This window comes from Camellia sinensis, chromosome 3 (assembly GCF_055761805.1).
Source record: "Camellia sinensis isolate YWXY chromosome 3, ASM5576180v1, whole genome shotgun sequence".
In the NCBI taxonomy this organism is placed as follows: Eukaryota; Viridiplantae; Streptophyta; class Magnoliopsida; order Ericales; family Theaceae; genus Camellia; species Camellia sinensis.
In genome coordinates, this window is record NC_138963.1 from 28096127 (window position 1) to 28168215 (window position 72089).

The following is a 72089-nucleotide window of genomic DNA, read 5'->3' on the forward strand; positions in this document are numbered from 1 at the left end:
TTTATTTGTTGTACTTACTCAAGTCCAGACACATTTGATATGTGCTGCAAGATGTGTTTTATATGATCTTTTATCAATCTTGAAATCCGTAGAGTTTGTGGAAAAACCCAAGATTTTCTAATGCTTGTAGGTTGAGGCAAGACGTACGCATCAGTATCAAGTACTTCTTTGTCCTTTGTGGTTTGCTCAGTTTGCTTTGCAGCTTGTTTTGAACCTCTAGTCACTTTCGCAACTTTGGGATATTGAAATTCTGGATCATGCTACTTTTCCTTACTTTCTTTTGCCTTTAAATTTTTTATCATTGATGTTGGATCTTCTTTGACTGTAGACAGTGAAAATATCAGTAAAAGTGAAATTTCTCTGAAGTAACAGATGATATTTCAATGTAAATTTATTTGATTCAATATTTTCCAGTTACCATAGACTTTTGTCTTTTGTTTTGGTTATTCTTTGTGTGCCATTTGTTCTTGTTGGGTTGTTGGTTGTTGTTCCACTTGCATTCCAACTATACACAGTGAAAATCAAACAAGCCCCAAAAATCGAATAAGAAAATAAACAGAGAAAATCAAATGAGCAGTAGAAATCAATAGAAATAAGCGGCAGAAACTAATGTGTTCAGATAAATATAACTTCAAGAGAAAATTACTAATGACATAGAAAATTATAATAAATAGAAATTTCTCTGAGTTATGTTGACACAAGGACATAACTTTTTGTGGCTCAAGATTTTCACTGACCTTGTGGTTGAAGTTGTGTTGGTGTTCAGTATGGTTGTGTTGCTAGTTGGACGGATAGTTCTTGAACTTGTTCATACAATTTATCATTTTCAGTTTCAAGCTCCGAAATTGAATACCTCAACTGTTGAATTGTTTTTGTATCGTCTTCTTTTTGAACCTCCAACATCCTTAGTTTCATTTGGATTGTACTGTCTCTTTCTTGAAGTTCTGAGTTAAGTGATGTCAAGGTTCTTATTGCAATATCCTTTTCAGCAAGTAATTCAATCCAATTTCTCTCTTCTTCTTTTTTAGATTGAGAAAGTACCTTAAGTCTTTGACGTAGATCCGTAATTTGGGCATCCTTTGATTCCTCAGATTCTTGAGGCTGATGCATTGTTGAGCCACAAGTACTATCACGGTGTTGGTCCATCGACTCATTACGTTCTTTTTCATCACTTTCCTCATTGTTTTCTTCTTGCTGTTCATCTTCTTCTTTATTGTTTTCTTCTTTCTGTTCATTTTGTTCTTTGTCTTCTGCTTCTATTGCTTCACTTTCTTCTCTGGCTTCTGCTTCTCCACTACTTGCTTAATCTTCTTGTCCATTGCTGGCTTCGTATTCTTCTATGTTGCCTTCTGCTTCTTCATTCCCTTATTCTTCAGATGAATCTTGTAATGTCTCATTGAATTTGACAATTGCCTTTTTTGATTCTTTCTTCGTCTTTTTACCAAGACAAAACTCCTCTGATGGGTTTTTGACTAGCTCCTTGTTATCTATCTATAACATGAGGCTCTTTTATTAGAGAAATGTTACAAAATTCACTGAGAGAAAAAATTCAAATAAGAAAAATAAAATTCATCTAAATGATACTAATGAGAAACAAACATCAAAGAAAATTGTATGGGCCAGAGAAAATTACAGACAAGGAGTTAATTTTATGAGGTAGAGAAAATTATGAAACAAGCAACATAATTTAGATATCAGAGAAAATCAATCAAGGCATATAAGTTAATGTTTGACTATAATTTTGTCAGAGAAATTTGGATTTCAGAGAAAATTCATTAGAATGGTAGAAATAAACAGTGTTTATCAAAGATGCAAGACACATAAGTTATGGGCAAGAGAAAATTACACACAAGGAGAAACAATTTTATGGACCAGAGAAAATTATGAAACAACCAACATAATTCAGATATTAGAGAAAATCAATCAGGGCATATAAGTTAATGTGTTACAATTGTGGTCAGAGAAATTTGGATTATAGAGAAAATTGATTAAAATGGCAGAAATAAAGCAGTCCAAAGAAGAAAACATAAATTGATAGTTTAAAGAAAATTGATCTTAATCAATCAATGCACAAGGAGGGAAACAAAGTAGTGGTCAGAGAAATTTTAGAATTTCACTGAGATTTCAGTAGTGATAGAAATCTAACCTGTTGAGGTGCAAGAGAGTGGATTGGTGTCTTCTGCAGCTGTTTCGTCAAGGTTTGCAGGTTCCACTTAGCACATCTTGGGAAGTCAGTTGTGTTACTGTCTTCCGAGTCAATGATATTTGTATGTTCACATAGCCAATACTGTGATGAAAATTAAAGTAATTAAATTTTTCTAAACGCACAAATTTGTAAGTATGATAACTGCAAATTTGAATGGATATTATACTTACCAGCAATGCAATGACACACCCTTGTAACTTTTTCTGGAGTTTTTTGCAATGCTATGATAGAATCAATCAATGTTGATGTGATTGCTTCTGGCGAATCATACTGTTTCATTGATTCAAGAGGTTTCACATACTTTATAAAAGCCCACCCTATTGAATTCCCACTTGTTGCAAAAAATAGGGTGAGACACAAGTATAATGTAACAATGATTGCTACATCTTTGAAGTTAGTTGGTTGCTTGCCTTTCATTGCTTTGACCAAGGCATTTTTAAGAACAGGACCAGTGAGCCTTGTGTCCTTTTGGAATCTTCTCCTTAGGAATGCAGATTTTGGCTTTTTAGAGTATCTTAATGACATGGCTCCTTTACCTCATTGCAATCCAAAAATCAAGGTCATGTCATTTGTTGTAAAGGTCAAGTTCTTTTTACCAACTGTGAATGCTTTTGTTTTTTCATTGTAACATTGGATTATTGCAACTACATGATCATCAGATTTCCTAGATTTCCTTGGATCCATCCTTCCAGTGGTTAGAGCTTGGATCAAATACCAGAATGGGGTCTTTTGAAGCTCTACAAGTTGGTTTGAGTTGAATTTAAGTGTTTGAAAAAAGGAGACAACAGATGAGAGGTTGGATCGGTATTGAATGCTGTAGTGAGCTCTCTTTTTTTGGAGTTTAACAGGTTTTTTCCCCCTTGAGCTCGAGTCTTTTGAAGTTGGGGTACTCATTTGGATGCTAGTTGCTTCATCACCTTGAACTTGTGTGTTTTGGCGAGGAGTTTGTGGTGTTTTGCTGCTGGTTTTTTTATCTTAGATCATAAGAAGACTGAGAGAGTTGTTCTTTCTTGCTTGGTGTTTCTAGTGTTTCACTGCTGGTTTTGATCTTAGCTCATAAGAAGACTGAGAGAGTTTCTGTTTCTTGCTTGATGTTTCCGGTGTTTTGTTGCTTTTACGTTTTGCTATTTCTAGACAATGATTAAAACATAAAGATGCTAACATTAAATACTAGAGAAAATTGAATATGTCAGAGAAAATTGGACATGTCAGAGAAAATTACAGATAAGGGAGAAAATTACAGATAAGAGAAAATTGGAGATGTCAGAGAAAATTATAGATAAGGGAAAATTACAGAAAATTGGACATGCTAGAGAAAATTGGACATGCCAGAGAAAATTGGATATTAAAAATTAAATGTCAGAGAAAATCAACAAAGCATCATAAACATGGGAGAGAAATTTTTAATAATTGTTAAAATTATATATAGAAGTAAACATACCAGAGAAAATGAATGACAGAGAAAAGTAAACATGGAAAGACAAAGAAAATTTCCATTCCACAATTAGCAAGATAAAATAAACAAAGTAATGTAAACATGCCACTGAAAATTACACCACATTGAAATCAAGAATTGAACAAAATAAACATACCAGAGAAAAATACACATTCCGAAGAAAATTACACATTCTTGAAGAAATTTCCATTCCAGAGAAAATTTCAATTCATAATATTAAAATGCCAGAGAAATTTACATACATAACCAGAGAAAATTAACCATGATAGAGACACATAATGGAGGAAAGTGATGTGATGTGGTCAGAGAAAATTATAAATACCAGAGAAACTTAGACAGAGGCAAGAGAGTAATAGACATTCCAGAGAAAAATACATATTCCAGAGAAATTTACAAAGCAGAGAAATTCATAGACAAAATCACAGAAACATGTTCAAGAATAAGATCAAAACACAGAAAAATAACTTTTTTTTCAAAATACACATGTCAGAGAAAATTTAAAGAAGAAACATTCATTCCAGTCCATAATATTAAAATGCCAGAGAAAATTAAACATGATAGAGACACACAAGGGAGGAAAGTGATGTGATATGGTCAGAGAAAATTATAAATACCAGAGAAACTTAGACAGAGACAAGAGAGTAACAGACATTCCAGAGAAAGATAGACATTCCAGAGAAAGATAGACATTCCAATTAAAAATACATATTACAGAAAATTTTACAGAGCAGAGAAATTTATAGACAAAATCACAGAAACATGTTCAAGAATAAGATGAAAACACAAAAAATTACTTTTTTTCAAAATAAACAAGTCAGAGAAAATTGAAAGAAGAAACATACATCAAGTAAAAACCAGAGAAATTCAAATACCAGAGAAATATACAAATAAAATCACACAAACATGTTCAAGAATAAATTCAAAACACACAGAAATAACTTTTTTCAAATTCAGGGAGCTTTTTATTATGAAATTGAAACCCTAATTTCTAGAAGGTTAATATAAAATGCAATTAACTGTGTTTCCAGAGAAAATCTAGTTGTATTGTAGAAAAACTTACCAGAGTTAGGATGAAACTTGAATGACGAGCTGATATGGCCTGAGATGAAGATGCGACGTGACGAAGATGAACTGAGATGACGATGAACAGTGAAAACGGGGTCAAAGAAATTTGTGAGGAAGGAATGAGAATGATTTTTGCAAAAGATAACGAAACTCTAATGTCGATGGTGAAGATGATATTGAAACCCTAATTCTGCTATTCTCTTGTTCGTGAAGATGCTGGATTCTTGGAATGACACTCAGACGTCGGAATGAGTTTCGTTTCTGTATTGATTTTGGGAAGGGTATTTTGGTCCACAAAATAATTAAAAATGCGCGCCATGTTGTTCAAGGACTTGATGCATCACTATTTTTTTTGGTGTCGTTTATCCTCTAAATTATTATTATTAGGGACTTTAAAAAAAATTTCCCTTCAATAAATACTACAAGTATATATTTTTATGAGTAAATTAATATTATTTATATATGTAGAGAAATGATATATAAATAAAAATTTTATTAAAAATGTGATAATCAATTTCTTAATAATTAGTATTTGAATATAGAATGAAAAGACAATAAAATGTTATAGTGTATGTAAATTTCTTGTTTATCTATTATTATACATAAATCATAACATTTATAAAATAATAAAGTATCTTAAGTCCTTTTAAATATGATAGATCCTTTAATTTATCATGAATATAATGTAAATTTCTTGTTTATCTATTATTATACATAAATCATAACATTTATAAAATAATAAAAAAACAGGGGGTCCCACTACAAGACTCATAATACATTTTGAACATCTTTCTTGACTCTTTACATTTTGAAGAATCCTTCCACGAAGACCCAACTTTGAAGAATCACTCCAAAGGTCTACATCAATAATTGGCGCTCCAACAAAAGAAGACAAAATCCATAGAAGATAAGGATTCTCCTCAGATATCAGAAAAATATATACCAAGAAAAAATCCAAAAAGATTTTGCAAATATTTTGTGTCTGTAATTATTTGAGTTTGTCAGTGATAAGGATTTTCCTTCACTCACTACTTTAATAAAGTAGATATTTCTTATCCTGCTTTATTAAAGAAAAGCTGTGAAAATCCTTATACGTGTCCTGTAATAACTTATAGTATCAAAATTTTGTCAAAAATGAAGGATTGAATGATATGCGATGGGGCCCAAAGCAGTACCCGATATCATTATCCTAATCTTTTATTGATAAAATTTTATCCTTAATAGTAACTCACGTCCAAATCTATGCATTTATGGCATAGATATTATTGTAAGAGTCTAAGAATCTATAGTCAAGTCTAGAGTTAATAGCCTTTTAGACTTTTATTTTTGGCCAAAACTTTTTGACGTATTGTTTTTGGGACTGTATGTATCAATTTTGTGTATAAATTGGCATGCTTGCCAACGGAGAAGGTAGAATGAGAAAACACCACTTCACTCTGCGTTGTAAATTTTTCAACCCCTCTCAAAAAACCTCTAAGTGTATTAAGTTTTTCAGAGTTTCAGAGTCTGTAATATAATCTCTGTAAGTATATTTCTTATTAATATAAAGTGTGAGTAGTTTCTCTTTTTCCTTAAATATTTCAAAAGGGTAACTCTTCTATTCTAAAAATTTATTTTCTTTTTGGAAAAAACTACGTTTATGGAATGCTTGTTTGCTCATTAATATTACATGCTTTGAACCTTCGTAGTATCTTCAGTTTTCTATTTTGTTACTGAGTGACCTTAGCTGAAGAGCCCGTGTGAGCCGTGGTTAGGCGTTGGAGGGCGAATTGTAGGCAGAAAGGGAAAAGTAAAAAAAAAAATGGAAAATAAAAATATACTATATTGAACGAGGCTTAGTCTCAAGGTAGGAGTACATGTAATGAAAACAAACATTTCCTAAAAATAGTTTTTACCATAGAAAAGAATTTTAGAATAAAGGAGAGCAACCCGAGTAGAAATATTAAGGAAATATTGTCCATATAAGAATTTCAAAAAATCAAAATTTGTATGCCCTTAAACGTAGACTTTAGAAATAAAAATTAAATTTCAAAAAATAAGAAAAGTAAATGCCCTTAGACGAAGACCTTAGGAATAAAATTAAAATTAGTACTGAACTAATACACGAATTAGAAGATCAAAAATTTAAATATCAGTTTCTTTTATCATTAGCTTCTAACAGATCTCTAGAAAATTACAGTTTAAAAAATCAGTTTCTTTTATCATTAGCTTCTGGCAGATCCCTAGAAAATTATAGTTTAAAAATTTCTCAAATAAATAGACAGCTAACTGAAAAACAAGAGGCCTTAAAAATAGCTATACAACAGCTTGAAGATCTATTAGCATAATTGTAGAATTAGTCAGATAATTCTCAGCCCAATTTCAAAATAGTGGTTAACCACTAACTCAACCCCACACACAAAAAAAATTGGTATCAGAGCAGTGTTCGGTTTTAGGACAGTTTAAATTAGTTTATGCATTTTGCTTATGGTAATAGAGTAGTTTTTATTTTTGGAGATTTTAGTTATAAATTTCATATTATAGTAGCCTGTAATAATTTTAAAGTAGGAGTTAATTTTGTATATGAAAAAAGTAAAGTATCTAGATTTAGAACTCAGCAGCCATAACCGTCGCTTTAGCCTAAATAAAAATAATTTCCGTTGTAATTTTGAAGAAACTTTTACACATCAGTTTCATAGTAAACATAATCCTCAGCTAAATAGCATCATAGATTATCAGATTAATTTTGCAGAAAATATTAAAAAGGACATAGATAAAATTAGTAATCTTTTTATTTCATCTATAGATCATCTCCGTAATAATCGTAGTATAATTAAAGATCAAGATAAAAAATTAGATTATATCCAAGATCAGTGTAGTTCTATCCTACAAAAAAGAATAGATTTAAATTTAGAAAAATTTCCTACTAAGCTAGAAATAGAAACATTAATTTCAGCTACAAAACAAATAGCTAAACAAATAGAACAAATTAATCAAATTCAAGATAATTTAAAACAAAAATTAGAAATTTTAGAACAACTTGTAAGGTCCTAGTTTATGAGTAGTGATAAGAAAGCTAATAGAGATTACCAGACTATTTTAAAACAAGCAGAAGATTTTCATAATAACCCGGAAGGAATTAGTACTTATCAAGGAATAAATCAATCAGATAAAATATCAGTAAGACAAAATAATATAGAAATTTTATTTTTAATTCGACTGTGCGAAAAACTTGAATACCTATCAGAACAACTACATAGCTTAGAAAAGCGTCTAGCGTCTTTAGAAAAAATAGTACTTCAGAAAGGAAAAGGAATAGAAGGACAATCTAACAAACCTCAATCTCAAGTAAACGAGGAAGATATAGCTAGATATTTTGAAAAGCTTAAATTACCCAGGAAACCAGCGTGTAGAATTTACAGAAAATAAAAATGTTCAAACAACTAATAAAAGGAAGTAGTAGTAAAAAGCGTAATGAAGATGAAGATGTTAAAGTGGAAGAATTTATAGATGTAGAACAGCAGATAGAAAAATTTAAAAAAGAAAAGTTAGAATTAATTCCAGCTAAATATGTGTATAAGCTAGGTAAGATTCATAAAAAACAATATTTATTTAAACACTATGGTGAACGAATGATTAGCGTGACTCAAGAAGATGAGAAAATAGAGCTAAATTTAATAGAAAGAGAAAGCTATAAACATGCAGTAAATGAACACCTTAAAATGACTCATTTAGGATTAGTAGTGGTAGGAGTTAAGGCTTTAACCAGAGAAAACTTAGGAACTAAAGTGTTTATATGTCTCTATGATGATAGGTTTAATGATGTCGGACAAAGTATTTTAGGAAGTTATGAACTAGATATGAATTCAAAAGGAGGAATAGTTTATTTTACACCAGACTTTTTACTACCAACCTCGACCTTTCATAAAAAGATAAAAATAGGAATAAAGAGTAGAGGATATAAAATGAAAAAGGGAGAAAAGAATTTATTAGTTTGCACAGAATTTTTAGGTCTAGCAGTCTCAGAAAGCAATACTCACTATAGACTTACTAATGATCAGATAGTTAAATTATTAGGAGCAAAAGGAATAAAAGCATTACCAGCTAAAAAATTTAATTCTGAAGATAATGCAGCACTAGATTGGAAACTAGGAGATTTTCTAGGACAAAAGAGATTAGCCCCTCAAGATAATTTATTATACCAAACAGCAGATGGAAATTATGCAGTAAGATTTACTCAGTACACTTATGTAGCACCAGAAAAATCTGAAGATGATGAATTTAGTAGTATAGATAGGGAAGAAAATCAATATAATCATAGTGAAATAAATCAACTTTACGTAATGACAGAAGAAAAAACTATATCACAAAATAAGATATATAATATTGATGAGATAGATTTAGAAAAATTTACCCTAGAAGACATGAATAAAATACTAGATGCCAGATATTATGAATACTTAGCCAGAGGAGATACCCATGACAAAGCAGTGTCATTTTTGGATCAAGAATTTCATACGGAATATGTAGATGATATCATAGAAGATAATATACATCCTAGCAAAATATTTAGAATACCAGAACAACCTAACTTAGAAGATACTTTTTATATGCATACAGAAAGCTCAGGAACCAATAATCCACAACCAACTGTAGAAGATCCAATAGAACCAATGCAGTATGCAGTAGGAGGAAGAAGACCATTAGCCAGTTCAGGACGTAGTCACGCAGACCCAGATAAAAGCTATAAGTTTCATGGAAAGCGTAGACAACTAGATATGAGTATACAATTACAACCAGTCCATAATTAAGGAACCCTTTTAGATTTAGCTAGATTCGACCCTCAGATATGGTAAGAAGTAATAGAAAGATGGGAAAAAGATGCAGTAAAAGCATGGATGACTAATCCCTATGAATCAACAGATATGTGGGAATATATGGAGACACTTCTAGGAGATTCAGCTTATAATATTTATTTAACTTTCAAAGGGAAATATGAAGAAACAATTAAACAGCTCAAAGAATTCGGAAATAACCCGTGGAATTTTACAAATTTTATTAAAGAGATACTTATAGGATATGATCCTTCTAGAGGAAATGACTCCGCTCAAAGCGTAACATTAACTGAGTTAGACCAAATGACATTAGGAAGTTGGAAATATATTGTACCTTTTAGTAGAGAATACTTAGCCATAGCAGCAAGAACTGGAAAAAGTTTTGATGAAGAAATAGGAAATAAATATTTTAGAAAATTACCAGGAGAATTAGGAAGAGAGATAGAAAACAAATGGGCAATTTATTATGCAAGTTTACCAGCAAGAATAGCCACTGGAGAATTAAGAATAAGAGGAACTTTAGGAATAGGACCTAGAATAGTTTTTACATTTTATAAGCTTAGAGAAAAATGTATAGAAGTTAAAATACAGAAAGACTTGAAAAAACAAAGTTACGGCTTTTGTAGCAGAGTAATATATACTCCTCAGCAATATGAAGATGAACATAATAAGAAAAAATACAAAAAATATGAAAAATATAGAAAAGAGAAATATTGGAAGAAAAATTATAGAAAACCATGGAAAAAACAAAAATTCATTAGAAAAAGTAGAACTTTTAATAGGACAAATTATAAGAAATTACCCAGAGAAGAAAAAGATAAAAGGAAACAAAGATATGTTAGAAAACCCAACAGTAAAAAATGCAATTGTTTTATATGTGGAGAACCCCATCATTTTGCAAAAAACTGCCCAAAAAGACAAAGACCAAATACTAATAAACAGATAGAAAGACTACATATTATAGAAGACTTAGAAGAAGATATAGTTAGCATAACTAGTGATGATTCAGAAGTATATAGTATAGTCAGCGATTATGAATATCAAATAGAAGCCATAAGTTCAGATAGTGATTCAGAAAGTGATACTAATATAGATAATCTTTTAGGACAACTCAACCAAGAAATAGGACTAACACCTTCCCAAGAAACTTTCTTTATGATGGAATGTAATGCAGATACTGAATGTCAGCATAACTTTCAAATAGGATTAGGATTTGATACCACTAGATGCAGCTATTGTAATTGGTTTCCAGCTAAAGATAAACGAGCTCAATGTTTATTATGCAGCATAACCTATTGTGTAGTTTGTCTAGAAAAATTAAATATGACACATAAGATAGCCTTAGGAAATACTAAGGAAGATCATAGTCTAGAAAGCAGAGAATGACATTTAACAATTAGAGAATTAGAACTACAAGTAAGAGAACTTAAGATACAAATACACGAGATAGAAACTAAGATTAGCTTTGACATAGAATGTTTAGAATTAGAAAACAGACAGCTTAAACAGCAGCTAGAACAATTTCACAATAAGTACCCTTTAAAAGACAAACTGATTAAAGAGCATATGAATTCATTAGAATTAGTCAACCTAGTTGATTCTCAACCCTTTAGTCAATATTCTAAAGCCCAACCAGATACTACATCCTTACCATTTAATTATCTAGTTATACCTAAACCAAATATAGTTGAGATCTCTTGTGTAATCAAGTTTGTAGCAAAAACCCTTAGTATAGATGCCATGATAGATACAGGAGCTAGTAAATCATATATTGAACAACAAGTAGTTCCCCCAGGATGGAGCACGACTTTAACAACCCCAGCTTTAATTAGTATAGCAGACGGCATTAAACAGATATACACACATTGCATCAATGGAGCACAGATTAGTTTTCATCATCTAGGTTCTCAAGATCAGCATATAGAATGGTTTCTTTTACCTCAGGTTTGGGTTGGAAATACCCGACAGAATCATCCTTTCATCTTAGGACTTAATTTCATCCTTAGCTTACAAGGTGGCATGTTACTCAGCCAAAACAACATTAGTTTCTTCAAGCGAACTGTACATACACCAATGGCTTATGCCCTTAGCACCATCGCCCATTCCTCAGAGTTGCGTGCGAAGCGTGGTGGTACCATAGGAGTAGATTCAGTTCCAGCTAGTTTTTTTATTTCCAAGTAGAAATATTTTTCCCGACCTAGCCCAAAAATATATACCTAATGAGATAGCAAATACGTCTTTAGAAAATTTAGATACAGAAAATTATGATTTAGAAGAATTTGATTTTGAAAATAAGGAAGATTATTGGAACCTAGAAGATTTTAAACAACCAGCTAATTTAGAATTAATTTTTGCAAAAATAGGAAAAATAAAGAAAAAACCAATATACAGGAGAACCGAAAATGATTTAGATGAGATAATAAGATTAGCTGAAACAACAGAAATTTTAGGAGAACAGCCCATGAAATATTGGGAAAGAAATAAAATTTTAGCTAGTCTAGATATAAAAAACAAAGATTATAGGATTACCTCAGCACAAATAGATCATACACCAGCAGACATAGAAGAATTTAGAACACAGATTAAGGAATTACTAGATCTAGGAGTAATTAGACCCAGCAATAGCCCGCACAGGAGCGCAGCATTTATGGTTAGAAATCATGCAGAGATAAAAAAGAGGAAAAGCTAGAAAGGTGATAAATTATAAAAGATTAAATGATAATACATAAGATGATAAATATAATATACCAGATAAAGACCAACTCATAAATAGAATACAGACAGCAAAGATATTTAGCAAATTTGATTGTAAGTCAGGATTTTGGCAGATAAAAATGGAAAAGGAAAGCATACCATGGACAGCCTTCTGTTGCCCTCAAGGACATTATGAGTGGCTAATTATGCCCTTTGGATTAAAAAATGCACCTTCCATATTCCAGCGCAAAATGGATAGTATATTTAATAAATACAGTTTTATACTGGTATATATAGATGACATATTAGTGTTCAGTCCAGATAAAAGTAGTCACATAGATCATTTGTATATAACATTAGAAGAATTCATAAATAATGGAATAATAATCAGCAAGAAAAAGATGGTATTAAATAAACCCTACATAGAATTTTTAGGAATGGAGCTAGGAGATGGAAAAATTAGGTTACAACCTCATATAGTCAAGAAAATTTTAGACTATCCAGATAAATTAGAAGATACAAAGCAACTGCAATTCTTTTTAGGAATTTTAAATTATGCACGAATGTATATTCCTAACCTTAGTAAAATAATAGGACCCCTTTATAGTAAGACCACACCCACAGGACAGAAATATTTCAATCAGCAAGATATAGCTCTAGTTAGAAAAATAAAAGACATTTGTAAAAACCTACCAGACCTACAACTTCCCTTAGAATCTGAATACATAGTTGTAGAAACAGACGCAAGTCAATTAGGATGGGGAACAATATTATTAGCTAAACCCAGTAAATATGACAGTAAAAATAAAGAACGCATTTGTAGATACAGTTCTGGAAAATTTAAAGAAAAAGATACAACTATGACCAGCCTAGATTTTGAAATACTAGGAGTAGTATACGCAATAAATAAATTTAGATTATTTTTGCACAAACCTTTTACAATAAGGACAGATTGTGAAGCCATAGTTAGATTTCATAACAAACTAAACGAGCGCAAATTAAGTACTAGAAGATGGGCAAAATTTTTAGATTGTATAGTAGGACAAGGATATAAAGTAGAATTTGAGCATATTAAGGGAAGCGATAATAAATTAACAGACTGGTTAAGTAGAAAAATTTATTTCGAAAAAGAAGATAACCAGTTTAATTTTTGTGCAGATAATGGAAAACAGCAAGACCATGAACTTTGGGGGATTTTCTCTTCCCATTCATGAAGGCAGAACCAAGTTCAGACCCTTAACAGGGATTGAGTTAGACCCAGTTCAACAGTGTCTTTTAGATAACCTTTGGACCAGCCAAAACCACCCAGCTAAGCGCCTTTCAGCCCTAAACTCTCTCAATATATATTTTTTAAAAATCCAAAACAAGCTCTTGTCTAAAAGTTTTTCTTTCTATGTAGTAGCTAAAGGAACCAAGCCTGGTATTTACCACGATTGGATAGAAGTAGAACCTTTAGTCAAAAACTTTCCCACACCTCAGTTTAAATGATTTTATGATTTTGAGTCAGCCAGTACCTATGCCCGAAGACAAATAGGAACCAGTTACTTTATTAGCCAGATAGCTAAAGATTACCTGGACACATTGAGCAAGATGAGATCTACCATCCTTGCTACCAGTGGCGTTCCAGTTAGCCAGACAAGTGGAAGTAGTAGTACAAGCAGCAGTAGTTCTAATCCTCAGATAGATTCCCAAAATCCTCTCCAAATGTGCAGACATTGTGAAGGCCTTTCCAGAAATTTCAAGAAAATTATGGATAAAGGCAAGAAGGTCAGTGACGAGCTAGACCAGCTCCGAGACGAAGAAAAACAATTGAGAGCAACCATTAGAACCTTAACCAACCAGCTTAAAAAATTAGCTCCAGAAAGAACACCTACCTCCTTACCTAGCCCAGAAATCAAACAACTCACTAGTGAGGAATTTGACCAATTGAGTGCTAGAATGTATTTCTTCAGGCATTCTATCATTCGATCCCTTTGTGAGAAAAGCCAAGTAATGGAAGACCTAAAACCCTATATTTATACCTTAGCCGGAGATAGCAGAAACAACGAGTTAGTCATTATTCAGCAGTTTCTTCAAGATCTCTCCATAGCAAGGGTTGACTGCCCCGGCCTAGCTTACCGATGGACCTATACCTATGAAGATGAAGAGCAACCCTGCTTAGACGAAGAAAAATGCAATAAGAGGTCAGAACATTTTGGCAGATGTCAGTGTAACTTAGATTTCAGCATTTGCCTTTGCCAGATAAATTTAGCTACATTCGAGCTGCTGGAGATAGAAATTAGGGGCGAAACTCGTTATCTAACAGCTCCAAAATTGTTAGATTACGGCTTTGTCTCTAGACTAATTTTCACAGATCCAGATCAGACAAATAACTTTGGACACAAGCTTGCTTATGCAGTACTATGCGTAATGGAAGAACATCATCCGTATGGGGAAGCCTTGATAGATAGCAAACTACCAGAGTGGAAGGGAATATGGTGCAACTCAGCTAAACACAAAATGTACCTCAGAGGAACCTCTACATGTCCAGGATACCCAGGACTTCTCAATAGGAGACCCTGGCCATGCAGAAGATTTTCACTCAAAGACCAGCTCAACAAATGGAGAAAATTTGCTAGCAACTCTCTCTTAGCCTATAATGGAAATTATAGACATCTAGTTTGTGAAGATAGACATCAGAAGATACATTGTAATTTAGCCATCCCAAGATATCCATTCAGCAAAGAGACATTTGTCGATGAAAGTCAGTACCCGAACTACCAGCATGGCGTCTCTCATGAATCACCAGTGATGGGAGAGAATGATCAAGAATGGAACGATGAACCACCCATGGGAGATGGAGATGACTTTTACGACCAACTCTCAGTAGCAGATCTTGACGACCTAGCAGACAGAATGTATGGCTAAAAAAAAAAAAAAAACAGGGGGTCCCATTATAAAATAATAAAGTATCTTAAGTCCTTCTAAATATGATAGATCCTTTAATTTATCATGAATATAATCCATAGATCCTTTAATTTATCATGAATATAATCCATCCAAATTATCCTTTTCTCGAGAAAATTCTTGCGAAATTTGCGAGAAAAAAAAACGGAGAGAGGAGGGAGCCGAAGAACCAACCGACCAACCGTTCCGAACCTGGTTCCCAAGCTTCCCATCCATGTCATAAAACAACACAACATGTGGCGTCCAAATTTTCTATCCTTTTCCTCTTTTTCAATTTTCCCTTCGCTTCCTTTTCCATTCCCATTCCTCAGATTCCCCAATTCCATCAATTACCTCCGGAGCAATACCGTAAGCCTCTCTCTCTCTCTCTCTCTCTCTCTCTCCAATGGCGGAAACTTCAGCTCTGTGCTTCTGCACCTTCTCCTCTTCTCTCTCCTCAATTTCTCGCTCCAAAGAAACCTCATATTCCTCTCTCTCCTCATCTCCCCTAACTTCGCTCCGTAGTTTCTCGTTTGTTCGCCCCCATTCCTCGCCTCGTTTCTTCTCTATCAGTGCCAAAGCTTCCGACTCCGGCAATTTCCTCGGTGACGATCCGTTCGGGTTCTATCCTTGGGAATCTTCCGATGGATACGGTGGTTTGTTGTTCGATTCCTCACTTTCCTTTTATGATTTCTCTCTCAATTTATATATTGAATGAATTTGTGATTGTTTAATTAGATAATCGTTTTGTCTACTATGTTTTCTGTTTGATTGGATAATCAATATTGAAACGTGAAATCAATGTATCGTGACATGTTTGGTTCGCTAGGATTTTGATATTCCATGATTTGACTGCATAGGGATAGATTCAACTTCATGATTACTAGTTAATTTTTGAATATTTTTCTTCAAAAAATAACGCCTTTTCATTTCAAGGTCTATTTGCCAAATAAATTTTTATATTTTAATTCTTTCATCCCAAAATATAGATGGAATCCAGTGCCGGTTTTAGAGTGCTAGAATTTTTCCTAATATCAATTGATTTTGGTTTGTGAAAACCTGATTGGTTGTTGCTCGATTTGTTTAGGCATTAAACAATAATCAGATTTATATGGGATTATTGTGCACCTCTTACTTACACAGAGCTGTAATGTAAGATAAGAATGGAGGATGGTATAAGGGCTATTTGTTCAAGTCCTTGATGGATAATACCATTAAGGGCGTGTTTGATTCGCGGGATAAGGGGGGTGGACTATCCACTATTTGGATTGTAATCCAAATAGTGTTCCTTATCCGTCGTTTGATTTTTTTTTAGTCCGGCGGACTCCATGTCCGGCCGGACTCCATGTCCCCCATATGGGGGACTATCCTATCCTGGGGGGGGGGTGGGATTGTTTTGGGGGGACTAATCACTGTTTGGATTAGATGCGAAAATGACAATTTTGACCCTCTACTATTTAATTATGTATTATATTTAATAAAATTTAAATGTCTCAATTTAAAAATAAAATAATTTTATTTAACTTTTTATTAATGTTTTATTTATTTAATTTTTTAAAATAATTTTTTTATAGATATTTTATTGATGTTTTATTTTAAAATTTTGTTTATGTTTTATTTAATTTCATTATTTAAATTTAATAGATGTTTTAATAGATGTTTTATTTAAACAATTAAATGTTTAATTTCAACAATAAATAATTTCATTTATTTAAATTATGTTTTATTTAAAGATTTAAACATTTGTACATCAACATTTGATTACATCTACATTTGTTAATTGTTAATTACATCAACATTTGTTAATTGTTTAAACATAATCTGTACATCAACATTTATTTAATTGTTAATTGTTAATTGTTTAAACATAATCTGTACATCAAAATAATTTCAATGTTAATTGTTTAAATAAAAATTTAAACATTTAACCATTAGTATGTTTAATTTAAAAATAAAAATAATCTGTACCAGTCAAATTTTTTTATCAATATTAGTATGTTTAAATATCTTTAAACAAAATTTAACCATTAGTATGTTTAATGTTTAATTGTGTAAATAAACAAACACAGTAAAGTTTTGCATGTAAAAAAAATAATGATTTGTTATACAGTAATGATTTAAAACAAATTTTATTGATATTTATTTATTTAATTTAAAAAAAACGAATTTATTTAATTAAAAATAATTAAAATATTAAAGATATGTTTAATATTACTGTTACTTAGTAAACAATTGAAAAGGGTAAAATAGTCTTTTGTTCATTTATCCTATCCAGTCCGTCCAACCAAACGTTGGATTCACTGAAAATAGTCCTATCCAGACATCTAATCCCATGAAAAAACAAACACAGGATACATATCCAATCCGACCAAATAGTCCGGGGGATTCACAGTCCCAGGACTCAAGTCCGATGGATTCTAATCCCCCCTTTTCCAGTCCGTCCAATCAAACACACCCTAAGTGTAACCGTCTATTTAAAGTGGTCTTTGCTCAAGCTTCTCAACCCCCATTTAAAGAGAGACAATGATGGAAACACCATCATCAATGAAACGCAGAGTCTATACTTTAGTTTGATTGTCATCATCATTTAATGATGCAATTGTAATTATACTGGTTGGTAGCATGTAGTTCAATTTTATAAACCATTTGCTGCTAATGTGAGTCACTAAAATCAGCATCTCCCTCAAACATTAAGGTGAAATCCACTTCTACAGTGAAGTAGAGGGACTAACCTACTATTTGTAGTTCTATTTAATAAACCAACTATTCTCTTAAGATGATTCTTGTCTTGCTTGAGGGTGATCCCCCGATGATTGATCTATTATCTTTAAGCAGAGAAAATCTATCTATTGCCAATAAATGTTTGGGTAAGGTATTCTCTGTTATTTTGTAAACAATGTAAAATTAAAGACGCCATTGTAGAATGCATATTTTCTTTTGTGAGGGTGCCCTTTTAGTGGATATTAACTACCAAGAGGAAGGTTGGGGTTGACTTTCAAAGCATTTTCAGTATATTTAGTAATCTCCATATCTAATTTTGGTTGGATCAATTTGTAAGCTATATATCCAATATCGCACTGCAAGCATATAGATTTGTGAGAATATATCGTATATATGGCATGGTTATGTATATTAGGAATTAGGCGTATGTATTTCCTTTTTTAGTCATTCTTTGTTCAGTCATAGATTAGGGCTATATAAACTAATGAATACTTTGTAAACATACACAATTGAATATACATAAAAACCTTCAGAAATCTTACATGGTATCAGAGCTATCGTTCATTCTGGCTTCTGATTGATCGAAGTTCCTTCTTCGTTCAAAGTTTTATCTGGTTCAGAATCTACCTTCATTGAAATTGCAACCCCTCGAGCACTAGAATTGTGATCCATCCCACCTAGTTCGAAACTCCTCTAATTCGCGATTAAACAACCTCCTCTGGCTTGTCGGACTCAACTTTTGGCTCACGAGGTTGAGTTCGAGTTCTGGTTCTGATTCTGATTATGGTTTTGGACTCAATTGAGTTCTTTGGTGGTCGACCCATTTGTGTTCATTGTGACCCATCTGAGTTCGAGTCGTGGCCTATCGACTGTAACCATCTGATTCGCAAAAATCCTGTTTGTCTCCATCGGGTTTCGCGAGGATTTATTGCACTTGAATCCCTCAGTTTTCTAGTTACTATGATGTCTTTGGCTTTTGATGAGTGTGTTTTCTGCCATCAGAAAGGCCATTGGAAGTATCATTGTCCTAAGAAGAGATGTTTGTCTGCTTTGCCTGTATCTGCCTCGTCTTCTCAGTAGTTTTCGATCAAGTTCTACGCTCCTCCTCTGAGTACCGTTCGGCCTCCTACTAATTCTACTGCATCTGCTCCAGCTCCTGATCCTGACTTGGCTTCCTTGACTATTCAGATTAGTTAGCTTTAGCATACACTGATTAGTCAGCATCGGCATGTATTATCTACCTCCCAGCCATCCCCGTCTGCCTCTATTGTTTCCCCTCTTCATTCAGGTTTGTTTGGGTCTTCTTAAGATATTTCTTCGTCTGTCTGGATTTTTGACTTCGGTGCCTCTCATCATATAACTCCCCATCTCTCCTTACTTTAAAATTATATTCCTCCTTCCTTTTCTATTACTGTCAATGCTGCTAATAGGTCTGGTATGTCTGTTATCTCTGTTGGGTCTGTCCTACCGTCTGCTTTGGGTCTGTCTTACCGTCTGCTATGTCTGCAGTCTCTATTCCATCTGTCTTATATGTTCCTCAGTTATTTGTTAGTTTATTATCTATTAGTCAACTTGATGCCTCCGGTTTTGATGTTATCTTTTCTTCTTCTATCTGTTCTGTGCAGGATCAGATGTCCAAGCAGCAGATTAGGACTGGCTGTAGAGTTGGAGACCTCTATGTGGTGGAGAGCTTACATCTCCCTATGATTACCTCTCTGACTGCCTTTTTTTCTTTTCAGTTAGGTTCTCTGTCAAGTCCTTTCTATTTGTGGCATTCCAAATTAGGGCATTTGTCTGCTGACCGCTTACGGTCTTTAGCTTAGTCAGGTATATTGGGTAAAGTTTCTCCTAGTCAATTTACTGAGTGTCGGGGGTGTAAACTTGCCAAAATGACAGCCTTACCTTTCCGTAAAAGTACTTCTATATCTGCTACATCGTTTTCTTTAGTTCATACTGATGTCTGGGGCCCTTCTCATGTTCTCACCAAATGGGGTTCTGGATACTATGTGCCATTTGTTGATGACTGCACCCGTTACACTTGGGTTTATCTTATAACTCATAAGTTCGATTTCTATCAGATATATCGTACCTTTCAGTTTATGATTACTACTCAGTTCGAGTCTATAATTAAAGTATTACAGTCTGACTTGGGTGGGAAATATTTTAAAAATGAGTTCTGTGAGTATTTGGCCAATTTGGGTGCCATTCACCAAACTTCCTATACAGATACACCTGCCCAAAATGGTCGAGCCGAGCGTAAACACCGTCATCTCCTTGAGACAGTTAGGTCTCTTCTTCTCTCTGCCTCAGTTTTGGCTCCATTCTGGGGAAGGCAGTTCTTTCTGCTGCTTTTCTTCTCAACCGCATGCCTACTCCCTTTTTTTCTGGTCGGTCTCCTTATAAGGCTTTGCTCTCCCAAATTCCTAACTGCTCCCAACTTCGTGTGTTTGGGTCTCTACCTGTTTTGTCCTTTTTTTCGGCAAAGATAGGACCAAACTTAGTGCCTGGTCTGTCCTCTGTGTCTTTTTGGGTTATAGTTTTACTCAGAAAGGCTATCGGTGTTACGACCCTATTTCCCGTTGTCTTTATGTCTCCCGTCATGTTTCTTTTCTTGAACTGGGGATTTGGTTCACATTGATCCGTTTCCTTCTGAGGTCCCTTCTAATGAGTACATCTCCACAGTTCCTCCTGAGCTTGTTTCATCTTCTCATCTTGCTTCACCTCTGGCTGTTTCTCCTTCTTCGACTTCTTTATCTCCTCCGTTGTTAGTTTATTCTCGTCGCAAGGCTCCTGCTCCACCAGTTGTCTTTGCCCCTACTGCTGATCCTCCTGCTTCTGACCACTCTGATCGTGCTGCACACCGATATCCTACTCGTCAGCGTCGTCCTTCAAACAGCTTGGGTTGGTCTAATATATGTTTTTCTGCTTCCTGGCATACTTTTTTGTCTGTTATTAATTCTTTTTTAGAACACGGAGGCCTGTCAGGATCCTAATTGGGTTCAAGCTATGGAGGATGAATTGTTTGCCTTGCAGAAGACTAACACTCGGGAGTTGGGTCCTTTGCTTCCTGGCAAGAATCTGGTTGGTTGCAAATGAGTCTATAAGGTCAAGACTCATTCTGATGGTTTTTTCGAGCGATACAAAGCTCGCTTGGTTGCAAAGGGTTTCTCGCAGGAGTATGGTATTGATTATGAGGAAACATTTGCCTCTATTGCCAAGATGATTACCGTCCGTACCTTGATTTCTGTTGTTGTTCAACATTGGCCTCTTTATCAGATAGACGTTAAAAATGCTTTTTTTAATGGTTATCTCACTGAGGAAGTTTGCATGCGTCCTCTCCCTGGCCTTCTCCACTCCTCCGGGCCGGTTTGTCATCTTCGGCATGCTCTGTATGATTTGAAGCAATCTCCTCGTGCTTGGTATGATCGCTTTCAGACTGCTGTTATCAAGTTTGGGTTTCATCCTTCTGCTTCCGACGCTGCTTTGTTTTTGAGACATACATCGGTTGGTTTTGTTGCTCTCTTATTCTATGTGGATGATATGATCATTACTGGCTCTGACTCTTTTGTTATCTCTGAGGTCAAACAACATCTCTTCCGCACCTTCGAAATGAAAGATCTGGGTTCATTGCGATATTTTCTTGGTAGTGAGGTTGCCTCTTTTCCAAAGGGCTATTTCTTATCTTAGGCAAAATATGCTAATGAGGTTATTCACCGTGCCGGTCTTACTGATACTAAGATTTCTGATACACCTATTTAGCTTAATGTCAAGCTCAACTCTACTGATGGTGTCCCTCTGGATGATCCCACGGTCCATCGTGAGCTTGTGGGTTGTTTAGTTTATTCGACTGCTACTCGCCTTGATCTTGCTTATGCTGTGCGTGTGGTTAGTCAGTTCGTTTTTGCTCCTCGCTCTACCCATTGGGCTGCTTTGGGTCGCATTCTTTGCTATCTCCGGGGTACCATATTTCAGGGTTTACTGTTGTCCTCTACTTCCTCTTTAGACTTGGTGGCCTATGTTGATTCTGATTGGGCTGGTGATGTTAATGATTACAAGTCCACCTCTGGTTTCTGTATGTTTTTTGGCGATTCCTTGATCTCTTGGAAAAGCAAGAAACAAACTGTTGTTGCTCGCTCTACTGCTGAAGCTGAGTAGCGTGCTATGGCTCGTGCTAGTGCTGAACTTGTTTGGCTTCATTGTCTTCTCTTTGATTTGGGTGTCCCTCAGTCTTCTCCGACCTCTCTCTATTGTGACAACCGTAGTGCTATTCAGATTGCCTACAATACTCTCTTCCATGAACGGACGAAACACATTGAGATTGATTGTCACTTTGTCCGACTGCATCTGCAGTCTGGCTCTCTCTCGCTTCCGTTCGTTTCCTTGGCTTTGCAACTTGTGGACTTCTTCACCAAGACTCACACTACCGCTCGGTTTTAGTTTCTTCTTCGTAAACTCTCAGTGTTTTTTGTTGAAACACCTTGAGTTGGAGCGGGGGTGTGGGAATATATTGTATATATGGCATGATTGTTTGGCATGGTTATGTATATTAGGAATTAGGCGTATGTATTTCCTTTTTCAGTCATTCCTTGTTCAGTCATAGATTAGGGCTATATAAACTAATGAATACTTTACACAATTGAATATACATAAAAACCTTCAGAAATCTTACAAGATTGGGGTCAAAGGTATCTCTAATGGTATGTTAGCTGCTTTGTATAGACTTCTGTATTTGTATGAAAGATAGAGAATTGAACAAGAAGAAGAAGAGGAGGTTGTATGAACTGAGACAAAAAATTGAAGATAACAAGGTTGTATGGGCTTACTAGGCAGTGAGGAGCTTGCAATTATCAAAGACCATTATCAAAGATCTATACCAACTATACATAAGTTTCATAGCTCACACTGAATTCAGATTCATTCTTTGGTTTCTTCAAACTAGACTTGTTGTCAACATGATTCACTAAAATGTGCATCTCCCTCAAACATTAAGGTGATATCCATCTCTACAGTGACGTAGAGGGACTGCCTACTATTTGTAATTCTATTTAATAAACCAACTATACTCTTAGCTGATTTATGTCTTCTTGAGGGTCATCCCTGGATGATTGATCTATCTGCTTTCAGCAGAGAAATCCCTCTTTTTTTTGGATAAGAAAGTCATATTATAATCAAAAAAGAAAGATATACAATGAAATTCAATACATATATTTTGTAGAGAGAACAAAATTAAACAAAAACAACTACTCCATCAAAAGAAACAAAACTAAGCCCATAGAAGACAAACACAACATTCACAATAAAAATGATTCAAAATTTCCCTCTAGCACTCTTCAAGTTATGAAGTTTCGCTTTGAGTTTTCTTTTGTTATCCTCCTTTGTAGTCTCCCTATTACTGGGGTCACTTGGAGATGGACTCCTTCTATTTTTTAGGTTCTTCATTTGACACAACAACTCTTGACTTAATTCTCCATTCCCTAACTCTCTCATATCACACGATTCAAGGACATCAAAGGCATTAGATGTTGAGGGGGCGGAAGACTGTGTGTGTGTGTGTGTGTCTCTCTCTCTCTCTTTGTTTATCACTGTCATTGAACCTTGTCTACCATCTCTCTTCTTTTTTTTTCACCACTTCCCATTTAGTCGGAATTTATATTTTAGTCTCCTTGACTCTCCACTCTTGTTTGAAAGAGGAAGGGTTCAAAGTCCTTGGCTTTTGAGGGTACAAATTAATGGTATGACCAAAAGTCTTACAAATATCACACCTTTGAGGCTTCCATGGAACCTCAACCTGAATCTCATACCGGTCACCATAACAAAGATTTATTTTGAAAGACTCAGGGATCTCTTTATTTGCTGGCATTTCAATACATATTCTCACAAACGTAAGTTTGCTTCTCTTGAAAGTAGGCTCATCCAAATAAAGAGGAGTTCCCATGATGTTAGCAATGTAACCCAAACCCTCTTCAGTCCAAAGCTCTAAAAGAACATTATACAACTCCATCCACAACGGCACACTTGAAAATTCACACTTTGTTAGTTTTAGTCCAGGTTGCCATTTTTTTAACAAAAATCAATCTTGCCCCAACGTAATAGGGGCCATTTTCCAAAATTTTGTCCATAGCCTCTTCACCTTTTACTTTAAAAATAAAAAAGCTATTATCAATGGAGATAACATCCTGAAGCAAATTTTTCCAAAGTTTCTTTGCCCAAATTTTCATATAATGGAAAGAGACAGAAATCTCTTTGTTTTGAATAAATGCTCTGGTAAGGTTTTGTCTATTATTTTTTGTGAAAAAATGTGAAGTTAAAGCCATCATTGTAGACACTTGAATGTATATTTTCTTTTGTGAGGGTACCCATTTAGTGGATAACAACTACCAAGAGGAAGGTGGGGTTGACTTTCAAAGCATTTTCAGTATATTTGGTAATCTCTATATTAGCTAATTCAGGTTGGAGCAAGTTGTAATTTATGTACCCAATATAGCACTGCAAGTGCATGGATTCGAGTCAAAGGTATCCCTATTGCCATGCTAGTTTCTTTGTATATGCTTTTGTGGATTTGTGTGTGTGTGTGTGTGAGAGAGAGAGAGAGAGAGAGAAAGAGTGGCAAGTGGTATCAGAGCCAGCCTAGGGGCACCGTGATAGGGATGGTACGTGGGACTTACACCATGCACTTTCATTGTGGGGTCCGCACTAAGGTTGGTGTTTATACGGGGCAGGTTCCCATGAGTAGGGAAACGGACAAACATAAAGGCAGGCAGGGTAATGTCTCCTTGACAAGGGCATCAGGGATTGGCAGTGGTAGCATGTCATGTACCGATTCATTGGTAATGCAAGTTCTACACCAACCACCTTGCAAACACTTAAGTGTTGAGCAAGAAAGTAGGCAAGGTAGATCTTTAGTAGCAGGAATCGTGGATGATACTCATGAATCTGAGGAAGAAGCACGATTTTGCGCTTTTGAGGAAGAATTGGAGAAGAATCGTGAGTTTGAGGAGTGAGAAACGTGAATTTGATGCGAGAAGGAAGCGATCAAGATCTCAAGCTCTCGATCTCGACCTCACTCTCGATCTTCTTCTCTCTCTACCTCGTGTTTTCTCTATTTTCTTCTCAATCTCTGTCTTTCGTTCGTTTTCTCTTTTTGATCATCTTCGTCACTCTCTTTTCTCACTGTTGATCTCGATTGTCTTCGTCTCTCTCTCTCTCTTCTCTCACTCTTGATCTCCTCTTCGTCTTTGAACTTCTCTCTCTCTCTTCGTGTCTGAGCTTCGTCTCTGAGCTTCTCTCTCTCTGTCTCTCGATTTGTTCTATGCTCTCTCTCTCTCTCTCTCTCTCTATGTGTGTGTGTGTGTGTTTTAATATAATTTACTTTATATAATATAATTGATCATATATAATATATATAGTAAAATTTATCGTATATAATATATATAATAAAATTTATAAATTATAATTTTTATCATATATAATAAAATGTCTAATTGTTATTTCTTAAAATATCATATATAATAATAATTTTTGTAAATTATTATTTCTTAAATTTTTAACATATAATAAATAAAATAAACCATCTAATTATTTAAAAGAAATCTAATTAAATCATATATAATAATATCACTCCATTATCACTCCGTAAGCGCTTCTAATCTACGACGACTCTAAGTGGCCACGTTTCCCTGCTCCCTCTTCGTGCAATTAAGTGTAGATCTCTATTGCATCACCTGGGTTAGATCCTTGGGCTTAATGCACAGGGTACGCAATACCACTCGTGGAGCCGGTTTCTCGGGAGGATGACAATTGTCCAGTCCGTGACAAGTGGAGAGAGGGATTTTTGGTTGGGAGTGGGAAGTTTAACCAGAAAGACTAACGATTGTTTTCGTTATCCAAAGACTTGGATAGCTATGCATCATATGGATGCTTATGTCCCTTGAAGAGGTGATGTATAAATCTGGAGGATTAGACGTCCAAAGTACCAGCTGAGCTTTTAACACATTCAAATGCTAGATTGGATATAGATATTGTATCAGGTTCGTTTTAGCCCATCTAAACACAATCAGTGCTTGTAACGTAAACAGGCTATTGTTTATTTACTTGGTTTCTTTGTGGAGAAATTACAGGAAAAGAAAGAGACTTGGAATTTCATATATTTCTCTCAGATCTAAACTAGTGATATTTTCTTAATCAACTTTCCTGTGTTTTTTCTGCTTTCAAATGTTAATGTCTTTAGATTCGTTTTTGATGGGAGCATTGGAAAACAAGTTTTAGAATGTGCTGCTTATTTATCTCCTCATTGTTGATAAATGTGTATGTATATGTATGTATCATATATATATGCATATGTATGCATATATTGTTTGTGTTGACAATGTTGAATACAATGTTTCCTACAAGCTTGACGGTGTTGAATTTCTCTGGATTGCCAAAATTTCTTTGGATTTGGCCACTTTTCTTTGGATTTGACAATTTTCTCTGTATTTGACAATTTTCTCTGGATTACCTTGAATTTTCTATAGATCAAATTTTCTCTGGATTTGGCATTTTCTCTGGATTACCCTTGAATTTTCTCTGGATTTGGTAATTTTCTCTAGATCGAGTTTTCAGATGATAGGCTTTTAATTTGTTATTTTCCATTGAGACAAATGAAGGTTTAGTTTTGACAAAACAATAATTTCTTTTTGAACGACTTTCTATCCATAATATTTGAGGTTTGCACCTTATTTGACAATGGTACTGTGGTTTCTGTAGAATGATGATTGCTTGTTGAGGTAGAATCATTGGCTTGGGTTGGTTCTATCTCAATGCGTAGGAGATGTAGTCATAAAAGTTGAAAACTGTTTTCACACTATTAAGAAGCAAGGTCCAAGAATGAAGATAGGTTGGAATTTCTGTTTGCATTCATGCTATCAATTGGAGACCATTCAACAGTTAATATTATGATACTTGACTGAAACAAGCCTTTTATGTAAAATTTTAGAATTTGTATCTGATGTAGATTTACCCTGTAATATAAATACATATACATATATCAATTATGACTTTTACTTCTTGATTAATAGTTCCGTTCTCTTTTGTTTTGTTATCTTTTAATATTTTTTTGGTTTGGAAGAGATAGATCCATGTAGCGACCTTGAGTATTTGGGACAAAGACTCGTTGAGTTGAGTGAAGTTTTCCTAATTTTGAGCAATTCAGGATTTATATGTTTTTCACTTGTGGCATTATATTAATAGGTGGTTAAAAAAAATGTTGAGTCGTGGAAAACTATCACTCAAATGTGATGTTGAATTACAGGAAAGTGAAAGTGAAGAAGACATTCTTAATGAAGGTGATGAGGAGTACAACCCGAGCCTATGGTGAATAAGGCCCCTGAAGTTTCTTCAGCACCTAAAGCGGCAACTAGAGAAAATTTCTTCCAACTTCATTCCTCATCTTTCCCAAATTCTCTGGTTTGCTTATAATTATTGTTTCTCTTTTGCTTCTGAATAATAATGAAGCCTTGTGAATGCACCCTGCAATAAATTATAGATTTATAGTCCAGATAAATTCTCAACAATTCAAATTTATAGTCTAGAGAAATTCTCAATAATAACGAAAACCAGAATTTCTTAGTGAAATCTAGAGAAAATTTGACCAGAGAAATTTTCTGTGAACTAAAATTTCTCTGTGAAGTCCAAAGAATTCGTCTAGAGAAATTCTCTATGAAGTAGATTTTCTTTGTGAAGTCCAAAGAAAATTCGACCAGAAAAATTCTCTGTGAAGTCCAGAGAAAATTCGTCCAGATGTTGAGGGACCTTAGACATTATAAAAATATTGAGTGTCATTTATATTATAAAATCTTAATACCAATGATCTTAAAAAAATCCCTATATTTTTTTGAGTAAATTAATATTATTTTTATATGTAGAGAAATGATATACAAACAAAAATTTTATTAAAAATTTGATAATCAATTTTTTAATAATTAGTATTTGAATATAGAATGAAAAGACAATAAAATGCTATAGTACGTAAATTTCTTGTTTATCTATTATTATACATAAATCATAACATTTACAAAATAATAAAGTATATTAATTTCTTTTAAATATGATAGATCCTTTAATTTTTCTATGAATATATTCCATCCAAATTATCATTTTCCTGAGAAAATTCTTGCAAAATTTGCGAGAAAAAAACAAAAGAGAGGAGGGAGGTGAAGAACCAACCGACCAACCGTTCCGAACCCGGTTCCCAAGCTTCCCATCCATGTCATAAAACAACAGAACATGTGGCGTCCAAATTTTCTATCCCTTTCCTCTTTTTTAATTTTCCCTTCGCTCCTTTTTCCATTCCCATTCCTCTCTCCATTCCTTAGATTCCCCAATTCCATCAATTACCTCCGGAGCAATTCCCTAAGCCTCTCTCTCTCTCTCTTCAATGGCGGAAACTTCAGCTCTGTGCTTCTGCACCTTCTCCTCTTCTCTCTCCTCAATTTCTCGCTCCAAAGAAACCTCTTATTCCTCTCTCTCCTCATCTCCCCTAAATTCGCTCTGTAGTTTCTCTTTTGTTTGCCCCCATTCCACTCCTTGTTTCTTCTCTATCAGCACCAAAGCTTCCAACTCCGGCAATTTCCTCGGCGACGATCCGTTTGGGTTCTATCCTTGGGAATCTTCCGATGGATACGGTGGTTTGTTGTTCGATTCCTCACTTTCCTTTTCTGATTTCTCTCTCAATTTATATATTAAGTGAGTTTGTGATTGTTTAATTAGATAATCGTTTTGTCTTCTATGTTTTCTGTTTGATTGGATAATCAATATTGAAACGTGAAATCAATGTATCGTGACATGTTTGGTTTGCTAGGATTTTGATATTCCATGATTTGACTGCATAGGGATAGATTCAACTTCATGATTACTAGTTAATTTTTGAATATTTTTCTTCGAAAAATTACACCTTTTCATTTCAAGGTCTATTTGCCAAATAAATTTTTATATTTTAATTCTAAATCCATGCCGTTAGCATTTCATGCCAAAATATAGATGGAATCCAGTGCCGGTTTTAGAGTGCTAGAATTTTTCCTAATATCAATTGATTTTGGTTTGTGAAAACCCGATTGGTTGTTGCTTGATTTGTTTAGGCATTAAACAATAATCAGATTTATATGGGATTATTGTGCACCTCTTACTTACACATAGCTGTAATGTAAGATAAGAATGTAGAATGGTAATAAGGGCTATTTGTTCAAGTCCTTGATGGATCATACCATTAGGTGTAACTGTCTCTGTAAAGTGGTCTTTGCTCAAGCTTCTCAACCCCCATTTAAAGAGAGACAATGATGGAAACACCATCATCAATGAAACGTAGAGTCTATACTTTAGTTTGATTGTCATCATCATCTAATGATGCAATTATAATTATACTGGTAGCATGTAGTTCAATTTTATAAACCATTTGCTGCCAATGTGAGTTGCTAAAATCAGCATCTCCCTCAAACATTAAGATGAAATTCACTTCTACAGTGAAGTAGAGGGACTAACCTACTATTTGTAGTTCTATTTAATATACCAACTATACTCTTAAGTTGATTCTTGTCTGCTTGAGGGTGATCCCCAGATGATTGATCTAGTATCTTTAAGCAGAGAAAATCTATCTATTGCCAATAAATGTTTGGGTAAGGTATTCTCTGCTATTTTGTAATCAATGTAAAATTAAAGACATGGACATTAACTACCAAGAGGAAGGTCGGGGTTGACTTTCAGAGCATTTTCAATATATTTGGTAATCTCCATATTAGCTAATTTTGGTTGGATCAATTTGTAAGTTATATACCCAATATAGCACTGCAAGCACATAGATTGAGGTCAAAGGTATCTCTAATGGTATGCTAGCTGCTATGTATATACTTCTGTGGATTTGTATGAGAGATAGAGAATTGAACAAGAAGAAGAAGAGGAGGTTGTATGGACTGAGACAAAAAATTGAAGACAACAAGGTTGTATGGGCTTACCAGGCAGTGAGGAGCTTGCAATTATCAAAGACCATTATCAGAGATCTATACCAACTATACATAAGTTTCATAGCTCACTGGATTCAGATTCATTCTCTGGTTTCTTCAGACTGGACTTGTTGAAACGCAGAGTTCATACTTTAGTTTAATTGTCATCATTTAAGGTTGTGAGATTGTTATTACTGTGGTTGGTAGCATGTAGTTATATTTAATAAAACCATTTTCTGTCAATATGATTCACTAAAATGTGCATCTCCCTCAAACATTAAGGTGATATCCATCTCTACAGTGAAGTAGAGGGACTGCCTACTATTTGTAATTCTATTTAATAAGCCAACTATACTCTTAGCTGATTTATGTCTTCTTGAGGGTCATCCCGGATGATTGATCTATCTGCTTTCAGCAGAGATATCTCTCTTTTTTTGGATAAGAAAGTCATATTATAACCAAAAAAGAAAGATATACAATGAAATTCAATACACATCTTTTGTAGAGAGAACAAAATTAAAAAAAAAAAAAACAATTGCTCCATCAAAAGAAACAAAACTAAGCCTATAGAAGACAAATACAACATTCACAACAAAAAGGATTCAAAATTTCCCTCTAACACTCTTCAAGCTATGAAGTTTCGCTTTGAGTTTTCTTCTATTATCCTCCTTTGTAGTCTCCCCATTACTGGGGTCACTTGGAGATAGACTCCCTCTATTTTTTAGGCTCTTTATTTGGCACAACAGCTCTTGACTTAATTCTCCATTCCCTAACTCTCCCATATCACACGATTCAAGGACATCAAAGGCATTAGATGTTGAGGAGGTGGAAGACTGCGTCTCTCTCTCTCTGTTTATCACCGTCGTTGAACCTTGCCCACCATCTCTCCCCTTTTTCTTCACTACTTCCTATTTAGTCGGAATTTATATTTTAGTCTCCTTGACTCTCCACTCTTGTTTGAAAGAGGGAGGGTTCAAAGCCTTTGGCTTTTGAGGGCACAAATTAATGGTATAACCAAAAGTCTTACAAACATCACACCTTTGAGGCTTCCATGGAATCTCAACTTGAATCTCATACGGGTCACCATAACCAAGATTTATTTTGAAAGATTTAGGGATCTCTTTATTTGCTGGCATTTCAATACATATTCTCACAAACGTAAGTCTGCTTCTCTTGCAAGTAGGCTCATCCAAATAAAGAGGATTTCCCATGATGCTAGTAATGTAACCCAAACCCTCTTCAGTCCAAAGCTTGAAAGGAGCATTATACAATTTCACCCACAACGACAGACTCGAAAATTCACACTTTGTTAGTTGTAGTCTAGGTTGCCATTTTTTTAACAAAAATCAATCTAGGCCCAACGTAAGAGGGGCCATCTTCCAAAATTTTGTCTTTAGCCTCTTCACTTTTTACTTTAAAAATAAAAAAGCTATTATCAATGGAGATAACATCCTGAAGCAAATTTTTCCAAAGTTTCTCTGCTCAAATTTTCACATAATGAAAAGAGACAGAGAAATCTCTCTGTTTTGCATAAATGCTCTGGTAAGGTATTGTCTATTATTTTTTGTAAAAAAATGTGAAATTAAGCCATCATTGTAGGCACTTGAATGCATATTTTCTTTTGTGAGGGTATCCATTTAGTGGATAACAACTACCAAGAGGAAGGTGGGGTTGACTTTCAAAGCATTTTCAGTATATTTGGTAATCTCTATATTAGCTAATTCAGGTTGGAGCAAGTTGTAATTTATATACCCAATATAGCACTGCAAGTGCATGGATTCGGGTCAAAGGTATCCTTATTGCCATGCTAGCTGCTTTGTATATACTTTTGTGGATTTTTTTTTTTTTGTGTGTGTGTGTGTGAGAGAGAGAGAGAGAGAGAGAGAGAGAAAGAGAGAGAGTTCGTGACAAGCGGTATCAGAGCCAACCTAGGGGCACTGTGATAGGGATGGTACATGGGACTTACATCAAGCACCTTCATTGTGGGGTCCGCACTAAGGCTGGTGTCCATATGGGGGCAGGTTCCCATGGGTAGGGAAATAGACAAGCATAAAGGCAGGTAGGGTAATGTCTCCGTGATGAGGGCATCAGGGATTGATAGTGGTAGCATGTCACGTACCGATTCATTGGTAATACAAGTTCTACACCAACCACCTTGCAAGTGCATAAGTGTGTGAGTAACAAGGCAGACAAGGTAGATCCTTCGTAGTAGGAATCGTGGATGATATTTACGAATCTGAGGAAGAAGCGCAATTTTGCTCTTCTGAGGAAGAATCGAAAAAGAATCGCGAGTTTAAAAGTGAGAAACACGAATCTGATGCGAGAAGGAAGTGATCAAGATCTCGAGCTCTCGATCTCAACCTCACTCTCGATCTCTCTATCTCTCGATCTTCTTCTCTCTCTACCTCTTGTTTTCTCTGTCTTTTCTTCTCGATCTCTTTGTCTCTCATTCTTTTTCTCTCTTTGATCATCTTCGTCACTCTCTTCTCGCACTGTCAATCTCGATTGTCTTCGTCTCTCTCTCTTCTTACTCTCAATCTCCTCTTCGTCTCTAAGCTTCTCTCTCTCTTCATCTCTGAGTTTCTCTCTCTCATCGTCTCTCGATTTGTTCTCTGCTCTCTCTCTCTCTCTCTCTCTGTTTTAATATAATTTACTTCATATAATATAATTGATCATATATAATATAATTTATAAATTATAATTTTTATCATATATAAGGGTTGTTTGGGAAGTGCTATATTAGCTCACTTTTTATTTTTTATTTTTTATCTTTTATATTTTTTGAGTCACATCACATCTCTATTTTTCTATATATCTTTTTTGTAAAAAGTAAAAAAATATACTTAATTATTTTTATGGGTCACATTACATCTTCACTTTTCTATACATATTTTTCTTAAAAAGTAAAAAAGTATACTTATTTAGCACTTCCCAAACTACTACATAATAATATATCTAATTGTTATTTCTTAAAATATCATATATAATAATTTTTGTAAATTATTATTTCTTAACTTTTTAACGGATAATAAATAAAATAAATCATCTAATTGTTTAAAAGAAATCTAATTAAATCATATATAATAATATCACTCCATTATTACTCCGTGAGCGCTCCTAATCTATAACTCCTCTAAGTGGCCACGTTCCCCCGCTCCCGCTTTGTGCAACTAAGTGTAGATCCCTATCACTTCACCTGGGTTGGATCCTTGGGCTTAATGCACAGGGTATGCAATACCACTCGTGAAGCTGGTTTCTCGGGAGGATGATAATTGCCCAGTCTGTGACAAGTGAAGGGAGAGATTTTTAGTTGGAAGTGGGAAGTTTAAACAGAAAGACTGACGATTGTTTTCGTTATCCAAAGACTTGGATAGCCATGCATTATATGTATGATTATGTCCCTTGAAGAGGTGATGTATAAACCTGGAGGATTAGACATCCAAAGTACCATATGAGGTCTAACACATTCAAATGCTAGATTGGATATAGATATTGTATCAGGTCCGTTTTAGCCCATCTAAACACAATCAGTGCCTGTAACGTAAACAGGCTATTGTTTATTTACTTGGTTTCTTTGTGGAGAAATTACAGGAAAAGAAAGAGACTTGGAATTTCATATATTTCTCTCAGATCTGAACTGCTTTCAAATGTTAATGTCTTTAGATTCGTTTTTGATGGGAGCATTGGAAAACAAGTTTAGAATGTGCTGCCTATTTATCTGTAGTCCATAGTTCACTCTCCTGCAATCCTCTTATCCTGTTTGTAACATGGGTTGACAAGGACTTACAAGGGGGTTGAAGATGTTGGCAGTATATTATATATATATGTATTTGGTGTGGGTTGGAAGTTGTTGATTGTCAAATTTATTTCAAGCTTTCTTGCATGTAGTTAATAAACTGTGGTATGTTTAATGGCTTGGCATAGATAATCAAATCCAGATTCGTTACTGCGTTGCTTCACTGTCTATTGTGTATGAAGTGTTTTACTTTATTGTTTATTTATTTATATTTTTTATAAATTAAAACTTATGCAGAGGGTTTTCACAACTCAGACTGAGAACATAGAACTTTTTTTCTTAAAGTTTTCTTGCAACATTTTGAGAATTCTTCTGTTGCTGCATTTACAGATATTCAGTGGGTTCCTGAGGAGCGAGTCACATTGTTCACTTCTGACGGACTCATTCAGATTGGAGGCTCTTTGGTCCCTCGGCGCATCCCTTCTTCAGATGTATGTTAATTACTTAATTTTAGCTTCTAAAGATCTGTAATTTTGTGGATAGTTACGTTCAAGGTAAAGTTAATAATGTTTGCTCTATATTTGGTGCTTTTAGTGATTATTTTTTATTAGTCAGTTATGGTTGGAAAACAGGATGCAATTGGAATGACTCCAGCAAATTCAACTTTCCCATTAGTATCTGGTTTCTGACTTCTCACTTCCTGAAAATACTTGTGTTTACTAAGTTTTCCATGATTTATGTTTTACTTGGTGGTCTATTGTGTGCACATGTAAATCAGAATGACTCCAACTATTCTTGCATCAGTTTTCTATTGCACTTGAAAATTGACCTTCCTAGTTTCGTGAAAGATATACGGAGATAATATATGAATTTCTGAGTATGACAGATGTGGCACTTAAGACCGTATATTGCATCTTGATTTATCTTTCATTTTGTAATTTTAACACCTCATCTCATTGTTGAGTTAGGCCACAGCTTGGTAATGGACATATATTTTTGGTATGCAGAAGAAGCAAGGGAAGTCAAAAACTTCTCAAAGATTCCAACGCTTTCAGGAGAGTGATTATATGGATCCAAATCAAGGCCTATGTCTGGGTGCACTCTTTGATATTGCAGCAACAAATGTAACTAAATGATACAATATTTTCTCCACAACCTCTTCATCTTAAGAGCTTTGTCTAATGTATATTGAAATTTGGTCATGTAGGGACTTGATATGGGCAGAAGGCTTTGTATCCTAGGGTTCTGTCGTTCTGTAGAAATGCTAAGTGATGTTGTGGAAGACACTGTTTTGGAGCATGGTGGGGAGGTATGCATCACTTCCCCCCCCTCTTTCTTTTTTTGGAAATCCTTTTGGCACCTGTCCATCTCTGTGTCATAGCACTGGTATCCACATATGCCTGACATATGCTTGGATGCTTAAAAGAGTTTCCACCATTGTTACTTTATGAAAGTGAATATTAAGTGCGTTATTATTTTTGTTACGGAAGTTGCAATATTACCATATTTTGTTTTTTTCACTGTGTTGGTTATTTCATGAAGACCCAAAACTTAAAAATAGTAACATGTATATATAGATAATAATGTGAATTCACTACACAGAGAGTAACGCCCCATGCCTAGATATAGGAGAGTTTCCCTGTCTAATATCTGTTGTCCCAAAAAACTATTCTAGTAGGGTTCATAAAACCTGTTCCCATGATATATGGATATTTATATTGGTCAATAAGCCCTGTTATTGCATTTTTATGATTCCGAAACAAAGGCTATTTGACAGTATAAATACAATGTATAGTTTTCTTTCTTGGTTTGTATTGTTAGTTGAGGAAGCGTACCTCAAACATCTAATTATATCATGTTTCACGTTTCAAATGTTTGTTTCTCCAGATTGTTGCTGCAGAAAAGGCAAGTAAGGGCGGTTTGCATGAAAAGCTGACCATGACTGTCGCTGTGCCTCTACTTTGGGGGGTTCCTCCTGCTTCTGAAACACTCCACCTTGCCGTTCAAAGTGGAGGTGGGATTGTAGAGAAGGTCTATTGGCAATGGAACTTCTTGTAAATAAGTTACTAAGATGTCCCAACCATTGTTTGTGCATTTTGTACATAATTGTTTTTCTCATCATGTGTAAAACCAGAATGTTTGTAATCGTATCCACCAGAATGTTTAATGTTAATATTTAATCCGTCATTCTTCTTTGTTCGTTCCATTGGTGATCGCAAAATAGTACTTCAAGTTTTATTATGAGGCTTGAAATGACTTAGATTATAATATATATGTATATATATATATATATTTTTTTTTCCCCATTTTTTCCAATTCATGAATGGTAATGGTATGATGAGTTGTATGTTCATCAATAGATTTTATGTACGAATTGATATAATGCAGTTGGTGTCTGAAATTTATCGTTAGTGTGGCGCGGGAAACACTTTAGACAAATCTCAATTATATTTTCTATGCACTTTTTTATATATTAATTTTGTGCACATAATATATTTTTTTTATCAAAATTTAATAAGAAGAAATATTATGTGTGAATGTCTCATTCTTTTGGCAAATTATTTAATAATTCGGAATATTATGTGGTCATACTTTAAGTCATTCATCAATTATTAGTCTCTATTTTTCCCATGTTCAACATAAATTGTGGGCTTCTATTCCTCTTTACCAATCAAAATCTCATAAAGTATCACGTATTCATATTTTAAAAATACTGAATAATAATCCCATTCTTTCGCTTTAGTCTATCACATGTGATGAAATGGGTTGCGAATGCATTATTTAATTAAAATCTTTTTGGACTTGTCCATCTTAAAACTTTTAGGGCGAATTACATTACCGATCCCTATAGTTTGAGTCTTGTGTCACTTTGGTCTCTGACTTTTCAATTGTGACACATTTGACCCTGAATTTTGAATTTTATTCCAAATAAGGACAATTGAAGATATTATTGTTCAACTTCAAGGGCAAAATCGTCAATTTGATAAATATAAACGAATTTAACAAAAATAAATGTCAAAAAAATATTTTTGAATTTTTAAAAATTATTTTTACCCACTAAAGATAAAATTACGTAAAATTTATAAATCTTTAACATATTTATTTATTTATTTTACCAAATTAATTTTTATTATGTATTTAGCTGATGATCATGTAATGGGTGGTTGTTAGGCTTTTAATGTATAATCGATATATCGAATATATGAAATGTTTTTAGTTTTGAATTTTTTTGATTTAATGGATTGTTTTAATAATGATATTAAAGTTGTTGCCATATTTGACTTTTGGAAAAATAGAAACTAATTTAACGAAAATAAAAATAACCACCCATTACATGATCATCATCCAAACACATAATAAAAATTAATTTGGTAAAATAAATAAATTGATAAATGTATAAAAAAATTATTAATTTTACATAATTTTATCTTTGGTGAGTAGAAATAATTTTTAAAAATTCAAAAATATCTTTTTGACATTTATTTTGGTCAAATTAGTTTATATTTTATCAAATTAACAATTTTGCCCTTGAAATTGATCATTGATATCTTCAATTGTCCTTATTTGGAACAAGATTCAAAATTTAGGATCAAATGTGTCACAATTAAAAAGTCGGGGACTAAATTGACACAAGTCTTAAACTATAAGGACTGTTACTGTAATTTGTCCAAACTTTTATTTTGTGATGGGCTTGTCTGTCTGTCTTATAGTTTGTTGGGATGAATTTTTTATTTTTTATTATAATAGTCAATAAAAAAAATTTAAAAAATTAATAAGGTAAAATGTCATATTCAAATTATAATCATTTTATATTTTCTCTTACAACCATCAAATTAATCATAAAAAAAATTAAAATTAAAACTCATCTCAAACACAACTTTTTTAGTTAGGTTAAAATAACTAAACAACCAAGTTAAAAAATTTCATCCCAAACGAGAGTTTAGCAGCTCTCCTTTCTCATGTCCTTAAGAATATGCTAGATATTATTTCGAATCTAAAAAAAAAAAAAAACACGCATGTTGAAGCATTTTGTAAAGAATAATGATCGAGACCCTACAAAAATATCACTCCGCAACACATCATCCTATGTAAGAGAGAGAGAGGGAAAAAAACGAATAAAAAAAACAAAAACAAAAATACACATAAACTAATCACACATATTTGAGAGTCATGGAAATTCTTAAATTGGAAGTCCCAAGTTTTTTCCTTCCATAAAATATTAGAATGAAATTGTGTTTGTATGTATTTGTGAACAAAAAGAGAAAAAAGAAGAGAAATATAAATAAATAAATAAGTATAGCTTATATTATATACATTTATCTCTCCCCTCTTCTTCTTCTTCTCTTTTTTTTTTTTTTTTTTTTTTGTAAAAATAAAAATAAAAATAAAAATTTTCTTTTCAAATTCAAAATGAGAACTCAACCTAACAGATAATGCATCTTGACTTGTGTTCCCATTGACCGATGAGATTGACAGTCTTTTATCTCTTTTGATGGCTGCTATCTCCTTCAAAATGTTGTGCAATTAAAGCTTAAGTTGAACCATTGGTTCATAAAGGGAAACAATAGACCCTTATTTATTAGAAAATAGACCCTTAGGGATTAGGGTATATTTAATATACTAGTTAGATTTCAATGGGCATTGCCAGCCACAAATATGTTAAAGTTAGGCCACCTTACAGCAGCCCTGTCAATATGTGTATATATATATATATTTTTTTTCACTAATGATAAGGATTTCGGGTTATTTAGTGTGGATTATATAAGTGATTATAGTTTATTTTAATTTAAAAATCTATACTAGATTGTTTAGTGTAATTCTACTTACAAATTTTTAAATAGAAATAGGTTAAATAAGTTGAGAATAGCTGATTATTTAAAAATTGAAAAATGAATGTTTTTAATTTCTACTTTCTGATTATTAGCTTTTAACTTATAATAAGCTGCACCAAGCAACACCTTCATTCCACCAAAAAAAGTACACGATTAAGAGCAAGTAATTCTTATCTATCTATCGACCTATCTATACATTATATATGGAAAAAAGAGTTTTTAATGAGAAACTTACTAAAAATTCTAAACTCTTATTTTAAAATTATTGATTTTTCAATTTAAAAAATAGATTAAAAAAATTATTGGTTGATTTATTTATTTAATTATTTTAGAAATAATAATTACCCTTAATTTATGAATTTCAAATGTGAAGATAACAAAAATATTTTATAATCTCTCTATCCTAATCTCTCTCACCGATTTCTAAAAGAAAATATTAAAATGTGTTTTCCTTTTATCTCCTAAAAAAAATCAGATACTATTTTTCATGAGAGTTATGAGTATTTATCTATATCTTATATATTATATTATAACATTAAAAAAAACTAAAAATTAGATATTCAAACAGACTTATTAATATTGTAACCTAGCCGATTAGAGTGAATCATTTTTTATTTAATTGATTTGTTGGTTTAACCGTGATTTTTTAGCGATTTTATCAAAATATATTGATTAGATTTGTTTGATTCGAAATAAACTAGCTGTGATTTTTTAGTGATTTTATCAAAATATATTGATTGGATTTGTTTAATTTGAAATAAACTAAAAATTGATCTAATTAAAGATTGAACAATTGAGATTGTTTGATTAGAAATAAACTTCCCATCTCAAATAATTGTTATTTCTTATTTTATAATCCCACATCGGAAAAAGAAGAAAAAAGTGAGTTGTTTCACTTATATAAAGTGAACTTTAATATTGTAGTATTGTGCATGTTTCAATTTAAAAGAGTTTAAATTTTAGAGTTAAAATAACATTTAAAATTTTTAATTAATTAATTTTTGTATAAGTTGGTTGGTCATTTGACCTAACTGATTAGGTTGAGCCGTTTTCAGTTTGATTGATTTGGCAGTTTAACCGCGATTTTTCATTTTGATTTTCTTAATTTTAAACAATTAAAAAAAAATTCATCGGTTAGCTTTCATTTAACTATATAAAAATGAAACTTCAATTAGTTTATGATTTATTTATAATCTTATATCAGGAGAAGAAAAAAAAATGAGTTGTTTCACTTATATAAAGTAAATCTTATATTCCTAATTAATATTATAGTGTTGTGCATAATTCAGTTCAAGACAGTTTAAATTTTAAAATAAAAACTCTAATTAGTTTATGATATGAAGAAGAAAAAAGTGAGTTGTTTCACTTATATAAAGTAAATTTTATACTCTAATTTAATATTGTAGTGTTGTGCATATTTCAGTTTACAATAGTTTAAAGTTTTAATTAATTAATTTTTTTGTAAGTTGGTTGGCGTTTTGACCTAGCCGATTAGGTTGAATTATTTTTGGTTTGACTGATTTGCTAGTTTAACCGCGATTTTAACAGTTTTATCGAAATATATAAGTTAAATTTGTTTGATTCGAAATAAATTAAAAATTGAACTACTAATTGATTGATTAGAAATAAACGTCCACCCAAACAATTGTTAATTTTTATTTTACAATCCCACATTAGGAAAAAAAAAGTGAGTTGTTTCACTTATATAAAATGAACCTTATACTCTTATTTAATATTACAGTGTTATGCATGTTTCATTTCAAAATAGTTTAAATTTTAAAATTAAAATAACATTTAAAAATTTTAAATAATTAATTTTTGCAGAAGTTGGTTGGTCTTTTGACATAGCCGATTAGGCTGAACCGTTTTCGATTTGTTTGATTCGCTGGTTTAACTGCGATCTTAGCGGTTTTATCAAAATATATTAGTTAGATTTGTTTAATTCAAAATAAACTAAAGATTGACCTAATTCAAGATTAAATAACTGATAATGTTTAATTCAAAATAAACTTCCTCCCCGAATAATTATTAATTTTTATTTTACACAATCCCATATCGGGGAAAAGAAAAAAAGTGAGTTCTTTCAGTTATATAAAATAAACATATGCTCCCATTAATATTGTATTGTTGTGCATGTTTCAGTTGAAAACAGTTTAAATTTTAAAATAAAATAAAATTTAAAAATTTTAATTAATTAATTTTTGCGTAAATTGGTTGATTTTTTGACTAATTTTATCAATATGTATTGTTTTATTTCGAAAATGTATGTTTAAGTTAGAATAAACTAAAACTAAAAAATTTATAAACTGAAATTTATTTTTATTTTATCATAAATGTAACTTTTTTAATTTATTCTATTTTTTTTCATCTTTATCAATTAAATTATGACATCTATTTTTTATTATGAACTTAAAATATACAATCAGTGACATAACAACTGCAATATATATATATATATATATTCTAATAAAATGGTTAAAATTTAATTCAATCTAAATTATTTTTCTATCCTTTTTAAATAAAATTTATATTATTATTTAATTTTAAAATTATTTTAAATTATTTATTTAGTCCATGCATTGCACGAGTTCATATTAGGGGTGCAACTTGGGCGGGCTCAACCCGAGCAACCCGAGCTTAGCCTAAATTTTTTTAGGACTTGGACAAAATATTTTCAAATTCAGTATAGGCTTGGGCAAAAATTCAAAAGTCTGAATTAAATTTGGCGGGTTTGGGCAAAGACATCAAACAATCTGAGTAATCCGAAACCCGAATTATACATATATAGATATATAAAAATATTAAATATACATATAAATTATTAGCCATTACATGATATTAAAATAATTTATATTATTAAATCATATTGAATATATATTATATATACAAATAATACAAAATCTTACTCTTTTTTTTTTATTTTTTATTTTCTCTCAAATTGTAAGGACTACTATAGTGGCATCTCTCTTACATTATATAAATTATTTGTTTTGATGGCATTAATGATTTTTTATTAAAAAAAAATTGTAAATAGAGTCAAATTTTAATAATTTAATAATGTAGCTGCCAAAAAAAAAATGAAATTCATTTACAATTCGGACAACTCAGGCAATTCAGGTTTAACTTGGGTCGGGCTTGGGCAGACAATCTCGGGTTACAATTTAGGTTTGAACGAGTTTGGGCAGGTCTCAGCACAACTTGGGCTAGGCTTGGACAACCTCCCAACCCGACTGAACCTGCTCGAGTTGCACCCTTAGTTCATATATGCTAGTGAAAACCCGTATTATGCACGGGATGCGAAAAAATTAATAAAATATGTTTATATAAAATAATTTAAATAGTTAAATTTTTGTATGTAAATTATGAAAATAAAAAAATATTGAAACCTATAATTTAGTTTTTACAACTTATATATCAATTTTTAATTTGACACAGTTTTAATCATGTAACTTTTAACTCCCTTGCCAGAGTTGTAAATTTGGGCAAGTCAAACCTAAGCAACTCGAGTCAAGCTTATAAATTTTAAAGATTGTGTAACATAATTTTTAATACTGTGAGAGCCTGTGTAAAATTTAAAAATTTGAATAAATTTAAATGGATTTGGGTAGAGACACCTAAAACTTGAGCAATTGAAACAAAATTATATATATATATATATATATAAATATATAAAAATATTCGCTAATTTAATTTTAATAATAAATAAGATTAATTAAAAATTTAATATTAATGAACAAAAACAAAATACACCTTTTAGAAAGGTATCATTGAATAAGTTGATATTAAAAATAATTAAATTTTATAATGGCATAAAATAATTTAAATATGATTTTCAAAACTTATTTTTAATTTAAAAATTACAATAAAATATTTAAATATAATAAAATTAAATTTCTTACAAAATACAAGTATCTAAATATAAAAAAAGGTAAGAAAAAAATTAAAATTGTATTCTCATAGATGACCAATAAATTATTACCTATATCCCTCATTTTTTTTTAAACAAAATAAAATATTTCATGAACCATCACTTTTATTAGAAAATAACATGTATTTCTATTTGTCGTAGCAAAAGTCATTTTTTTTTATCAATTTGAGCCAAAATGTTTTTATTTTTTATTTTAGTTTGTTTAATTGACAATTGAGATTAAAAAAAAAAAAAACAGAATCCACCATATTTCGCAGGTGCTAAAAAAGTTTGGATGAATACTAAGGAAAATATTTGATATCCACAAAAAAACACCCTAAATTGTATCCACAATGATGTGGTATTATATGTGTTAACTATTGATTTGTTATACAGTCAATGACATGAAGCTTAACTCTCTTGCCGCATCATTCTAGGTGAAAGCGTAGGTCTATAGCGAGAAGGGGGTAGGTGCTGTCACAGCACCATGCTGTGACAGCAAACGGCGCCGTTTAACTTATTAAAACAAAAAAAAAAAAGCACAACTGTGACCTCGTTTTTCTATTTAGCATAAAATTATAATTTTAAATTTAAGATTCATTTTAGGGAAAAAGAGAAACTTAACATCAAGAAAGTTTGATTAACATGTAACCATTGTTTTATCATTATTGTAATTTTTTACTTTCCATAAATATTGGGCTCAATCATATTATTATTTATTCATTTTAATGATTTTAAAATTTAAATTTTAGATGATTTGATATGTGAATGAATTAGATTTACAACGATATTGAATATTGAATTTGTTAGTTGGTTCACAATTTAAATTCAACTTTAATTTTTATTTTTGATTTAATTTAGTTGTTACAATTATATATATGATAGCTATATGTACTTTTTGTATTATATGATTATTACAGGTTGTATAATTAAAATATCATTTGTTTCAAATGTTTATATTTTAACATTGGTTTTTTTTTTTTTTTTTTCTAAAGTAAATTACATCGGTAGTTCTTAAATTTTGTTACTTGTGTTGTACTGGTCCTTACACTTTCAATTGGCTCAATTTTGATCCTTAATTTTTTAGATTTTTTGTGTCAATTTTGTTTAATTGATAATGAGGTAGGATTTTTGACAAAAAATAATTACTAAGTTGGTTGATATTAACTCAGTAAATTAATAAAATTTGTTCTTACGTGATACATGTCGCTCATATGTGTATTTTTCATAAATAAAAAAATAACAATTATAATGAATTAAATTAAATTGGGACAAAATAAAAAATAGTTAAAATTGAATTAATTAAAATTACATGAATTAAAATGACACAAAAATAAAATATAAAAATATCAATATAATTTATCCAAAAATTTATAAAAACTAATGGTCACATGCTTGTGTTTCTATTTTTATTTTTTATATGACTTCTCTTTATTGTCTTAGTAAATGTTGATTACAGTAGTGTGTGTGATTCAAAATTTTTTTATTTTAATAAGTTAACAGCGTCGTTCACTGTCACAGCATGGAGCTTGTTGACTTTTTGGCTTTCGAAAGTTATTATTGTAACTGTGAGCGTGCCAGCAAGGATTAATCAGTCCTTATAGAAAATTAATTGCCAACCAATTATCAGACGATTGCGTTTTAGTTCTTTCAGCTTCAATGAAGAGGACTTTTACTGGTGACTTAATTTAGGAGAATTAAGCAAAATAACAATTAAATGAAAAACAGTTGAAGTATTTCATTAACATGAAAAAACTTACAATGATTCAAACTCAGTCTCGTAGAGGTTTACAACAACAATCTACTTGAAACTACTCCTATGAACGAAGTGCAGTGCAGGAATTTAAAGTACAGAAAATGTAAGACTGGAAATGTAAAACTGAAATAAGTATAATAAGATTGATTTTTTGGATCTGAGTCTGGGGGCTTTTTCTAGAGCCTTCTCTGCTATTTATACTGCTCAAGGATGACCATCAAACTGTATTTCTAACCGTCGAACTGCTCCTCCATGATCGCTGATCATGTTGCTTCAGGATTAGCTCCATTACGACATTGGGGCTGTTTGGGAAGTGATTTGGCCGGCTATTATAGCCTAAAAAAAATTTTTAGCCAAAAAGCCATTTTGCAAGCTTTTTCAAAAAAAAAAAAAAAAGCCTGCACAGCGGCAGTGTAGGCTGTGCCTACACTGTCAGCTACAAAATTTGATTTTTAGATGGTAAATTACGGTTTTATCCCTTGATAACAATTTTAAAAAATATATTTTTAAGGGCAAATTTGTCATTCTAATTTCAAACATCATTTCAACACATTTTTCAATACAACAACTCAAATAAAATTCATCTCAACTTCCCAAACACAAAAACTAAAATAGCCTACTAAAATAGCCAAAAAGCCAAATAGCCACTTCCCAAACGAGGCCATTATTTGCAGTTAGGCTTCCCTCCTAAATTTGAATTTGAAATGTGAGTAACCGTTGAAGCCACATCACCTTGCATTTCTTTGTTGATCCACTGCTACTCAGATCTTGTAATAACCAATACTAGCTGCCATGTGTACGATCAGGATCGAAGACTTGAATAGTCTCCTTATATCATCCTTATTTTGCCACGCGTCGAATTGTAATTGGCTTATACAAAATATGTAGCCAACATTACCCCCCGCACTAATATACCCAATACTTGGTGATATTGTGGATCAAGGTCTCTTTTCCATGTCTTAGAACGTGCATGGGTTTTGCATTCTCCCAGAAATGCAACTGTCATTCATCATTTGCATTAAACTCTCCTTCAATCTTTTGAACACCCCCACCACCTTAGTGTTTGAACAGACTGATACATTTTTTATGGCCGAATCAATTTTTCCCTCCATTGATCGAGCACACGAAGAGTCATATGATGATGCTATTCTTCCTCGAAAGAACCTCCATGCATTAATTAGCCACCTTTACCCACTTTTCTATATTCAGGTCATGGATGCCTTTGCAAATTATCAACCCTTGGACTTCGAACACATTGCCCTTAATCTTTCGATTCAGAAACTCACAAATATGGACATGGGAAGTTCTTCTTCTGACTCACCCTTGGACTATGAACAAACTGCTCTCAATCCTTTGATTCAGAAAGTTACAAATATGGACATGAGAAGTTTTTCTTCACAACCCTCTGTATGGGACAAGGCTGCGACTTCTTCCTCTTCTGGGGCTTTTGACTGGACAAGCTGGTCAAAACCTAAGGCCTGTGATTTGAGGGAACGAATCAACCATCACTTTGTCGAATTTACTGACCCTTTAGAGTTCTCTTCTTATGCGCGAAGCTCGGTGGTCTATCCTTACGTGCCCATTGACCATCGACGCAGTTTGGAGGAGAATCTGCTTGTGGCATGGTATACATCGTCCATACCTACAAAGATAGTGCACGCCGCCCGACGCCTACAAGAGGCATAAGGGTACAATCCATCATTCTTAGCCCAGAAGGCAAAGATTTGTTCTTCTGATTGGCTCGATTATATTAATGCCCTTGTTCCTTCTGCCCTTGTTCTATCTCCTGAAATAGAATCATCCATACCTTCTCTTCCGCCAAAACCTTGCTGGACAGAGAGATTGAGGCTTGCCCTCACCGCAAATAAGATCTTTTCACCTTACAAGCCTCCACCTTCCCCTACTCCTGCTGAGCGGAAGCAAGCTCAACTTCTGCTCGCGACTTTCTCTCACTTGCCCTTCAATGTTCTTGAGGACGAAGTCCCTCTCAAGAACCTTCGATGGGCTTGTGATATTCTGACTCGGGGTCATGTCCTCAATCCCCTCGCCCAAGCAGAGCTTCACATGTTTTTGGACCAACTTCCATTGCTTCTCCACTGGCATCGGACCTCCATGGCTACCACACAATCTTTAGACCAACTCTCGTTCCTTCAAGTTCATGCCAGTACGAAGCAGAGAACTTCATTGAAGAATTTAATGATTTCAAGAAAAAAGATTCTGTGTACTGGGATGACTTGGATATAGACGAATTGGAACAAGGATTGAGAGAAACAACATTCGAAATGAAGGCTGAAGAGCTCTTTTACAAAGTGAGAGCACATCAACTCATGCAACCAATGTTAGAAGAAATAGAGGATAGAATAAAGAAAGAACAAAAATTCATTGATCATAGTTGGACTAAATTTCATGATCTTGTTATTTATTTTATTTCCTATTTTTATGAGCTTGAGTTTGTACCCAAATAGGGCCATTCGATATAATTGCTTTTGTTTTAATACCACCAAGACTTTTTCTTTGTTTGGTATGGTTTGATCTTGTCCCCATTTGTCTTTAAAGCAAATTCAGGGCTTCGAACTGAACAATCTTATCCTTCGAATTTGGACTCGATCGTTTTAAATGAAACACTAAAAGAACCAACAATGAACCTTTCCAATTTATGGAATATAGTTAAAATTTTTTGCTGATTTTCATTTAGAATTGGTGCTTCGAATTTAACAATCTTACCCCTTAAAGCTTGTTTTGATCATAACCAACATATGGTCATGGTTAGTATGATCAACCATTTTAAATTGACCATTTTTGCTTCGAAGAACAGTCCATGCTATTTTTAGTCTAGAAAGAGAATCTTTCTTAAATATATATATATAAACCAATTAATGGTTTTGATGTTTCGAACAACAATTCACATCCTTAAGGGATCTCAAGTTTTGCTTCGAAAGACATTACTTTCATTGAGAAACCTAAAACAGGTCTTTAATCCCTTCGAGATAAACGAATACTTGAGCATTCTTACATTCATAGGTATGAAATATACTTCAAAGTTGGCTTCTTAGTTTCGAAGCCGTTTATTATTTGACTTTTGGTGCCAAAATCTAGTTTCGAAGCCAAATACTATACTTCGAAGCTGGCTTCAACGTCTGGGATGTGTTTTTCCCTCCAAAAGTATCAATATTGAAGGAAACTCTTCGTATTTGTACTTTTAGTACTTAACGAATCGCGCTACATCTTCCAGACATAAAAGCTTTTAAAACCCTTTTATTTCGTGCTCTGAAATCACTTGCTCGCTCAATACAGAAACCCTTTATCTCTACCGATCTTCCACTTTTCTCTACTCCCTTTCCTAGCTTCGTCTTTTGAGGAAGCGTTCGATCAATGGCTTCTTCTTCATTGAAAGTACCAGTCGTAGAACGTGCGAGCCCGTCTGTAGTCCTGAAAAGGATCATTGATGCAGAATGTTAAAAGTACAAGGCTGGGGAGAAAAGCGCCATTGACGGACGCATCTTCATCCCTCGTCGTCATGAGCAACAAGACTATGTGCTTGGGTCTATATTCAAAGAGATTCTTGCTGAGCTTCCAGCTCTATATCCTCGTCTAGAAGACCATTGTCTCCTTTACGAGGGTGGCCTTGACTGGAGGAACTGGAGGACGAATCGCCCCCACCAATGCTGGCCCATAGTGAGACCGAAATGGCAAGAATGGTATGATCGGGTTGTCCCTGATAGGACTCTGGACCTTTAAAAACTTTGCCTTCTCGATGCCCTCCGATTATCCAGGTCAACTATCTCAGAGGACCCCTTCTTAATTCCTGCTGCCATGTGCTTTTGGAATCCTGTTTTTAATTTCTTCCAATTCAGATGTGGGATGATGGCCCCTACTGTTCTTGACATTTGTCATCTATTAGGATTATCTCCTATTGGAACCCCCATTGGACCAGATTATCCTGACCTAGCAGTCCCTTTTTCCTTCCCCTCTCTTAACTCATCCTATAGTGACTTTGTCAAGGCTGAGAATAGAAGAGAGGGTCCTGTGACCGATAGGGAATTCTTTTATTTCTTACTATATTGGCTTTGCAAATTCCTTTTCTGCACCTCCTCTCAAAGAATCATGCCTGAATTTGCCCTTCTTGCCAAAGCCCTTGTTTTACAGAAGAGGGTGGCTTTAGCTCCATACATTCTGGGTCACGTATATAGAGCCTGTTCTCTTTTCTGTGAGAAACCCTTAGATGCCAATTAAGGGGGGCCATTTTGGATTCTTCAGCTTTGGCTTTTTGCTTATTTCACTGAGTTACAATCCAAATGCCTTAAATTTTTTGAGCCAAACCCTCATACTCATGGCATGAGGCTAGCCAATGCTTCCCTTTATCCTTCTACTTTTGTTTTTTACTTCTCTTTCTTCCATCGACTTCCAGTTTCTCCTCCTTCCTACTGCTTTCATCCCTTCGAACCCATAACCATTGGCCCATCTTGGTTGAAGAATTTCCTGAGTGATAGGCTCTGTGCTTCACCTGCTCACAAAGACATATGGGCCTCTATTTTAATCCCTAAAGAATTATTCATTGGGACCATGAACCCCAGAGCTTACAAATGCATTGCTGAGCCCTACTGTCCTGCTCAATTTGCTAGACAATTTGGCTTCTCACAAGGGGTCCCAATACCTCTCTGCAGTAACACCAATCTAAGTCTTACTACCAGGGATTTGAAAGTTCGTCGATCCAGACTAGAAGAGGTAACTTCTAAATTTATATAGGACTTGATCGATTTTGAGTATACTCATATTCTTCCTCAAGGTAACATGTTGAAGAGGTACCACAACTGGTGGGTGTCCAATAAGAAAGTATATATGGCCATTTTTTCTCAAGACTTATTGATGGTGTTGGATGTGCCCAAGCCCAAAGGAGCTGGAGTTGCTATTCCTTCCACTGTCTTTACCACTTCAGTTCCTGTGCCTGCTACTGTTGCCTCGACTCTTCCTAGAGTTACTTGGGCCGCCTCGAAGAAAGGTATATACCCTTGTCTCTTCTCCTTTTGCCTTCTTTATAATGTTTTTATCCTTATCTTTAGTTCTTTTTTTGTGAAGGTGGTGCGGGTGCCTCACAGGGAGATTCTCATCAGAAGACCCAAGCTCTAAATCTTCTCAAAAGCAAACGACAACAAAAGAAAAGGAGACTTTTACTTGAGCCTGAAAAGGAAGTACATGAGGTTCAAGCAGAAGAAGAAGAAGAAGAAGAAGAAGAAGAAGAAGAATAAGCAACTTAAGAGCAAGAGTCACCCTTGAAAAGAAGGAAAAGAGTGACCATTCCTTTTCTGGCTTGGTTCAAGATCCCACTCATGAGACAACTGTCAGAGTAGTGGAAGAGGAACTCACTTCTGAAAAATCTGAATCCCAAATTGGAGAGAAAGAAATTGAGAAGAACAGGAAATACCAGTACAAACAAAAAAGAGAAGGAAGACGACTGTCTCTCCTTCTGATTTGGTCGAAGACCCTATTCATGAAGCAGCTGCTAAGACAGTAGAACGAGAGCATTCTAAGGCCATAATTGTCTTCGAGAGAGCTGAGAAGAGACGACAACAGCAATTCTTAAGAGATGAAGCAGCTGCTGCTGATGCAATCCAAAGGGAAACTGCAAGAAGGCAACATATTGCTGAGAACTATTCCCTTCGAAGCTCTCCTATTGCTGCTATCACTTCTGAAACAAGTAATTTCTTTCATGCTTCTACTATTTCTCTCTTATCAAATTTTTTGGTATTGAAACCTGACATTACTTTACATATCTTCTGTTGCAGCAACAACTACTGAGCCTATTCTTCCAATAAGGACTTCCTCAGTTTCAGTTGAAGTTGATTAGATGCAAAATGTGAGGACTATTCAAATAATACTCTCACTTCCTAGGCCTACATTCGACATACCCTCCTTTAAGCCAAGCATTCCTGCATCTCTTTCCTTTGGATTAAATCTGTATCTTCCTTTCTTATCTTTGGATCTACCTCAATTCAGTTTTCTTTCGAGCCTTGCTCTTCCCCTTCCTCTTAAGGAAATTCCAACTGTTGTTGCTCCATCTCTGATGGTAGTTGATTCCTCTACAGAGGATGCTGGCAGCTCTCCAACCCATGGTTTATTACCTTTATCTACTTCCAGCCCTTCTTCCCTTGACCTATTGGTGGCTAGGACCATAGAGACTACTGAAGATGCTCCACCTATTTCTCCTATCCCTATGTAGTCTTCTGTGCCTTCCATCACTACTCTTTCTGCACCCCTTATGTCTTTGGATGAGGTAGATATCTTCGAAGCAAGACTAGCCAGTCTCTTCGACATGCCCTCTACCTCTCCAATAGCTAATTATGAGGCTGAGCCATTAGTTCTGGCTGATTCCTTGTTAGCAATTCTTGAGAGCTCCTCTTCCTCCAGTAGTACGCCTTCTGCACCCATAATGGACTTAGACAACTGTTTGGAGTTATTGACATCCTTTTCAAGGATTCCTTTCGAGGCTTTACAAAGGCCTATAATAAGAAATGGCTTCCTTTAGTACTGCAAAGTTGTTGAGCAATCCAGTATAACTGTCTCAAGTCATCTATCTCAGGCAGCAGCTACTATTGACTTTTACATCAACATTTGTCATGCTGCCAAGGCTGCAGAGGAGAACTTAGTGAAAGACCAGAGCTTTGTTTCCACAGTACATGCTGAAGTCTCCGGGCTAAAGGAACAACATTCCTCTGTCTCCCATTTTCGAACCCAACTACTGGAGAGGAAAACTCAACTTGAGGAGGAGCTATCTGCAGTGAACCAGGCCTTAATCCGTACTGACACTAAACTACAGATCACCAACCAAGGAATGACCGATCGAAAGCAAAAAATGACCATAGCCATCCAGTTGTTTTCTTCATTTAAGAATACGAAGTCTGTTGTAAAAGAACAATTAAGGCATTGTAATGATTTCTCGGCCAATTTATGGCAAAATGTATTTAACTCTTTATAAAAAAAAAAACAAATTCTGATTTATCATTTTAGTACTCTTGTGTTCTTTTGCTTGACATTTATTCTATTCCTTGTGTTTCCCAAATAGTTGGAAAGTAAGGCTTCAAATATCTGCCATTAATCTTTTTGGGATGTATGTATCCATTCAAATTTCTTAAATGGTATGCTCTAAAAGGCAGGACTCTATGAATTTGATATGGTCTTTCCCAGTTAGGTGACCATTTACCAAACTTATGGCTTTTAATTCCTATTGGGAGTATTGTCTTCCATACCAAATCACATTTATCGAAGTCAATGTGTTTGACTTTCTTATTGTAATTTTTGGCTGCTTTCTTCTTTTGAAAGAGAATGCTATTTAATGCCAAAATTCTGGCTTCATCTATTCCTTCTAATTCCAAGCACATACTCTGATGGTATTGCTTAGGATCTAGCTGGTCTTGGCATCTTACCCACAAAGACTTAACATTAATTTCCACAGGCAACACAGCATCGTGCCCATACACCAAGGCATAAGGAGTAACTCCTGTGCTTGACCTTGGCGAAGTTCTATAAGCCCACAATACATTCAACAATAAGTTATGCCAATCCCTAGGATTGTCTTCCACAACCTTTTGTATTCCTTTCTTCAAGGACTTATTGGATGATTCAACTTGACCGTTGGCATGTGCATAATAGGGGGTGGAATTAACAAGGCTAATTCCAAACTCTACTACAAAAGACTTCACCATTTTCCCATCGAACACAATCCCATTATCAACAGTTATAGTTTGTGGGATGCCAAACCTATGGATTAAATCCTTGATGAATCCAATGACCTCAGTCTGGTCTACAGCCTTGTATGGCTTAGCTTCGACCCACTTGGTGAAGTAATCAGTAGCCACTAAAATGAAACAATGATACTTCGAAGAGGGTGAGTGTATTTTCCCCATCATATCCATGGCCCATCCTCTGAATGGCCAAGGCTTTACTACTACATGCAGGTCAGTTATGGGCACATGCCTTATTGTGCCATGCTTTTGACATGCTTGGCAACCCTTTGCATATTCTATGCAGTCTTTAAGGATAGTTGGCCAATAGTAGCAATGCCTTCGAAGCAACCGTCTCATTTTCACACTAGGCTGATGGGCCCCACAGATGCTTTCATGAACCTCAGCCATAGCTGTTAATGCTTCTTTTGGGCCTAAACATTCTAGCAATAAACCATCTCCCCCCCATTTTGTAGAGAGCATTGCTATATATGATGTATTGCACAGATTGTAATTTAATTTTTCTGCTGGCCTTCGAGGATGGGCCAGCCAAGTACTGCATTATTGGATGCCTCCAATCTTGTTTCTGTAAGTCATTATGATTGACTTCCAGGACCACATTCCTTTTATTTAAGGGTGGTATAGATTTCTGGTATGTTGTTTAGCTTATGCCCCTTTGAGTATTATCCCTCATCTTGAAATTCAAAACTTTCTGAGCCACATCATTAGCTCTATTATTCAAGAATCTTGGGACATGAGTCACATTTGCTATTTGAAATTGAGAAAGCAGATGTAATGCAACAACATAGTATGACAACATGCTTATACTTTGACATTTGAAAATCCTTTTCACTTGGTTAACCACTAATTGAGAATCTCCAAATATGTTAACTGCATGAACTTGTAATCCAATAAGAATTTCCAATCCCACTATTAAGGCTTCATATTCAGCTTGATTATTAGAATAAGTAATTTCATCCACTCTGAAACCATGTGTGGTTTCTATTCCTTGTAGTGACTTAATCACTATACCAATTCCAGTTAGGCCATTGGCTTTCGATCCATCGAACCACATTTGCCATGGCTTAATACTAGCCACACTAAGTTCCATTATCTCTTGGCTCTCTGTTTGAAATGGATGGTCTGCCAAAAAATTGGCTAAAACTTGTCCTTTCACTGCCTTTTGGAGAACATATTCTAAATGAAATTCTGATAAGGCTAATACCCATTTGCCAATTCTTCCCCTCAACATAGGTCTAGATAACATATACTTAACCAAATCTGTGGTTGCAATTACCAAGACAGTTGTAGGCAAAAGATAATATCTTAATTTCATTGCAGCAAAATACAATGCAAGGCACAGCTTTTCTACAGCTGAATATTTACATTCACAAGAATTTAAAAACCTACTAAGGTAATAAACAGCTTGCTCCTTGCCTTCTTCATTGTCTTGGGCTAAGAAAGCTCCCAATGAATCTTCTGCTGCAACTAAGTACAACTTCAAGGGCTTATCACCCTTTGGTGGCATTAGCATTGGAGGGTTGGCCAAGTAGGCTTTGATTTCTTCGAAAGTAATTTGATGCTCTGTTGTCCACACAAATTCCTTTTCATCTCTTAACCTTAACAAGGAAGAAAATACTTTAGTTTTCCCTGCAGTGTTAGAAATGAATCTTCGAAGAAAATTAACCTGTCCAAGGAACTTTTGTAATTCCTTCTTACTTGATGGGGGTCTGGCTTCAATGATGGCTTTGGCTTTATTCTGGTCAATCTGTATTCCTTTCTTGTGTACTACATAGCCCAAGAAATTTCTAGATGATACGCCAAAAGCACACTTAAGAGGATTGAGTTTCAACTTGAACTTTCTCATTCTTTCGAAAGCTGTTTCTAAGTGAAATAGATGCTCCTCCATGGATTGGGATTTAACTACACTATCATCAATATAACACTCTAAATACCTTCCAATGAGGTCGTGAAGGATAGTGTTCATAGCCCTCTGATATGTAGCCCCAGCATTCTTCAGACCAAATGACATTTTAACCCATTCGAAGGTGCCAATATTCCCAGGACATCTGAATACTGTTTTGTGAACATCATCTTCTGCAATGCAGATTTGGTTATAACCAGAGTGCCCATCTATCTTTGATAAAATTTGATGCCCTGCTAAACTGTCTACCAGCAAATCTACTATAGGCATAGGATACTCATCTTTTGGAGTTGCTAGATTTAAGTTTGTAAAATCAATGCATACCCTCATTTTACCATTCTTCTTAACTACAGGCACAATATTAGATAGCCATTCAACATACCTGGCTGTCCTAATAAAGCCTGCCTTGAGTAGTCTAAGAATTTCCTCCTTAACTTTCTGAATCGCTTCTGGACCCATTCTTCTTAGTTTTTGCTTGTATGGCTTGAAGTTAGGCTTCATAGGGAGCCTATGTTCCACTAATGACCTATCCAATCCTGGTAGTTCATTACAAGACCATGCAAAACAATCTTTATATTTTCTCAGAATAACTAACAACTGGTTCCTATCAAGAGCATTCAACCAAGCACTTATATAAATGGGTTATTGTACAGAACCTTCCCCTAAATTTATTTCTTCTAAGGGGTCTTGTATCTGAGAACTTACTGAAGTTCTCTCTTTGATTCCTTCTGGCTTCGAAGCAATTTCCTTACTGTGTTCTGTTCCCAAATTCTTTGATTCAATATTTTTACCTTCCTCCTCATAGACAAAGTCGGTCCACAAGGCTTTTTCTTCCTGTATTTCCTAGATTTTTGTTTCAATGTCCAATGCACAGTATTTATCAAGGGCCAAAACTCTAGCCTGTTGCTGCTCCTGCTTGCAGCCAATTATCATGGCCTTTTTCTCTTACTCTTGCACTTTCTGGACTATTGATTTTACATCCAATATTGAGAACTTAATTAGAGCCAAGGACCTGGCCCCTTGTGCTTCACCTCTTTGCCTACAACCAGGCATCATTGTCATCTTTAACGACAACCTCTTCATCAACACTCTCCTGGACCAAGTGCTTCAGGTGTGTCACTTCCTCATCAGTCGTCACTTTGGCTGAGCCATCAGATTTCCTCAGTATACTGAGTGGTGTCACTCCCTCAATATACAACTTGGCCTCTGCGAAGTCTGCGCAGGTTATGAAAGGTTGAGGATCTGCATCAATTTCCTCTGTTTCTCCATTGCCTAAGACCATCATTATTTTTTGATGCAAAGAGGAAGGCAAACATTTGTTAGTGTGGATCCAATCTCTACCAAGTAAAGCATTGTACTTAGCATTACTGTCGATCACAAAGAATGCCGTCATGCAGTCCCTGGTTCCCACACTCAGGTTGATGGGTAGAATTCCTTGAGCCATCTGTCTCTCTCCAGCGAAACCAGCAATGGTTGTACTGGTTGGAATTAACCTGGGATTCATTTTCCCTAATTTCTTCAAGGAAAATTTTGGTAGTAAGTTCACCGCTGCCCCATTATCCACCAAGACTCGGTTCAATTGTATCTCATCGAAGAAAGCTTTGATATACAAAGGCTTGACATGCTGTGTCATAGAATTCGAGGAATACTCAAAAGGATATGAGAGGTTAATACTCACCACCTCTTCACTCTCATATTCAGCTTCCATTGAGGTAACCATTCCAGAATTATCTTGCACCATACTTACTTGCGAGTCTTCGCTAGAGACTGGAATTGGGTCAATTTCTTGCCCTCTTGATTCTCATCTCCAGCTTGGAATTCATGCGGTAGTATGTGTACCATGTTCACTGACACTGAGCCAAATTGGATGGCTGGCTGTGTCTGTTTCTCCTTTTGGCCACCTTGTTCAGTTACTCTAGAAGCATCCTCCATGCTGCTTTCTGGCACTTCATCCTTCGAATGGTCTGTCACGACTGGCTTTTCAACCAGAGATGTTTGTTCAGCCATGAAGGCTTCGAACATTTCTTCTTCAACCATTTCTTTCTTTTGGCCTAAGCCAACTTCTTTCTCCGTCTCACTGTCACTCTCCATCAATGCCTTCTCCAATCCCGCTAAACTGGACTTCTCTCTGGCTTTTAGCTCAGAGTGAATTTTGGCTAACTGTTCTCTGCTGCAACCCATTTTGCCTTGTAGAGTTGGTTTTGGAGTATGGTCTGACTTTGGATTCTTCTTTCCTTCTGTCTGTACCAATGAAGAACTCTCTCCACTCTCTTTCAGGTCTCGCTGGTATTGAGTGTACCTACGCCAAATTTTTCTCCTTTGTGATCTAGAAATTACGGGGACCATATCTGGTTCCTTTGTTTTTGGGTGCTTAAGCAACACCCAATTGTTTGGAGCCACCAAAGGGGGCTTGACCATCCTGCCTTGGTTTCCAATTACATCTCTTTGGGTAAACACTTCCCTAGGTTTATTCTGTATCACAAACTAATCTGGGACCCCAGGTACCCACGAACCTACTGATCCAACCATTGAACTGCTTCTTTCCTCCTTCGAAGCCATCTTCGAAGCTGGCTGCGAAGGCCACTACTTGGCCCTGGCTTCATGTTTTGGGCCTAACTCAGGCCTTTGATGAAGGTAGCCACTTTCTGTTCTGCGCGATACTGGTCTAGGGGGCCAATCTCTGGCTCTGATCCCATAAACTGAGCCCCTCTCTGACCTCCTTTCAGAATGACTGTTCTCCACTTTGTAATAGTTAGGTGGCCTGGACTCATGTAAAGGCCTCTTGTCCTTGGAATGCATTCTATCAGCTGTTGGTTCAATCCTCAATGGCTACTGCCTAACACCAGATGGATATGGCCTTTTATTGTAAGCATTGGTTGGTTTAGGACATCTCTGCACATCCTTGTAATATTGCTTCCCATCAATTGGAAGTCCTTTCAACCACTTGTAGCTTAGTCTGCACCTAGGACACATCCTTTGCATTACAGCTGTCTCTAAGGAATCGTCACCCAATGCTTCTTCATCAGAGTCTTCCCTCTGGTGTGAGAAACCTTGTCTAATGGCTGATAGATTTTCAGTGTCTTTCTTGATAGTTGTCTGGTTGGCCACATGCATCTGCACATTGACTTCTTCCAATTCTTTCAAAGACAGGTTCTGAAAGTCCGGCATAATGACATTGGCTGCCACCTCTCTAATTTTTGGAAATGGATTACTGTCAATCCCCATTACCTTTTCAGCTTTGGCTAGGAATTTCAAACTTCCTTTCCGAATTTGTTCTTGGATCTTGTCTCGAAAAACAATACAGTTCTTAGTCGAGTGAGACCAAGAATTATGCCATTTACAATATACTTTTCCTTTAAGTTCATCAAGAGATGGAATTTTAACCCCTTTTGGTAACTTAAGGAAGTTGGCCGCAAGCAAATGATAAAAAATATCACCTGCCTTAGTTAAATCGAAAGAGTATTTCCTGTGAAGGTTTTTCTTTTTAAACTGCTGGTCAATTGTTGTATCCTTATGAATCAATGCTCCACAGATCACAGGTTCTTTCCCCACAATCTCTGCTGCATCGATCTCATAATTAGGATCTCTATAATATGTTTTATACGATGCATTATTTCGATCTTGTTCCTCCTCTAGTAATGCTTCGTATCTAGACACCTTATAAGTGAGTTCCACTAAGTCTCTGAACTCAGTCGAGTCAAACTTCTTTCGAAGCCTAAACTCTAAGCCATTTTGAGCCAATCTCACGAATTTTGGCCCTGGCAGGATGACTCTACATTTATTTCGAGCCCTTTTAAATCTAGCAATAAACTAAGTAGCCTTCTCGTCAGGCCTTTGACTTAATCTTGCTAAGTCTGCCATGGAAATCTCTGGCTCTGATTGGAAGAATTGGGCATGAAATGCCTCTTTCATTTGTTGCCAAGTTTGGATAGAGCCAGGTGTAAGATTAATATACCATACAAATACTCCCTCCAGTTAGGGAATTTGGGAATAACCTTAACTTCATACAGTCATTAATAGTAAATTCACCGCATTAAGTAGCAAACCTAACAACATGCTCTACTGTTGATTGGTTTCCATTCCCATAAAAAAGAGCAAAATCTGGTATTCTGAAACCCCTTGGGTATTCATGTACCCCGTCCACCCATTCTGGGTACGGTTTCCTGTTCACTGGAGTCTGGACCTCCCGAGCCATTGGTCCACATATCTCTCTAACAATGTCAGCAATTTGGTCCCTATGGATCATATTTTGTGCCTGCTGAACCACTACTGGAGGGACAAACACAAGATTTGGCGGGCAAACTTGTGCATGTGGTCCTCTTGGTCCATAAGGTGGTATATTTGGGACTGGTTGTCCCTGCGGTGCAGGTTGCTGTTGGGGGTGTGGGCAACCCCTTTGAGCCTATCTTGCGAAAGGATCTGCGAAAGGTACTGGAACTGGTGTTGTGTCTCTTCCATTTGTAGGAAAACCTTCCAACCCCCCGGGTATAAATTTGAATAAGGGATTAGTGAAACCCCTTATGCCAGGTATGGCTTCAAACATGGGATTTGGAACCATTCTTATGCCATTTTCTTGTACTGGGCCAGATCCACCAAATTGTATGGCTTCACTGTTAAGTACTGAGGCATTTTGACCTGCTATAGGCCTCGGAATAGGCTCGTACCAAGATTGAGGTGATGGTCTTTCATAGTTCTGATTATTAGTTTGACCATTAGAATGTCCATTAACTTGCATAGGCTGTTTATCTCTAGCCAATCTTTGTTGAGGGACATTTAAAACTTCCTCTATGTGTCTTGCGTTTGTTGTTTGGTGGTTATTCATTCGATCCAAAAAGGATGTTGCCCACCTTTCCATTGTGTTTATTAACTGCTGTCCTATGGCATCTACTAGGCCACCCCATGGATTTATTGGCTGAGTAGATGGAACAGTGGATGGTCCAATTCCTTGGTCTCGTCCAATATTACGAACATGTGGTACTTGTTCTGAAGTGCTGGTCTGTTCGACCATAAGTTTTGATAAAATGAGAGTTTTCACAGGATGTGTTATCACATTATCCTCTGGATTAGGTATCTCTACCTCTCATTCCACGTCTTCTTCCAAGCGTTCATTTTCTCCTTGTCTCCTACATCTAGCCATTTCAATTAGTCCTACCGGGCGTGCCAAAAATATATGTTGGCTTTTTGGCTTTCGAAGGTTATTATTGTAATTGTGAGCGTGCCAGCAAGGATTAATCAGTCCTTACAGAAAATTAATTGCCAACCAATTATCAGACGATTGCGTTTTAGTTCTTTCAGCCTCAATGAAGAGGACTTTTACTAGTGGCTTGATTTAGGCGAATTAAGCAAAATAACAATTAAATGAAGAACAGTTGAAGTATTTCATTAACATGAAAAAACTTACAATGATTCAAACTTATCCTCGTAGAGGTTTACAGCAACAATCTATTTGAAACTACTCCTATGAACGAAGTGTAGTGCAGGAATTTAAAGTACAGAAAAAGTAAGACTGGAAATGTAAAACTGAAATAAGTATAATAAGACTAGTTTTTTGGATCTGAGTCTGGGAGCTTTTTCTGGGGCCTTCTCTGCTATTTATACTGTTCAAGGATGACCATCGAACTGTATTTCTAACTGTCGACCTGCTCTTCCATGATCGCTGATCATGTTGCCTCAGGATTAGCTCCATTACGCCATTATTTGCAGTTAGGCTTCCCTCCTAAATTTGAATTTGAAATGTGAGTAACCGTTGAAGCCACATCACCTTGCATTTTTTTGTTGATCCACTGCTACTCAGATCTCGCTGTGACGGCACCTACCCCGTTCCCGTCTGTAGCATTGCTGAAATAATAGATTATCACGTGTAACTCTCATTTTTTTTATTATGTAAAAAAATAAGTTTCATCCACTATCACTTTTAATAGAAAAAAAAAATGTTTCTTTCTATTTGATTTTAGAAAAAGTCACTTCTTAACTATTTAAGCAAAATAAATAAATAAATAAATAAATTTAATTTATTTAATTGACAATTGAGATAAAAAAATTAATAGAATTCATTATGTTTGACAATTGTTAAAAAAATCATTTATTTTCTTAATATTTTTGCCTTTTGTTAATAAACATATTTGAATTAAAAAAATTTAGTATTTAAGTCATTGTAATTTAGAAGGATAAAAAAATAATTATAAAATTTAAAACCAAAAATTACAAAAAATAAAAATATAAACTTTTGATATCGATTAATAATTTAAATATATGTATTGAATAACATGTGATACATGTGAATATTGATCTTATCCTAATTGTAGTAACATAATTTTAAAAAGAATTTAAATTTAAAATTTAATAAAAGATGTGTCATAATATTAAGATTGAGAGATTATGAAATATTTTTGTTATCTTTTCATTTGAATACCATAAATTAAGGGATAATTATGATTTCTAAAATAATTAAATAAATAAATTCGCCAATAGTTTTTTTAATCTATTTTATAAATTGAAAATTCAAAAATTTTAGAAAATTGATTAATTTTTCCCATTAAGTGATTTAAAATTTTGGTAAATATACATTAAAAAAATAGATAATTACATTACTAATCATAATTCAAATTTAGATATTGTCATATTTTTTTGGAGATTCACTACAACAAAATAAATCTTTAGCGACTAAGATTGGTGACTAAAACAAATTTAGTCGCCAAAAGTTTTGGAATTGGCAACTAAAACTTTTTTTTGGTCGCCAAAAGTATAAAATTTAGCTACTAAATTTTTTTAGTCGGGATTTATTGATTATTGGCGACTAAAAAATAATTTAGTCGCTAAAAATACTAGAATTGGCAACAAAAAAAAATTTTAGTCGACGTATATTGAATTTTGGCTACTAAAATATTTAGTCGTCGAATGTAAAATTAAAAATTTATTTTTTTATCTTTTGGCGACCAAAAGTTTGGTTGCCAAAACATATTTTCAGCAACCAAAAATTAGTTTAGTCGTCAAAATATTAGGTATTGGCTATTAAAATATTTAGTCGCCAAATGTAAAATTAAAAAAAAAAAAACTATCTTTGGCGACCAAAAATTTAGTCGCCAAAACATATTTTCAGCGACCAAAATTTAGTTTAGTCACCAAAAAATAAAAAATTGGAGGGAGGCATTTCTAATTTAAATTTGAGGGATTTATAAAAGTAATTGGCGACTAAAGTTTTTAGTCGCTAATAGTGTAACATATCAGTAATTGGCGACCATTAGGTATTTTAGTCGTTAATTGTATAAAATGGTATATATATATATTTTGTACCAAACCATACCCTAATATAATCTGCGCCTCTCTCTCTCTCTCTCTCTCTCTCTCTCTCTCTCTCTCACACACACACTATTTTCGGCGTCCCTCTCCCTCCCCGTCTCCGCTACTCCTCTCCCCTCCCTCTCTCACTGCCGCTCTTCTTCGCCTTTGACGAAAACCGGCGCACCTCCTCCTCCTCCGCCATCGCCATCGTCATCGTGAGTACCGTTGTTCTGTTCACGCCACCGCCTCCTCCTCCTCCTCCGCCGATCTTCACAGATTCGTTTTTTTAAGATGGAGTTGTAGGTTTTTATTTTTTTTTAAAAAAATTTAATTTATCTGTAGTTTCTATTTGTTTTTAATTATTATTATTTAGGTAAGTTATGATGTGAGTTAAATATGTGATAGACATGTGAATTTTATTTATTTAAAGTATGATGGCAAGAAATATTTTCAAATTAGATTTGTTTAGATAATCTTTAAAGATTTTTTTAATTTGTCTCTTCATCCTAATCTCTCTCACTTATTTCCAAAAGAAACTATTAAAATTTTCCTTCATTCTCTCTCCCCAAAAAGTCAGATAATATTTTTCATGAGAGTTATATGTATTTATCTATATCTTATATATCATATTATAACATAAAAAAACTAAAAATTAGATATAAAAACAGATAAAATTAATAAATTTGATTTTTATTTATTTAGTTAAAATCTTTCTTTGGCATCTCAATATCCAATTTTAAAAATCTTTAAACTCTATCTAAACAAATCTAATTTGAAAATATCCCCCGCATCATACTTGTAATCAATAAAACTCACATGTCTATCTATTACATATCTAACTCACATAATAATTTACCTAAATAATAATAATTAAAAATAAATAGAAACCACAGATAAATTAAATTTAAAAAAATAGAAACCTATAACTGTATCTTAAATAAATTAAAAAAAAATAGAAACCACATAAAAATAAAGAAGATAAGAATTTAGATATGGATTTCAAAAAGATATAACAATATCTAAATTCGAATTATGATTTAGGCCTCGTTTGACAACTTAATATTTTAGCTAAAAGTAAAAAAGTTATTAAAAAAATTAAAAAACCAACAACCTATACCGAAAAGTCAAAGATTATCTTTTCTCTATATTTTTTTACACATCTTTTCGTAAAAAATCAAAAAATTATTCCAAACATACTAATTTTTTTACCGCATATTTTAGCCAAAAAATAAAGAAGTGGCTAAAATAGCATGTTCCCAAACGAAGCTTTAGCAATGTAATTATCTATTTTTTGATATATATCTATCAAAAATTTTAAATTACTTAATGAGACAAATTAATCAATTTTCATGTCTTATTTAAAGAATAATATGATTGGTTATCCCAACAACTAGACTTCGCGAGCAGTGGCAGAGGAGTTGACGGATTGGGTTGTGCGAGGTCTAAGTTATTGGAGATAATATTCTACCATTCCATAAATTTATTTATTTTTTAATTTTATTTTTTCCCAGTGTGATTTTCTTTCTTAACTGTTGGTTTGGTTTTGGTTTCGGTTTTAGTGAGATTTATGTATTTGTTTATAGGTTTGCACGATGGAGAAATTATTAGTGATGATGGTTGTAATCAAAGTATCTATGTCTATTCTATGCCAAGGATTTTGTTTTCTTCAATGAGGACCATAAATTGAAGTAAAAAAAATGGATATCGAATTTTTTATTGCTTGTTGTCATTTTGTTTTATAGAAAATGTGAAAATTTATTGAGAATTCAAGATTTTATTATAACACTAGATTTTTTTATAATTAGGTAAATTTAAAACTTTTAAATATCTTGTGTTCTTTATTTTTATCATCTTTCTATTCCATTATATCATTACTACTATTTGTTAGTTTATTAATTATAATTCAATTAATTAAAAATGAAAGCTTAGTATAACTTTTCATATATATTATAGTTAATTTATTACCGCTATAGTTGTATATAATAGTGTAATATATAGGAATAATCTCTAAATATAATTTATGTTTTTTCATATGATTAAAATAGTCAATCTTAAATAGTTTACAGAGGAGTTAGATGGCTTTTTTTTATCCCCCCAAAACCCAATCTATTTTCTTTTTACTTTTTAATTTTTTAAATTGAAACATCAGTTGTTTATATTCACAAAACAAAACTCATAAACATATATCCAAAAGTTACACATTTTTTTTTTCATTTTTCATTTTTTTTAATAGGTAGAGTATTTACAAATAGAAAATGTTTGACACCTCAATTTTTTTTTTTTTTTATAATCCAACCTATAATGATGTGGTCATAAGTGTCAATTTTTATACAAATATGAGAAGAAAATTAATCAAATTATATATTTCAACCAACCACATAGTCAAACTTTCATTATTTCAAGATATTATTTTACTATAATTCCAATTAAGAGAATCTTCAACCCTTAATATATTTTTTCTATCAAATTATAATTTGATAAAATTATTATTTTTTCCATCAAAATTGATGAAAGGAAAAAAAAAAAATTGGGATAAGAATGAAAGTTTTTTTAAAAATTGATAAAAATTTAATAAAAAAGTTAAAGTAATTCATATCAACTCAATTTTTTTTATTCAAATTTAAAATCAAATTAGATAAAAAAAAATTTGAAAAAAATGAAAGGTTGAAAATATTCTGAAACCTTCTTATTTTTAATGACTAAAAATCTGTGTGTATATTATATTCATATTGTATTTTTAGTTATAAAATTAAAATCAAAAGAAATGTAACTTAAATTATTGGATTGATAATAAAATATCATATTAATTATTGTTAAATATCATTTTACTTCACATTTAATAATAAAATTTTATATTTGTTTTAATTACAACTTTTAAATTTGTATATTTTCATAATAAGAAGAGATGTGTCAGAACTCATTTAATCATGTTTAACTTTTTTTTAATACAAATAATTAAAATTGCACTAAATAGATTTATATATATTTTAATTTTTTTATACTAATAATTTAAAAAGTTATTAACATAGAAGTTAACTTAAAATATGAGGCATTAGGTTTAATAGATATTTTTTATTAATAAAAAGTCTATTTGTGAAATAGTTTGGTGAGAAATCATTTTGTTTGCTTTAAAGAATATTTTGTTTTCAATTTTACTCCTTAATATATCTGTTGACTTTTGTTAACTATCTATTCCAATTTTTTCTTATTTGTTCAAAATTTTATCCTATTTGTTCAAATTTTTCCCTATCTGTTCATTTTTTCCCTATATGTTCAATTTCCCCCCTATCTGTTTAATTTCTTTTGCTATTTGTTCAATTCAAATTTCTGTTTATCTGTTTAAATATTTTGTATTTTGTTGAAATACAAAGCTATCTGTAGAAATTCAAAGAGTGATGCATTAAAATACCAAGCCAATTTTTTATGTTTGTCTATTTCTTATCTGTTAAATTTTTTATTTGTTTAATTTTTTTTAACTATTCAATTTTTTATATGTTCAAAAAAATTATATGTTTAAATTTTTCTATCTATTTTTTCATTGTTCAAAACATTTATTTGTTCAATTTTTTTTATCTGTTTAATTTTTTTATAGGTAGAGAGAGACAGAGAGAGAGGTCCTATAATTTTATCTGTTCATAATGCTGCCTATCTGTATGAAGCTCTCATATACACACAGAGAGAAATACAAACATATGTTATTCAACAAAAAATATATATGTATAATGTTAACAACAACCCAATTTTTTTTAATTTTTCTTTATATCTATTTTATCAACAACAACAACAAAAATAGGAGGAAACAGACCCCTCCCCCCCAACACAAATAAATAAATAAATAGAGGAAACAGATCTGGAGAAAATATTTTTTTATTTTAAATTTTTTCAGGATATTCAAAAAGGAAGATATGTGCATTGGCCACATCGTCTATGTGCATTCTAGCAATATTCTTTTATCTTCCTTGCCTGCATAGAATGAAAAACATAAAAAAAACAAAAAAATAAATGTGAAGAAGAGATCTGAAGAGATTATCATCATCATCATCATCATAAAATAAAGAGCCAAACCACTGATCTGGACTCTCTCTCCTCCCGCACCACTCCATACCATCAGAGCATTTGTTATTGGCAGATGTCATGGTGATCGAGCTGCTACAATTTTCCACCAGTAGAACTCGACGGCAAAGAAATTCTCTATTTGTCAGTGTTGTTCAAATCTCTCGAAGTCGACGGCAGGGCTGAGATTGGCTGCCGAAAGAGAAAGCGGTGGAGGAGGAAGAGGCGGTGAAGATCGGCGGCGGTGGGTCCATCTACGGCGAGAGTTGCAGGATAGAGACAGGAGGGAGAGAAGAGAGTAGTTTGGTCATTGGGTAAAAGTATATCCTTATGGATATAATATTTTTGCGCTTAGACTTTGATAAAAGAAATTAAATTTGCACTTTTAAATCGAGTGTCCATTTCATATATATGATAAAATATTAAATTATTTTAAAATAATTATAATATATATTTTTTTAATTTATAAAAAAATAATTCTTTATCTGCATGTAACGCATAACTAAATAAATGTTGCGTATAACAATGGCAACATCTATTCTGAAAAAAAAAGGAAAAAGAAAAAAACAATGACAACATAATGTTATTGATCAATAAAAATTACAAATGAGATTAATTAATTTCCTTTTCAAGAAGTATATCATCATGTTTTCTAAATAAATGAAAGGGTTGGTTTGAATAAATATTATATTTTGGCTCACGAGAGTATCCAACGTTTGTTATGTTGATTTCTACGCCTTCGTTTGGCCTGGGGATTTGAGAGATTTTTTAGCTACTTATACTATGTTTGTTATGTTGATTTCTACGCCTTCGTTTGGCCTGGGGATTTGAGAGATTTTTTTAGCTACTTATACTATGTTTGGAAATTTAGGAGAGGGAAAAAAAAGAAAAGAAATAATTACTTAAGTTATAAGAGAAAAGAAAAAAAAAGAAATAATTGTGATTTATTTCCTTTTTGTTTAGATAAGGAAGAAATAAAAAAAAAATGATTATGATTTCTCTCATTCTTGTTTTGTTAGATTTCATTAAGAAAAAAGAAAAGAAATTATTTTATGTTATACTACTATAACCTTTTTATATTTTCAATTATTTTATTTCTTTTATTTTTATAGAGACAAAATCGGTATTATGAAAATAGTAGTTTTTTTTCTCTCTCAATCTTTTTACTTTTGAGACGATTGAAAATGAGACTTATAAGAGAAATAAGTTTCTCTCAATTTCTTTTCATTTCTCTTTACTTAAATTATCCAAGCAAGTAAGAGAAATACATATCTCTTTATTTCTTTTCTTTTCTCTCCAAATCACTCAATCCAAAAACAGCGTTAGTTATAAAAAGATAAAATAGGTTAAAAAATTAATAAGACAAAATGTCACATTCAAACTATTGCATTTGATTTTTTCTCTTACAAAAGTTTAAAAAATTAAAAAATTCATCATAAACGAGATTTTTTAATTCTAAATTAAAATAGTCAAAAAATTAAAAATTCAGAACGAAACCTAAATACATGTAATTCCTCATTCTACCTGTATCAAGAAATTATCAAACATAAATTTTAAAGTTACCCTTCTCAAAAGTGGGTGAATAATATAACTTTTTCTTATTTGTTTCAAGCTTATAACTTTGCGTATGACGGTCAACAAGAAAAATCCAATTGTCATTGATTTCTCTCTCTTTCTGAAAACCTCTCTTTCTCTCTCTGAAAACCTCCTCCCCGGGCCTCATTTTGGGCCGGCCGGCCGCCGCCTTCGGCTATGGTGGTTGGCTGGCCCAGTTCTTTCTTGTGTTTGTTTGTTAATTTCCTTTAATAAACTTGATTTCCCCCATTATTTTCCCACCTTGGTATGCTTTGTGGGCTGCTGCAGAGTTGTGGTGTGTTGTTATCATCAAGGAATGCCTGGATTAAGGGTCATTATAGAGGAAGAGGTTGGTTTGGACTGGCTTGAGGACGTCCAAATGTGGTTAGGATCTTCATTCGTGCGCTCTTTCGCGAGTCGGAGCTTGAGGGGTGAACTATGGTTCAGAATTATGTAGTAGTATCGATGCTTTGTTTGGGGTATCATAGGTGTCGTTCTGCTTCTACCATAGTTCTGTCTGGTGTTCATTCGAGCGCTCCTCTTCGAGTGGGAGTTTGAGGGGTGAGCTTCGTCCAGATGTTTGGAGGTGTCTCAGCGGTTGATCGGTGTTTGGGTCGTCATCTTACGAGTTTTGTAACGGTTGTGTGAAGGGAGGAGTCGGCACAGAGGTGGACATTTCGGAGTAGTCGGCCAGCAAGGGGTTGGACAAGGAGGCGTGGGTGAGTTTGGGTTAATCAATGGAGGTGTGGCCTTGGTTGATTCCGGTGGTGTGGCCTTGGTCATTGGTCGTTGGCTATGGAGTTTTCCGGTGGGGTGGACAGCAGCATTGGCGTTGGTCAGCAGCATTGTGTATGAGCTGTCTTGGCGTGGTGTATGAGCTGTGTTCAGGTGGGTGGATGGCCTTGGGAGTGCAGCATCATAGGCGTGGGTGTAGGGAGTGTAGCAGCAGGTGTCTAACAGCATGGGAGTGTAACAGTGTTGTCTGGAGTGTAGTAGTGTTGTAGCTGTGTAGCATGGGAGTGTAGCAGTGTAGCAGGTGTGTAGTAGCATGGGTGTGAAGCACTGTGGGTCATAGGCGTGGGTGGTTGGCCTTGGGAGTGCAACTTGGCTGTTAGAATAGTTTTTTTTAGTTTGTTGTTTAGAGGCATTGCTAAAGCTGTTTGGGTTTTTTGGTGGGTTGATTTTGTGGGGAATCATGTATTTTAATTTCTGTTAAGTCCTTCTTAACTTTTATGTTTAAAAAAAAAAAAAATCGTGAGGCCAAGGGGTTGGTTGTATGGTTGCGAGTAGCAGTAGTAGGGGTATTTTGTACCTTCCGAATCTCTCTCAGTGCATTTCATCTTCCTGTACCTTTAATTTCATATTGATTAATGAAATTTTTCTTTGCTGATCAAAAAAAAAAACAAGAAAAATCCAATTAGTTGAGAGGTTGCTCTTTATAATTATGCTCTAACAAGACAAGTTGAATTTGAATGCTGCTTTTTCGAAAGCAATTGAATAAGGATGTCTTTGCATCTTTCATTTGTAACAAATAACAATAATAATAATTTTTACTACATTTTTTTAAAAAAAAATTTCCATTACAAATGCAAAATGTCAAAAACACAGCTTAAAAGTCAACGAATGTGAGGGCAAACATTAATTGCCCAAGTCATTTTCTAATGATGGTCTATTCAACACATTGTCTTGACATGGACTGTTTCTCTATGTAGATATCAAAGGAAACCAAGTAGTTGGAACTCTTATTGCAAAAGAAGAAATAAAATATATATTGTTTGATTTGTTTTTAGAATTTTTATTGATAAATTTTATTTAGAAGTGTCTTAATCCAATAAGTTTATGAAATTTTTTTTTTAACCCAATTATTCCCATGCAAGGTTTTAAAAAGCGGTCGCAACCGTTACGTAACGCCGTTACGTAACGGTTTTGGCGGTTACCGCCACCCGTTACAGCCACTTTTGCAGTGTGATTGAGATTCACAGGTGTATCGGCCGTAATGGCTGCCATAACGGTCGTAATGGTGCCGTAACAGCCGTAACGGCCTGTTACGCACCGTTACGTGACGGTTCCAAATTGTTTCTTTCGAAAAAACACACAAAAAAAAGTTGAAAATGGGAGAAGAGGGATAGAGAGAAGAGGGAAGATAAAGAGAGAAAATAGAGGAGCAAGAGATAGAGAGAGAGAGAAGAGGGAAGATGAAGAACATGTTATTGATTTGTTGAAACTATAAGACCTATGCTATTCTATTCAGCTGCTATCACTAAACCATTTTGTTGGTGTATGTCTATCTATATATTGTTTGAAAATAATAATAATAATAATAAGTGTGGTTATTATCTATTTGGCTTGGTTAAAATATATATATATATATATATATATATTTAGACTCTTATTTATTCTCTTACTTTTGTCATTATTTATCTTATATATAATAGTTAGTGATTAATTTTTTATAAAATATAAAGTCATTAATTATTAAAATAAAATGTAAAAAACTCAGTTTATAGTGATTTAAAAATATGAAATATATTGGATCATACTTAAAAATTTATAAAAATTGATCAATATTTATTTTTAACCCAATAAATATGATCATTGAAAAAAAATATGCGTATCAGTAAGTTTTTTTCAAATTGTGTGAAAAATAAAAAAATTCACGGTTTCGGTTACCGCAACCGTTACACTACGGCCTTTACACCCCACAACCGCAGCCACGTCACCGCCACCGTTACGGCGACCGCAACCGCTTTTCAGAACCTTACTCCCACGTATTTATACTTTTATTCCATAAAGTTCTTTTTCTTAATTTACATTATTGATAAATTTCATTTATACTTTTATTACATTATACTTACATTATTTTCTTACATTATTTTCCATAAAGTCCCATGTGGAGAAGGGAAAGGAACAAGGCATAGGAAATTTTATATACAAATTAAATAACATTGATGTTATTATTTTATATTATTATATAATATGAATATATTTTTAATTGGCGACACATTGAAATAATGTGAGCATTCTCTCTCATCTGATGTGAATATATTTTTAATTGACAATACATTAAAAATAATGTGAACATTCTCTCTCATTTGATGTGAACGTTCACAACACGTTTCTAAAAAATTCTCTCTCATCTAATGTAGATATAAATGTTCACATGTAATATTTTTAATTGACAACACATTCTTATTCACAACATGTAGTAATGTGAATGTTTACATTCGTATATTTTAGTATGAATATTCACATTCACATCATGTAATTGACAACACAATGAGAAAAATTCATTTCAAATTAATGTGAATATAATGATGTGAATATTTATTTCAATGACATGATGTGAATATTCGCATCATATAATTGACAACACAATGACAAAAAATTATTTTAAATTAATATGAATATAATGACAGTCAACATTCTGATATATGGGAACTACCAATACATAATAACAATCAACATTAATAGAGGGCATGAGAGATTCGGGGTGTTTTGGTCTTCTTGCCTTAAATAGGATCTAATAGAATAGTCAAAAAAAAAATATGGGACGGTGTTGATATGTCTGCTGATTTGTCTGCCTGCTGTATTGTCTTTTAGCTGTTGAATTGTCTGTCTGCTGGTGCTATCTGCTCTAAGCTGCTGCAGTGGGCTGTTTCAGTTGAAGCTCTGGTAGCAGTGTATTCGAAGCAAATTTTGGCTTTGAATACTGAAGTGTTAATCTGGTGAATGCTGATTGCTTGAGCAATTAGGTGTATGCTGGTAGTGGAGTGGAGTGGAGTGGACGGTGTTGATTGCATTCAGCTGGGCTGGTTTGTACAGAGGAGGAGGAAGCAGAATTAGGTGAAGGCTGGCTTTAATTCTGCTTGTTCATGGTGGGTACTGCTGGTATAATTTTGCTTCTATCAGATCTCACAAAGATGTGTGGTTGCAGCATGGTTGTCATTTGCTGGAGGGTCTCACTCCTCAGCATTGGTGCAGATTTTTCTGGTTTTTTTCTCTGTTTTGTTTGTTCGTTGGTTCCTCACCAACTAGGAGGTTGGAGCTTGTTTTAGCTCCAAGCTCCTCTTTATTGATGTAAATTTTCCTCTTCCATCAATAAAGTTTGTTTGCCGATCAAAAAAAAAAAAAAAACTTTCACTATTTTTTAATAGCTTAAGTTTTGAAAACAATTAGTGATTTAATATAGTATTAGAGTCACTAAGAAATAATATATATAAATATATATAAGAGCCCTAGTTCTAAGAGGTTTTGGTTCAAATATCGTTTACCCTTATTTTTGTCATTGTGCAATCAATTTGTTCCTCTTTATGTGCACTCAATTAGTTGTCTCTTTTCTGTTCACATGTGAATCAAGAATTATATATATGTAAGAGAGTGTGTTAATTTGATAAACAACATTATTGGCTTAGAACAATTCTAATAGTGAAAGCCTTGGCTTGCTAGAGTTTAAAAAAAAAAACTATTTTTAAGCTTTAGTACTCTAGTGGCTCCCATGCTATTTTGGCATTGTTAACTCCCGTGTCAATTTTTGATCATTGAATTAAAAAAGCATTTTTTAATCATTGAACTAAAGAAGTATTTAGGGATATGATTGGCCTTTCCTGATGTAACAAATTTGAGAAAGCCAACTCATCTCAAATTTGGCACATCATTGGAGAGATTTTTATGAGGGTATAGCTAAAAATGAATTAGGATAAAGAATTTGGCACTACATTAAAATATTTTTATATTTTAATAGGTTAATATTTTAAGACAATTGGTAATCTAATGAAAGATATGACTATGTTGTTCAAGTTGTAATTGTCAAAAAAATTCCACACAAAAGTGAATGGAATGCAGTGTTGCCATTCATCTTAACTAGTGAAGTGTGTGAGTCCTCCATGGTAAATATAATGTTGCCGACATTGTATTTTGTACACTTCTCTATTTTTTTTTGGTGTCCCTTACTATTTTAGTTACACAGAAGAGTGCATGGTAATGTTTGGTTGTGCATGAATTATTCTCATGTTTGCATGCTCAATTTAGTGTAGGTGAAATAAATATTGAGTATAACAGAAATATTATATTATATGATATCATTAACTAATAAAAATAAAAATTGCATATAATAAGACACAACTTATTTTTCACCAATCCAACTGTAATATAAAGTGATACTATCACATTATATTACTACATATAATATATGAAATATATAAGCGTCGTGCCATATATTGTAAGAATATTCATAAGATAAAAGAATATAAGAGTTTTCAAAAATTTAAGAGGCTAATGTTGGATATAGATTACAAAAATATTGATAAACCAAAATAGTAAATAGTTTTTTTAAGAGACTTAAGGAGCCTATTGTCAGGGCCTTGGTTATTTTTAAGTACTCTGTGCGGCATGCTCACAAGCCTTACTAATGAAATTAAGTCAGTCTAACTCACAAGTTTTCAAGAAAGAAAAGTA

At 33.7% G+C, this 72089-nt stretch overlaps 1 protein-coding gene across 4 annotated transcripts; it reads left to right on the forward strand.

Moving 5' to 3' along the window:
- The first annotated feature begins 15239 nt into the window (after nt 1-15239).
- Nucleotides 15240-35795, forward strand: LOC114289506 (D-tagatose-1,6-bisphosphate aldolase subunit). Of its 4 annotated transcripts, none has more exons than XM_082919394.1 (5): nt 15240-15813; nt 33980-34080; nt 34597-34713; nt 34797-34898; nt 35477-35795. In XM_082919394.1, the coding sequence occupies exons 1-5, from the start codon at nt 15567-15569 to the stop codon at nt 35645-35647; spliced, it is 738 nt and encodes a 245-aa protein (XP_082775520.1). In that variant the 5' UTR covers nt 15240-15566; the 3' UTR covers nt 35648-35795. The 4 variants fall into 4 exon arrangements, with proteins under 4 accessions (XP_082775520.1, XP_082775518.1, XP_082775517.1 ...); XM_082919392.1 differs by having other exon boundaries at nt 15256-15816; XM_082919391.1 differs by lacking the exon at nt 15240-15813 and adding an exon at nt 27171-28545.
- Nucleotides 35796-72089: the final 36294 nt, after the last annotated feature.

Coding starts and splice junctions, on each gene's coding strand:
- LOC114289506 (XM_082919392.1), top strand. CDS start 15,567: ATGGCGGAAACTTCAGCTCTGTGCTTCTGCACCTTCTCCTCTTCTCTC. Junction 34,714..34,796: donor TTGATATTGCAGCAACAAAT/GTAACTAAATGA, acceptor TTGGTCATGTAG/GGACTTGATATGGGCAGAAG. Junction 34,899..35,476: donor TTTTGGAGCATGGTGGGGAG/GTATGCATCACT, acceptor TTGTTTCTCCAG/ATTGTTGCTGCAGAAAAGGC.